The sequence below is a fragment of the Rutidosis leptorrhynchoides genome, chromosome 9 (assembly GCF_046630445.1).
Source record: "Rutidosis leptorrhynchoides isolate AG116_Rl617_1_P2 chromosome 9, CSIRO_AGI_Rlap_v1, whole genome shotgun sequence".
Classification (NCBI taxonomy): Eukaryota; Viridiplantae; Streptophyta; class Magnoliopsida; order Asterales; family Asteraceae; genus Rutidosis; species Rutidosis leptorrhynchoides.
In genome coordinates, this window is record NC_092341.1 from 325,846,717 (window position 1) to 325,918,805 (window position 72,089).

Genomic DNA, 72,089 nt, shown 5'->3' on the forward strand with positions numbered 1-72,089 from the left:
GTTTTTATATATATATATTTTTTTTTCTGTTTTGCTGTATTATTTTTTTCTGTTTTAAATATTTATATAATATATTTATATAAATTAAATAAAACTTATATTTTTATAAAATAAAGATAAAGAAACTTTTATAGAACTTAAATATTTAACAAACTCTTAAAAATATTTATATTTTTGTTTTTCTTTTTATATTTTCGAATATTTAAAACGTATTTTTACAAAAACGTATTTTTATAAAAGTAAACTAAAAATAAAAATATTTTTTTATATTATATTTAGCGTTCCGCTTCCGGCTTTTAAGCTAGATTGTGTTCCCCGGCAACGGCGCCAAAAATACTTGATGTTAAAGCTAAGGGGTATAAAATACTATTAAATTTTACAAGAAAAAAAACTATTAAATACGATACAATTTTACACAAGATATTTATTTATTTATAGAATGGATATACTTAAACCTTGCTACAACACTTATAGACAGTGTACCTAATCGTACAGTAGTGTAGTTTTTAGTAAGTCTGGTTCGTTCCACAGGGAAAATCTTTAAACAAAGCTTAACGCTATATTAGTTTTAATTTATAAAAATACAAAAATATATAAGTAATATTATTATTATAAAGGGGGGTTTTTACCGTTTAATGACCGGTTTGTCGATTTTAAAGACTTTAGTCGCAATTAAAACCTAATGTAAAATAATAAAAATAAATATAACTTAATTTAAAGCGTAAAGTAAATAACGATAAGGAAATTGTGATAAAATAAAATTGCGATAATTAAAAAGTACGATAATTAAAAGTGCAATTAAATACAATGACAATAAATAAAAGTGCAATTAAATACAATAACAATAAATAAAAGTGCGATAATTAGAAGTGCAATTAAATATAAAATAAAGGAAATTAAATATGAAATAAAAGAATTATGCTTATTTAAACTTCCGTAATCATGATGTTTGACGTGTTGATTTTAGTTTTATGCCCATGGGTTAATTGTCCTTTGTCCTGGATTATTTAATATGTCCGTCTAGTTTTTGTCCATAACAGTCCATCCGTCATAAATATAAAGTGCGAGTATCCTCGTCAAATTATCCTTATACCCGAAGTCAAATATTCCAACTAATTGGGGACTTAAACTGTAATAAGGTTTTAATACTTTGTTTAATAATTACACCAGGATATCGACTGCGTGTAACCCAATGTTTTAATACTTTGTTAACAATTACACCAAGTGTCCTTGTATATAATTTCACCCTTGTTTTAATAATTCTAGTGACTATTAATCCATTCCCGTGTCCGGTTAAATGAACGATTATTCGTACATATAAATACCCCACCCATCGTGTCCGATTGAGTGTATATGGTTATTTATTGGGACGTCCAATTGTAAATCTTTATATTAAAATTAACAAACTATCATTTAGTTAAACAAATATAAATCCCATTAATAGCCCATAGTCTAATTTCCACAAGTGTCGTTCTTTTATCCAAACCCCAATTATGGTACAAAGCCCAATTACCCAATTTTAGTAATTAGCCCAACATCATGATTACTTTGATTTAAATAAGCATAATAATAACTTAGCTACGAGACATTAAATTAAAAAGGTTGAACATAACTTACAATGATTAAAAATAGCGTAGCGTTACACGGACAGAATTTCGACTTACACCCTTACAACATTCGCTAACATACCCTTATTATTGGAAATTAAAATTAAAATTAAAATTATAATATATATATATATATATATATATATATATATATATATATATATATATATATATACGTTGATGATAGAGAGATTGATATATGGATTTTGATGAACCAAACACTCGTTTTTATAGGGCATGTGGGCTGGAAAAGGTGCTCATGCAATCGCATGAGCTTTGCCCTTCAGGCTCATGCGATCGCATAGCTAGCTGGGGAGGCTCAAAAGTCTACAAAAACGTGGGCTGCTTATTTATTTATTATATAATATAATACATATAATTAAATTAATTATATATATATAATATATTATATTCTTGTACTCCGTTGACTTGTAATTTTTAGTCCGTTGCGTCGAGCGTTGAGAGTTGACTCTGGTCCCGGTTCCGGATTTTCGAACGTCCTTGCGTATAATTTAATATCTTGTACTTTACGTTTTGAATCTTGTACTCTTTGTAATTTTGAGACGTTCTCATCAATAATTGGAACCTCTTTGATTGTATTTTGTACTTTTGAGCTTTTTGGTCGTTTGCGTCTTCAATTCGTCGAATCTGTCTTTTGTCTTCACCTTTTATTATTTAAACGAATATCACTTGTAAATAGGACAACTGCAACTAAAAGCTTGTCTTTCTTGAGGAATAATGCTATGAAATATATGTTCGTTTTTAGCATTATCAATACAACTAGATTAGGTTTTCATAAGTTAATTGTTCACATGATTTAAACACATTGTCACTAATGAAGATGTAATAATGTAGAAAATTGATAACATCAAAACATTTGTGTTGATGAAAATCAAGTTTGCAACTGAAAAGTGATGAAACTAGAACTTGCAAAACACGAATTCATGTGAACATTGTGAAAACCACTAATAATCTAAAGTGCAAACTCATTGTCGCCAATAGAGGGTGAGAATGTGAAGAATGTTGACATCAAAACACTTGGTATTGATGATAACTAAGTTTGCAAATCATTGTTTTGTATGAATAATGTGAGAACATATATTCATATAGTTGCAAACACATTCTTACCAAAAGAGGGTAAGAATGTGAAGAAAAGCTAACACAAGAATACTAGTGTACTCATGATTAGCTAAAGTTTGCAAAACATTGATAGCACAATTGTGTCATTTATACGTTCACTTTGATTTAAATTGAAGTGTTTTTGTATAGAAAATGGCAAGAACTAAAGATACTGAATCAAGAGATCAAGGGATCTATGATCCGCCTACAAATGCAATGGCAAAAATTGCCTACAACAAGAAATGGATCAGCAAAAGGAAAATCACAAAAGGAAGAGTAGTCAATTGCAAAGCTTTTCTTGATGTTTTAGATAAATTCTCGCATCTGTCACTAACAGTATTTCTCTTCCTTGATGGATTGGTCTATCCAGAGCTTGTGAAAGAATTCTATGCCAACTACAGTTTTGAAGATGGTATAGTAAAATTCCATCTAGGGAATCGCTGGTACAAACTCACCTTGAAGGAGTTCGGTACAATGTTGAATGTTACTACTGAAGGACACTGCTTGTACAGTAGAAACACAAGATGGAAAATCTACCTGAATACATTCAAGCAACTGACTTTCTAAATCACTTCTGCAACCCCAACACCGACCACTTCGAAGTTCTTACTCATGGTTTGATGGCAAGGGATCTATTACCCAGATACAACATATAGAACAAAATAATAGATCACAACATCTACTGTAGAGGAGAAAATCATGCTAATGTTCATGCCACGTAAATTTTCGTCATGTGGGTTGTCAAATTTGATCAACTCATCAATGTAGCTTTTCTTATGGCTTCAAGAATGAATAAGGTACTCACTGAAACTACCAGAGGACTTCCCTACGGTCTTCATCACAACATGTTATTTAATCATCTAAAGATCACTCATCATCTCACTCATGGCTCATCGCTTTGTAACAACCCAACCCATAATCCAACCGTAAACAGCAAATTTTTTTTTTATACAGAGGGGTGCACGGAGCGCAACCCCCCTCTGTGCGCGGTGCGCACAAGCTGTTTTAGCTTCTGTCCAGATTTTGCATTTTTCGTTTAATGATCTCTCACTTCCCGACATATTTAGACGAAACGCTTTTCACAACACATCAATATAAGTAAAACTAACACGTTTAAATAATAAAACTAGTTTTACGACACCGGGCCCACATATGGCCGCATTACGAGTTTTGTTCAAAATGTAAGTTTCGACCACATTAATTTAAATTCCAAATGACACTTTGAGCATGGTGTTTGGGGGTTAAACTACTCAAATCTTGGTCGAACTTCTAAAAGCTAAACCCTCGAGAGCTACTACTAATCCAAACGGATACCTTTGCCCTTGTCCACGCCGGAGCCTAAAAAGGTAAACAACGAGAGGGTAAGCTAACGCTTAGTGAATGCAATAATTATACATATACATATATAACCTACTTACTTGCAATTCACTTACACAACACCGCATACAAGCTAGCAATTCGACAACCATGCAAACATTATGCATAAACTAATCTCCGCAATTCACAATAAGCTAGCAATACCAATAGCATATAGTTTACAATTAAATATGCCAATACAAAATTCACACAACCATGGTTAACCAATCGTACAAGGGAACGGTACTTGCGAAAGACCGTCGGAGTTCATAACATCCATTAGTGTACTTAACAACGCGTACTAACTAATCCCCCGGGTGATGTCTTAAACACCGCGACTAACTCACCCCCATGACAATGTGGTGTCCTAAACACCGCGACTATCCCACATGTCAATCAAACCCATGAGTGGCGTCTTGAACACCGCGACAATCCCACTCCCATGATAATGTGTTGTCTTGAACACCGTGACAACCCCACATGTCAATCAACCTATGAGTGGTGTCTTAAACACTGCGACTAGCCCACTCGTTACGTAGAATGTGGTGTCTTGAACACCGCGACTATCCCACATTTCACGCTACACAAATAAATACATTATATACATACACGCATAATTATTCCACTCACCTTAACGATTCGGTGACGGTTTATACTTCCACAAGCTTCAAAGCAAAGTACCTAATACAATAAGTACTCAATCAACACACAAACAAGTTGGACTATACACCAAAAATTCACTCATGTGCATTTAATGACTTAAATGCATTAAATGCCCATTACACCAAAACCGTCCATTTAAGGTCAAGACCATGATAAATCACTAAAAGCTATTGATTAAGGTCCAACAACACTACTAATACACAAATAGAGTATTTCATACCCATCTTTCCCAATAAGGTCAATTATTACCCATTTGACCATGTTAAAGTCAACACACCCATTTCGGGTCATCCACTAACCCAATTAACACCCATTTGCTTAATAACTAGGTGTGCTAGTAATTAAATAACCTTTTATGACTCATAAGTCTATTTATCATTTTAAAACCCTAGGTTAGTCATCTTTGAGTCCTCATGACCCAATCTTACCCAAGAACATCCAAAATCACCAAATATGGGTTTTATGTTCATCACTAACCCAAACCCTAACCCTTAAACAAATTAAAATAAGGAAATCAAGATTAGAGCATACCACCATAATCACAATGTAGCTAGTGATTAGATGAACAACTTTAAAACACGCAATTTGGCCCGAAATCAACTTCTTCCTTCTCGATTCGAGCTTTCCCTATCTCAAAGTGTTTCTCACTCTAGAACTTGATTTGGAAGAGATGATGTGGTTGGTGATAAAGTTAAGTGTGTTTCAACCACCACCAATCTGGCCTTTACAGCCCCAAATTCATCCTCAGGTGAAAAGATGACAATACCCTTCATTTAGCTTTTATTTAAAAAGTAGAAAACTGTGCCCAGGGCAGTGCGCGGCGCGCTCCCTTAGGTGTGCGCGGCGCGCAAGAGTGTTCTGAACGGATTCTGACCCAATTTAATTACACACTGCTACCCACACTCTATGTACCCTAATTACAACTCCGTACAATAATTCTTCGGGTCTTACACGCTTGAACCACTCAACAAACTTACTCTTGTCAGAAGTAGTCATTCATCCGGAACATCTCGTAAGAGACGTGCAAGTTCCGACAGTGACTCAGAGGGTATCAACAAATATGACCCTGGTGAAGCGTCAGGAGTGAATGATTATCTCTTCTGAAAGCGAGGAAGAAAGCATGGAGAGAAGCTATGAAGATTTCGCGACCTCGAACCAGAGTGCAAAAGTGAACAAAATATTTAAAAAGGAGGTGAAGCTATGGAAGAAAGACTCCAAAATTCTGAAGGCCATCAAAGGCATGTCAAAGGCATTCTCCTGCAGGAGAGTTTAGAACGTTTTATTTGAGATGTGTGATTTGCAAGACTTGTGAAGTCTTTATCTTATTTAACTTTTGAATTTGTGTAATATGTGACTACTATGCTCTTAGAAAACGCTCAATTATTTGTTTAAAATAAGTGATAAGTCTATGTTTGTGGTGAACTCTAAAATGATCAAACAATCCAAACACAGACTGAACACGGTTGAGCCTACGTTCGACCGCGGGCTGAACCGTGAACAATCTGGAGCTCTTTGTCTTACTATTCAAAACATTGATTTGACAACACCTTAAAGCACAATAAAGTCTCAAATGAAAATAAAAGTACTGAGATGCAATTAATGAAAAGGAATCAAAGTAAGGTACTCATCACCATTCTTATCCATAACTCTCTATAAGAATTAATCATCAAAGCAAGAAACCCAACACCATCTAAACCCAAGAAATGTGGTCCATTGTTCTGAACGGATTCTGACCCAATTTAATTACACACTGCTACCCACACTCTATGTACCCTAATTACAACTCTGTACAATAATTATTCGGGTCTTACAAATCTCCCCACTTGAATCGGAGTGCGTCCTCGGGATCCAAGCCGCATGACAAGAGGGAAGATAAACTAACACAAACTCTTCGGGCTCCCAAGTAAACTCGGAACCTTTACTACGACGCCATTGAACTTCTTTATTTCTCAACCTTTTGACCTTCTCATCGAGTATAGCAATCGGCTCCTCAATATACTCTAACTTATTGTTTAGCTCAATCTCGTTTAATGGCACCCATGAAGAATCATCCGCAAGACACTTACGGAGATGGGAAACATGAAATGTATTATGGATCCCCGCAAGCTCTTCGGGTAATTCCAAACGATACGCAACTTCACCAACACGAGCTAAAATTTTAAATGGCCCAATAAACCTAGGAGCTAACTTTCCCCGTTTTCGAAACCGAATAATACCCTTCCATAGCGAAACCTTAAGCATCACCATGTCAACTTCTTGAAACTCAATCGGCCGCCTACGTTTGTCAGCATACGACTTTTGTCTATCTTGAGCCGCTTTCAAATGAGTCCGGATCATCTCAATCTTACTATTCGTCTCTAAAACCAAATCGGTACTCCCGATTTCCCTTTGTCCCACTTCACCCCAACAAATCAGAGTTCGACACATTCGCCCATAAAGCATCTCATAAGGTGGCATTTCAATACTAGTATGATAACTATTGTTGTACGAGAATTACACCAAAGGCAAGTGCTCATCCCAACTACCACCGAAATTGATAATACACACCCGTAACATATCCTCCAATGTTTGATTCATACATTCGGTTTGACCATCCGTTTGAGGATGGTACGCCGTGCTCATTCTCAATTGTGTACCCATATCTTCATGAAACTTATTCCAAAATCGAGAAGTGAAACGAGTATCTCGATCCGAAATAATAGATATAGGAACCCCATGTCTCGATATCACCTCCTTGATAAACAACTTTGACAAAGCCTCCGACGATATCATTTTCCGAATGGGAAGAAACAAGGCACTTTTCGTCAATCGATCAACTATCACCCAAATCGTATCAAATTGGATTCTCGCCGTCTTTGGTAATTTGGTAATGAAATCCATGGTAATGTGCTCCCATTTCCATTTTGGAATTTCTAACGGTTGTAACATACCATACGGCTTTTGATGTTCGGCCTTAACATGCAAACACGTGACGCATTGCTCAACATACTTAACAACATCACGTTTCATGCCCGGCCACCAATACTCTTTCTTCAAATCAAGAAACATTTTTGTCGCACCCGGATGAATGGAATACTTTGACTTATGTGCTTCATCAAGTAGCACTCGTCGGAAATCTCCCATTCTAGGTGAAATGTCCCGTTCATATTGATTATAAACGTTCCATATTAATTGATTTCGTCGCGAGGTTTTGACCTCTATATGAGACGTTTTTCAAAGACTGCATTCATTTTTTAAAACAAGCATAACCTTTATTTTATTGATAAAGGTTTAAAAAGCAATACGTAGATTATCAAATAATGATAATCTAAAATATACTGTTTACACACGACCATTACATAATGGTTTACAATAAGAATATATTACATCAAAAATAAGTTTCTTGAATGCAGTTTTTACCCAATATCATACAAGCATGGACTCCAAATCTTGTCCTTATTTTAGTATGCAACAGCGGAAGCTCTTAGTAATCACCTGAGAATAAACATGCTTAAAACGTCAACACAAATGTTGGTGAGTTATAGGTTTAACCTGTATATTATCAAATCATAATAATAGACCACAAGATTTTATATTTCAATACATCCCATACATAGAGATAAAAATCATTCATATGGCGAATACCTGGTAACCGAAATTAACAAGATGCATATAGAATATCCCCATCATTCCGGGACACCCATCGGAAATGATAATTTTGAAGTACTAAAGCATTTCAAATTCCAGAATGGGGCTTGTTGGGCCCGATAGATCTATCTTTAGGATTCGCGTCAATTTGGGGGGTCTGTTCCCAAATTCTTAGGCTACCAATCTAAAAGGGGCATATTCGGCTTCGATCATTCACCCATATAATGTAGTTTCATTTACTTGTGTCTATTTCATAAAACATTTATAAAGTTGCATGTATTCTCATCCCAAAATATTAGATTTTAAAAGTGGGACTATAACTCACTTTCACAGATTTTTACTTCATCGGGAAGTAAGACTTGGCCACTGGTCGATTCACGAACCTATAACAAATATGTACATATATATCAAAGTATGTTCAAAATATATTTACAACATTTTTTAATACGCTTTAATGTTTTAAGCTTATTAAGTCAGCTGTCCTCGTTAATAACCTACAACTAGTTGTCCATAGTTAGATGTACAGAAATAAATCGATATATATTATCTTGGATCAATCCACGACCCAGTGTATACACGTCTCAGGCTAGATCACAACTCAAAGCATATATATTTTTTGGAATCAACCTCAACCCTGTATAGCTAACTCCAACATTACTGCATATAGAGTGTCTATGGTTGTTCCAAATAATATATATACATGGGTCGATATGATATGTCAAAACATTTGTATATGTGTCTATGGTATCCCAAGATTACATAATATATTAGAATACATGTATAATACAATATAAGTTAGCTAGGATATGATTTGTATAGAATTGTTACAATATTTCCCGTAGCTACAACAATCAAAAAAATATCCAATCTTGTTTTACCCATAACTTCTTCGTTTAAATCCGTTTTGAGTGAATCAAATTGCTATGGTTTCATATTGAACTCTATTTTATGAATCTAAACAGAAAACATATAGGTTTATAGTCAGAAATATAAGTTACAAGTCATTTTTGTAAGAGGTAGTCATTTCAGTCGAAAGAACGACGTCTTGATGACCATTTTGAAAAACATATTTACACTTTGAGTTTAACCATGATTTTTGGATATAGTTTCATGTTCATAAGAAAAATCATTTTCCCAGAAGAACAACTTTTAAATCAAAGGTTATCATAGTTTTTAATTATCAAACCCAAAACTGCCCGCGGTGTTACTACGACGGCGTATATCCGGTTTTACGGTGTTTTTCGTGTTTTTCGGTTTTAAATCATTAAGTTAGCATATCATATAGATATAGAACATGTGTTTAGTTGATTTTAAAAGTCAAGTTAGAAGGATTAACTTTTGTTTGTGAATAAGTTTAGAATTAACTAAACTATGTTCTAGTGATTATGAGTTTAAACCTTCGAATAAGATAGTTTTATATATATGAATTAAATGATGTTATGAACATCATTACTACCTCAAGTTTAGTAGGTAAACCTACTGGAAGTGACAAGAAATGATCTAGCTTCAAAGGAGCTTGGATGGCTTGAATGTTCTTGAAGTAGGATCATGACACAAAGCAACTTCAAGTAATATTTTTACTCGAATTAAGATAGTTTATAGTTATAGAAATTGAATCAAAGTTTGAATATGAATATTACCTTGAATAAGAAAGATAACCTACTATAAATAACAAAGGTTTCTTGATCTTAGATGATTACTTGGAATGGATTAGAAAGCTTGGAAGTAATCTAGTAAACTTGAAAGGATTTTCGAAGTGTTCTTGAAGTGTTCTTCCTAAGATGATTATAGCTTGATTCTTGAAGTAATTTTTGATGAAGATGATGATTAGCTACTGGAAAAATTCTTTCATAAGAGTGTGTGTGTGTGTGTGTGTTGAGAGAGAATTAGAAAGAGAATTGGAAGTGAAATGGAGTGAATGATGAGTGGTAAGTGGTGAGTGGTGAGTGGGGTTAAAAAGGAGTTCTAGTTAGTTGACTAGTTCATGGTATAAGTTAAAATTGATTAGTCATGCATGACATAATCAAGAGTGGAATCTCATGTTAGATCCTATTGGTATATACCCATAGTAAGTACGTCTAGTAGTTGTGTATAAAACGGGTATGAATACGACTAGAATTCTTGATGAAAAAAGAATGGGAATGTAACTGTAACCATTTTCGTTAAGTATGAGTGTTTTGATATATGTATTGAAGTCTTCCAAAAGTATATTAATATATCTAAATACACTACATGTATATACATTTTAACTGAGTCGTTAAGTCATCGTTAGTCGTTACATGTAAGTGTTGTTTTGAAACCTTTAAGTTAACGATCTCAATTAATGTTGTTAACCCATTGTTTATTATATCTAATGAGATGTTAAATTATTTTATTATCATGATATTATGATATATTAATATATCTTAATATGATATATATATACATTTAAATGTCGTTACAACAATAATCGTTACATATATGCCTCGTTCGAAATCCTTAAGTTAGTAGTCTTGTTTTTACATATGTAGTTCATTGTTAATATACTTAATGATATGTTTACTTATCATAATACCATGTTAACTATATATATATATATCCATATATATGACATCATATAGTTTTTACAAGTTTTAACGTTCGTGAATCACCGGTCAACTTGGGTGGTCAATTGTCTATATAAAACCTATTTCAATTAATCAAGTCTTAACAAGTTTGATTGCTTAACATGTTGGAAACACTTAATCATATAAATATCAATTTCATTTAATATATATAAACATGGAAAAGTTCGGGTCACTACAGTACCTACCCGTTAAATAAATTTCGTCCCGAAATTTTAAGCAGTTGGAGGTGTTGATGTATCTTCTGGAAATAAGTGCGGGTATTTCTTCTTCATCTGATCTTCTCGTTCCCAGGTGAACTCGGGTCCTCTACGAGCATTCCATCGAACTTTAACAATTGGTATCTTGTTTTGCTTAAGTCTTTTAACCTCACGATCCATTATTTTGACTGGTTCTTCGATGAATTAAAGTTTTTCATTGATTTGGATTTCGTCTAACGGAATAGTGAGATCTTCTTTAGCAAAACATTTCTTCAAATTTGAGATGTGGAAAGTGTTATGTACAGCCGCGAGTTGTTGTGGTAATTCAATTCGGTAAGCAACTGGTCCGACACGATCAATAATCTTGAATGGTCCAATATACCTTGGATTTAATTTCCCCCGTTTACCAAATTGAACAACGCCTTTCCAAAGTGCAACTTTAAGCATGACCATCTCTCCAATTTCAAATTCTATATCTTTTCTTTTAATGTTCGCGTAGCTCTTTTGTCGACTTTGGGCAGTTTTCATCCGTTGTTGAATTTGGATGATCTTCTCGGTAGTTTCATGTATTATCTCCGGACCCGTAATCTATCTATGCCCCACTTCACTCCAACAAATCGGAGACCTGTACTTTCTACCATAAAGTGCTTCAAACGGTGCCATCTCAATGCTTGAATGGTAGCTGTTGTTGTAGGAAAATTCTGATAATGGTAGATGTCGATCCCAAGTGTTTCCGAAATCAATAACACATGCTCGTAGCATGTCTTCAAGCGTTTGTATCATCCTTTCACTCTGCCCATCAGTTTGTGGATGATAGGCAGTACTCATGTCTAGACGAGTTCCTAATGCTTGCTGTAATGTCTGCCAGAATCTTGAAATAAATCTGCCATCCCTATCAGAGATAATAGATATTGGTATTCCATGTCTGGAGACGACTTCCTTCAAATACAGTCGTGCTAACTTCTCCATCTTGTCATATTCTCTTATTGGCAGGAAGTGTGCTAATTTGGTGAGACGATCAACTATTACCCAAATAGTATCAAAACCACTTGCAGTCCTTGGTAATTTAGTGATGAAATCCATGATAATGTTTTCCCATTTCCATTCTGGGTTTCTGATTTTCCGCTTTGACCTTAGAACACGTCAAACACTCTCCTACATATTTAGCAACATCGGCTTTCATAACCGGCCACCAAAAATGTTTCTTGAGATCCTTGTACATCTTCCCCGTTCCAGGATGTATTAAGTATCTGGTTTTATGAGCTTCTCTAAGTACCATTTCTCTCATATCTCTAAATTTTGGTACCCAAATCCTTTCAGCCCTATACCGGGTTCCGTCTTCCCGAATATTAAGATGCTTCTCCGATCCTTCGGGTATTTCATCCTTTAAATTTCCCTCTTTTAAAACTCCTTGTTGCGCCTCCTTTATTTGAATAGTAAGGTTATTGTGAATCATTATATTCATAGCTTTTACTCGAATGGGTTCTCTGTCCTTTCTGCTAAAGCCGTCGGCTACCACATTTGCCTTCCCCGGGTGGTAACGAATCTCAAAGTCGTAATCATTTAACAATTCAATCCACCTGCGCTGCCTCATGTTCAGTTGCTTCTGATTAAATATGTGTTGAAGACTTTTGTGGTCGGTATATATAATACTTTTGACCCCATATAAGTAGTGCCTCCAAGTCTTTAATGCAAAAACAACTACGCCTAATTCCAAATCATGCGTCGTATAATTCTGTTCGTGAATCTTCAATTGTCTAGACGCATAAGCAATTACTTTCATTCGTTACATTAATACACAACCGAGACCTTGCTTTGAGGCGTCACAATATATCACAAAATCATCATTCCCTTCAGGTAATGACAAGATAGGTGCCGTAGTTAACTTTTTCTTTAACAATTGAAACGCTTTCTCTTGTTCATCTTTCCATTCAAATTTCTTCCCTTTATGCGTTAATGCAGTCAAGGGTTTTGCTATTTTGGAAAAATCTTGGATGAATCTTCTGTAGTAACCAGCTAGTCCTAAAAATTGGCGTATATGCTTCGGAGTTTTCGGGGTTTTCCACATTTCAACAGTTTCAATCTTTTCCAGATCCACTTGAATACCTTCTTTGTTCACTATGTGACCGAAGAATTGAACTTCTTCCAACCAAAATGCACACTTTGAAAATTTAGCGTACAGTTTTTCTTTCCTCAACAACTCTAGCACTTTTCTCAAATGTTCTTCGTGCTCTTGGTCATTCTTTGAGTAAATAAGTATGTCATCGATGAAAACAATGACAAACTTGTCAAGGAATGGTCCACACACTCGGTTCATGAGGTCCATGAACACAGCTGGTGCGTTAGTCAACCCAAATGGCATAACCATAAACTCGTAATGATCGTAATGCGTCCTAAAAGCAGTATTTGGAATATCATCCTCCTTCACCCGCATTTGATGATACCCAGAACGTAAATTAATCTTCAAATAAACCGACGAGCCTTGTAGTTGATCAAATAAGTCGTCGATTCTCGGTAGTGGGTAGCAGTTCTTGATGGTAAGTTTGTTCAACTCACGGTAGTCGATACACAACCTAAATGTACCATCCTTCTTCTTGACAAACAAAACAGGAGCTCCCCACGGTGATGTGCTTGGTCGAATGAAACCACGCTCTAAAAGTTCTAGTAATTGGCTCTGAAGTTCCTTCATTTCGCTGGGTGCAAGTCTGTATGGAGCACGAGCTATTGGTGCAGCTCCTGGTACAAGGTCTATTTGAAATTCAACGGATCGATGTGGGGGTAATCCCGGTAATTCTTTCGAAAATACATCGGGAAATTCTTTTGTGACGAGAACATCACTGATGTTCTTTTCTTCAGGTTTAACTCCTTGATGTGTGCTAGAATGATGTAACAACCTTTTCTTATTAGTTTTTGTGCCTTCAAACTACTAATAAGATTTAATTTCGCATTGTTCTTTTCTCCGTACACCATTAAAGGTTTTCCCTTTTCACGCATAATGTGAATCGCATTTTTATAACAAACGACCTCTGCTCTTACCTTTTTCAACCAGCCCATGCCAATTATTACATCAAAACTCCCTAACTCGACTGGTATTAAATCAATCTTAAACGTTTCATCACCCAGTTTAATTTCTCTATCCCGACATATATTATCTGCTGAAATTAATTTACCGTTTGCTAATTCGAGTAAAAATTTACTATCCAAAGGCGTCAATGGGCAACTTAACTTAGAACAAAAATCTCTACTCATATAGCTTCTATCCGCACCCGATTCAAATAAAACATAAGCAGATTTATTATCAATAAGAAACGTACCCGTAACAAGCTCCGGGTCTTCCTGCGCTTCTGCCGTATTAATATTGAAAACTCTTCCGCGGCCCTGCCCATTAGTATTCCCCTGATTCGGGCAATTACTTCTAATGTGGCCCGGTTTTCCACATCCATAACAAACAAAGGCGGCATTACTTGTTTCGCCACTATTTGTTCCTTTAGTTCTGTTAAACTTTGGTCCGTAGACCTCACACTTTTTCGCACCATGGCCAGTTCTTTTACACTTGGTGTAAAATGTCGTGCAGAACCCATTCTGGTGGTACTCTTCACACCTTTGGTATTTTTGGTTTTTGTTGCCATTGTTGTTATTGAGGTTGTTGTTGGGATTGTTATTGTTGTTGGAACGGTTGTTGTAGTTGTTGTTGTTGTTGTTATTGGGATGTTTGTTTTAGTTATTGTTAGGATTGCGGTTATTGTTGCGATTGTTGTTGCGGTTGTGGTTGTAATTGTTGTTGTAGTTGTTGTATTGGTGACCCTTGTCACTGGTTTCTTCCCACTTTCTCTTGAGTTGTTTCGTGTTGGCTTCTTCGGCCGCCTGCTCTTTAATTCTTCCTTCAATCTGATTTATGAGTTTATGAGCCATTCTACTTGCCTTTTATATGGAAGCGGGCTCGTGTGAACTCACATCTTCTTGAATCCTTATTGGTAACCCTTTTACAAATGCGTCGCTCTTCTCTTCTTCATCTTCGAACGCTCCCGGACACAATAGGCACAACTCTGTGAATCGTCATTCATACGTGGTAACGTCGAACCCTTGTGTTCGTAACTCTCTAAGTTCTGCCTTGAACTTATTGACTTCGTTTCTAGGACGGTACTACTCGTTCATCAATTGCTTGAATGCCGACCACGGTAGTGCGTAAGCAGCATTTTGTCCTACATGTTCAAGATAGCTGTTCCACCACATTAACGCAGTACCTGTGAAGGTATGCGTAGCGTACTTAACTTTATCCTCTTCAGTACACATACTTATGGCAAATACCGATTCGACTTTCTCGGTCCACCGTTTCAATCCAATTGGTCCTTCGGTTCCATCAAATTCCAAAGGTTTGCAGGTAGTGAATTCTTTGTAGGTGCATCCTACATGATTTCTTGTAGAATTAGTTCCACTGCTAGATCCAGAGTTATTGTTATTTTGCATCGTAGCCTGTACTGCGGCTATGTTTGCTGCAAGGAAAACACGGAAGTCTTCCTCGCTCATGTTCAAATTCTGACGAGTCGCCTGTGCCATTTCCTTCAAAAAATAGCCAAAAGAATTGAGTTAATCATATAGAATTTAAGAGTAGTCAATAGTATCTCGTAGCATTATATGAACTTATTTATAAAAGCTTTTTCTTCATATTAGCGTTTTATAAGTTTAAATTCGGGTACTACCTACCCGTTAAGTTCATACTTAGTAGCTAATATACAATTCAACTACTACAATTCCATATGAAAAACTGATTTTAATAATATATCACATACAAATATACTTCAAACTTACAACTTCGCTATATTACATATAACATGAAATATAGTACACTTTGATACAGAACAGTTTTGAAGATAAAACTAGTTAATACGCAAGTTGTTCAGCAAAGGAAATAAAGACATGTAATTCATAAGTCCAGAAACAAGTCATGCATTCAGGTTTTACTAAGACGACTTCCCATCCTTGGTCTTTTGGAAAGTAACCGTTATGACCATTGGCTAGGCAGCATGTTGTAATGTAGTCAAAACGACGAGGGTTTTGTAATGTCCAACAGCCCCGTAATAATCTAAAAACCTTGTTTCTCACCCCAACTACTGAATCCGTCACTTATGGGAAGGCTTTATTTAAAAGTTGTAATCCGATATTCTTTTTCTCACTTTGGTAAGAAGCGAACATCACTAACCCGTAAGTATAACATGCTTCTTTATGTTGCATGTTAGAATCTCTTTCTAACTCACGAAATCCTATGTTGGGATATGTTGAGTCAAAATAGGTTCTTAACCCGTAGCGTAAAATTGCATTTGGGTTCCCCGCATTTAACGCTTTAAAGAAAACACGGCGTAACTTATGGTCTCCCCAATGTGATATACCCCACCTATCAAAGGAAAGCCTTTTATAAACTAAGGCATTTCTGGAAAGTCTTTCAAATGTTTGACAAGTTAATTTCGCCGTAACTAAATGTGCTGATGAATTCTGACCGACTCTAGACAAGATTTCCTCAATCATATCCTCTGGTAGGTCTTCTAAAATATTCGGTTGTCTACCCTTAACGTCCATTTTGTTTTTATACTGTAAAATAGACAAGGATTAAATTCGTAAAAGATAAATAACAAACAATACAAGCAATTTTTACATAGAACATAAAAGTACAAGCACACTACAATACATATAATACACAACATGATTACAACTCCCTAATCTGAATCACTGGTTTCTTCTTCTTCGGACTTGGTTCGCTTTCCTAATTTTCTAGGGATATATGGTATTCCTCTAATACGAGCCGTCGTTTTCCACAATGGTTTAGAAAAACCTGGTGGTTTAGAGGTTCCCAGGTTATTGTTACACTTTAGGAAATACGGGTGTTGCCGATACATATAAAGCTCATCGGGGTTGGAATCAGGTTTCTCTATTTTTATACCTTTTCCCTTATTATTTTCTTTTGCTATATTAAATTGGGTCGAGGTAATTTCTATAACATCATCGGAATCCTCATCGGGATCCGATTCATCGGAAAATTGGTAATCTTCCCAATATTTTTCTTTCTCAGCGGAAACACCATTGACCATTTTTAACTTTGGTCCGTTGGTTGAGGATTTTCTTTTATTTAAATGATTTACTGTAGGTATCAATATTTCTTCCTCTGGAACCTCTTCTTCTTCCGGTTCCTCCTCTTCCGATTCCTCCTCTTCTGGTTCCTCTTCTTCTAGTTCCTCTTCTTCTGGTTCCTCCTCTTCCGGTTCCTCTTCGGGAATTTGTGAATCTTCCCAAAGTATATTCGACTCTTCATTATTATTAGGTGAGTCGATGGGATTTGTACTAGTGGTAGACATCTATCACATAATATTAAACACATTAAGAGGTTAATATATCACATAATAATTACATGTTAATAATATATAGTTCCCAACAAAAAAATTAAGCAATCGTTTTTTTTTTTTTTTGAAGAAAAACACGGTCGAAGTCCAGACTCACTAATGCATCCTAACAAACTCGGTAAGACACACTAATGCAAAAATTCTGGTTCTCTAAGACCAACGCTAGGATACCAACTGAAATGTCCCGTTCATATTGATTATAAACGTTCCATATTAATTGATTTCGTCGCGAGGTTTTGACCTCTATATGAGATGTTTTTCAAAGACTGCATTCATTTTTTAAAACAAGCATAACCTTTATTTTATCGATAAAAGTTTAAAAAGCATTACGTAGATTATCAAATAATGTTAATCTAAAATATATTGTTTACACACGACCATTACATAATGGTTTACAATAAGAATATATTACATCAAAAATAAGTTTCTTGAATGCAGTTTTTACACAATATCATGCAAGCATGGACTCCAAATATTGTCCTTATTTTAGTATGCAACAGCGGAAGCTTTTAATAATCACCTGAGAATAAACATGCTTAAAACGTCAACAAAAATGTTGGTGAGTTATAGGTTTAACCTATATATTATCAAATCATAATAATAGACCACAAGATTTTATATTTCAATACATCCCATACATAGAGATAAAAATCATTCATATGGCGAACACCTGGTAACCGACATTAACAAGATGCATATAGAATATCCCCATCATTCCGGGACACCCATCGGACATGATAATTTCGAAGTATTAAAGCATTCCAAATTCCAGAATGGGGCTTGTTGGGCCCGATAGATCTATCTTTAGAATTCGCGTTAATTTGGGGGTCTGTTCCCAAATTCTTAGGCAACCAAGCTAAAAGGGGCATATTCGGCTTCGATCATTCACCCATATAATGTAGTTTCATTTACTTGTGTCTATTTTGTAAAACATTTATAAATTTGCATGTATTCTCATCCCAAAATATTAGATTTTAAAAGTGGGACTATAACTCACTTTTACAGATTTTTACTTCGTTGGGAAGTAAGACTTGGCCACTGGTCGATTCACGAACCTATAACAAATATGTACATATATATAAAAGTATGTTCAAAATATATTTACAACATTTTTAATACGTTTTAATGTTTTAAGCTTATTAAGTCAGCTGTCCTCGTTAATAACCTACAACTAGTTATCCATAGTTAGATGTACAGAAATAAATCGATATATATTATCTTGGATCAATCCACGACCCAGTGTATATACGTCTCAGGCTAGATCACAACTTAAAGCATATATATTTTTGGAATCAACCTCAACCATGTATAGCTAACTCCGACATTACTGCATATAGAGTGTCTATGGTTGTTTCAAATAATATATATACATGGGTCGATATGATATGTCAAAACATTTTCATACGTGTCTATGGTATCCCAAGATTACATAATATATTAGAATACATGTATAATACAATATAAGTTAGCTAGGATATGATTTGTATAGAATTGTTACAATATTTCCTGTAGCTACAACAATCAAAAAAAATATCCAATCTTGTTTTACCCATAACTTCTTCATTTTAAATCCATTTTGAGTGAATAAAATTGCTATGGTTTTATATTGAACTCTATTTTATGAATCTAAACAGAAAATGTATAAGTTTATAGTCAGAAATATAAGTTACAAGTTGTTTTTGTAAGAGGTAGTCATTTCAGTCTAAAGAACGACGTCTTGATGACCATTTTGAAAAACATACTTCCACTTTGAGTTTAACCATGATTTTTGGATATAGTTTCATGTTCATAAGAAAAATCATTTTCCCAGAAGAACAACTTTTAAATCAAAGGTTATCATAGTTTTTAATTATCAAACCCAAAACAGCCCGCGGTGTTACTACGACGGCGTATATCCGGTTTTACGGTGTTTTTCGTGTTTTCCGGTTTTAAATCATTAAGTTAGCATATCATATAGATATAGAACATGTGTTTAGTTGATTTTAAAAGTCAAGTTAGAAGGATTAACTTCTGTTTGTGAACAAGTTTAGAATTAACTAAACTATGTTCTAGTGATTACGAGTTTAAACCTTCGAATAAGATAGTTTTATATATATGAATCAAATGATGTTATGAACATAATTACTACCTCAAGTTTAGTAGGTAAACCTACTAGAAGTGACAAGAAATTATCTAGCTTCAAAGGAGCTTGGATGGCTTGAATGTTCTTGAAGTAGGATCATGACACAAAACAAGTTCAAGTAAGATTTTTACTCGAATTAAGATAGTTTATAGTTATAGAAATTGAATCAAAATTTGAATATGAATATTACCTTGAATAAGAAAGATAACCTACTATAAATAACAAAGGTTTCTTGATCTTAGATGATTACTTGGAATGGATTAGAAAGCTTGGAAGTAAACTAGTAAACTTGAAAGGATTTTCGAAGTGTTCTTGAAGTGTTCTTCCTAAGATGATTATAGCTTGATTCTTGAAGTAATTTTTGATGAAGATGATGATTAGCTACTGGAAAAATTCGTTCATAAGTGTGTGTGTGTGTGTGTGTGTGTGTGTGTGTGTTGAGAGAGAATTAGAAAGAGAATTGGAAGTGAAATGGAGTGAATGATGAGTGGTAAGTGGTGTGTGGTGAGTGGGGTTAAAAGAAGTTCTAGTTAGTTGACTAGTTCATGGTAGAAATTAAAATTGATTAGTCATGCATGAAATAATCAAGAGTGGAATCCCATGTTAGTTCCTATTGGTATATACCCGTAGTAAGTACATCTAGTAGCTGTGTATAATACGGGTATGAATACGACTAGAATTCTTGATGAAAAAAGAATGGGAATGTAACTGTAACCATTTTCGTTAAGTATGAGTGTTTTGATATATGTCTTGAAGTATTCCAAAAGTATATTAATACATTTAAATACACTACATGTATATATATTTTAACTGAGTCGTTAAGACATCGTTAGTCGTTACATGTAAGTGTTGTTTTGAAACCTTTAAGTTAACGATCTCAATTAATGTTGTTAACCCATTGTTTATTATATCTAATGAGATGTTAAATTATTATATTATCATGATATTATGATATATTAATATATCTTAATATGATATATATACATTTAAATGACGTTACAACGATAATCGTTACATATATGCCTCGTTCGAAATCCTTAAGTTAGTAGTCTTGTTTTTACATATGTAGTTCATTGTTAATATACTTAATGATATGTTTACTTATCATAATACCATGTTATATATATATATATATATATATATATATATATATATATATATATATATATATATATATATATATATATATATATATATATATATATATATATATATATATATCCATATATATATGACATTATATAGTTTTTACAAGTTTTAACGTTCGTGAATCACCGGTCAACTTGGGTGGTCAATTGTCTATATAAAACCTATTTCAATTAATCAAGTCTTAACAAGTTTGATTGCTTAACATGTTAGAAACACTTAATCATATAAATATCAATTTCATTTAATATATATTAACATGGAAAAGTTCGGGTCACTACACTAGGTACCCACACTCTTCCTTGAAAAGACAACAAACCATGCGGGCCTAAGGTAATGGACTTCGTTTGCCCCACCATTCGTTCTTCTTGCTTGTTGTTAATAAAAGCTTCGATTTGAATCTCACCAAGCTTTACAAGAAAATCGTTAGTAATAATCATGCGTAACGATCCTACTCGTATCGCCGGATGTTGACTTTTTCGACTCAACGCATTCGCGACCACATTCGCCTTACCCGGATGATAAAGTATTTCACAATCGTAATCCTTTACCACATCCATCCGCCTACGTTGACGATAATTCAAATCTCGTTGGTTAAAGAGATGTTTCAAACTCTTATGATCCGAATAAATCGTACACTTGACACCATACAAGTAGTGACGCCAAATTTTCAACGCATGCACCACCGCCGCCAATTCAAGATCATGAGTTGGATATCTCTTTTCGTGTTCCTTTAGTTGTCGAGAGGCATAAGCGATGACTTTACCTCGTTGAATTAGAACACACCCGAGCCCATTTAAAGAAGCATTACAATAAACCGTCATATCTTCTACGCCCTCCGGTAACACCAAGACCGGAGCTTGACACAATTTCTCTTTTAACAATTGAAAATCAATTTCTTGCTCGTTCTCCCAATTGAATATCACATTCTTCCTCATCAACTTCGTCAATGGAGAAGCAATTATAGAAAAGTCTTGAATAAACCGACGATAATAACCGGCCAATCCGAGAAAACTTCGGATTTCCGTAGGCGTAGTCGGTCGTTCCCAACTCTTCACCGTCTCTATCTTCCCCAGATCCACTTGAATACCTTCCTTGTTCACAATATGGCCAAGGAATTGCACTTCCCTTAGCCAAAATTCACATTTGGAAAGTTTAGCATACAACTTCTCCTTCCGCAACGTCTTCAATACTTCACGCAAATGACGTTCATGTTCCTTCATACTTTTCGAATAGACAAATATGTCATCAATGAACACAATTACCGACTTGTCCAACATAGGTTGGCACAATCGATTCATAAGATCCATGAATGCCGCCAGTGCATTCGTAAGACCAAAAGGCATTACTACAAATTCAAAATGCCCGTAACGCGTTTGAAAAGCCGTTTTCTTGATATCTTCCTCACGGACCCGCATTTGGTGATAGCCGGACTGTAAGTCAATTTTAGAAAAATAATTCGCGCCTTGGAGTTGATCAAACAAATTCTCAATCCGAGGCAATGGATAGCAATTTTTGATCGTCACTTTTTTCAACTCCCGATAATCGATGCACATCCGCATACTACCATCTTTCTTCTTCACGAATAAAACAGGAGCGCCCCATGGCGAAGCACTCGGTCGGATAAAACCCTTTTCAAGCAACTCTTGGGTTTGATTTAACAACTCTTGCATTTCCGTTGGTGCTAAACAATAAGGAGTTTTAGCAATGGGAGTAGCCCCCGGAACCTACTCAATGCGAAATTCAACTTGTCTTTCCACCGGAACAACCGGTAATTCATCCGGAAAAACGTCTTCGAATTCACTAATCACTGGAATTTCACGAATGGCTGGTGGCTCTTCATGAGTATCAACTACATGAGCAAGAAAAGCCATGCCACCACCACTAAGGAAACGACGCGCCCGTGCATAAGTGCATAATGGCACAAGTCTTCTACGTTGCTCGCCATGAATAATTAACTCTCCCCCACTTGGGGTCTTCACACGAATAGACTTTTCATGACATGCAATATCGGCTCTATAACGATCGAGCCAATCCATACCGACAACAATATCAAACTCACCCAAAGTCATCGGAATGAGATCAAATTTAAACGTTTCGGCACCAAATACAATATTACAATCATTACACACATCAACCCCTAGCACCGTCTTACCATCCGCTATTTCAACTTCTACCGGATGACTTAACTTAGCTAGCGGTTTGTTAAGCTTAGGCACATATCGATGTGACACAAACGATAAATTAGCACTGCTATCAAATAGTATCCTTGCCGGATTAGAGTTAACCATGAAAGTACCTGAGACAACTTCGTTGGATTGCTTGACCTCATCATTGGTCATCAAATAATTTTGCCCCTTAGCTGCACCCGCCGCTTTCTCCAACTTTTTAACATGATCGTCCCGCAACTCGGGACACTCCGTCCTTCGGTGCCCTTCTTTACCACAATTAAAACAAGTGAGTTTGGTTGTAGAAGATAGTTTTGTGCAATCACGGGTCATATGCCCCTTTCGTCCACAATTGTGACAAGAATAAGGAAAAACTCCGGAAGCAACTTTCTTCACACTACCAACACTCTCGGTTGCACCTTTACTCTTCTTGTTTGAATGACTAGTAGCTTCGAACTTTCTTTTGCCAAAGGTAAAACCACTCTTCCTCAAAATGATCGCTTCAAAACCCTTAGCCAAGTCGAACAACTCATCAAAAGTTTTCACCGCATTTACACTAATCTTCTCTTGATAGTTGTCGTTCAAGATTCGATAGAAGTCTTCCTTCAACATTTTATCATTCCCGACATACTCCGGGCAAAATTGGGTCTTTGACAAGAAAATGGATTTGAGAGTGTTCAAATCCATCGACCCTTGTCTCAAGGCACGCAACTCGTCCTTAAGTCTAGTAAGATTGGCCGAAGTTTGGTACTCTTTGAAAAATTCCACCTTGAATTCATCCCAAGTGAATTCCATGCATTGCTCTTCACCATAAAGTTGAATTTTCGCGTCCCACCACAACTTGGCATCGCCCCTTAACATGCTACACTCGTACATTATCTTCTTATCGAGAGGGCATTCACAAGTACGGAAAGCCCCCTCCATATCGGAGATCCAACAGGCACTCTTAAGTGGGTCTCGTTCGCCTTCAAAGGTGGGAGGTTGAGAATCCTTGAAATTCTTATAAAAGAAGTCTCGCCTTCCAACATTATCTTCTTGTAGAACAACATTCACTTGTTCCTTAACTAAATTGACTACTTGCTCGTCAATCGAATCTAGAAACATCTTCCTAATGTCCTCAAGGAAGGCCGTGTGATGTCTCTTCAAAATGGCCTCGACCTTGGCCGTAAACTCGGAGTCCTCGCTCGTACCTCCTTCATTGGTATCATGTCCGTTTCTCATCTTCATTCTATAAAACGGAAATAGGTTAAACCATGAAACGAAAAGACATAACACATATATAGAATTACCCCTCACCGCCCCATCTTTTCAACAATCGTCGTACATCGCTTGTTTGACGCGATTTGAACCCGTAACAATGGTAGCTAATCATTGTTACGCGAGCACGTCGCATTAACTTGCTAGTACAACGTCTATCTCACTTGATGATTGCAAACACAACACAAAATAATTAGCGCATAGTTAGTTCACCTAAACCTAGGCACTAACCAATTCCAGGTCCGACCCATCTCCTACAAGTCCCGCATAAAGCGCATACACAACAAAGTCTAAGTCTAGGCACCTATCTCAAGTCGCCTAAATCCCTTAGACCATGCTCTGATACCACTTGTAACAACCCAACCCATAATCCAACCGTAAACAGCAAAAAAAAAAAAATTATACAGAGGGGTGCAGGGCGCAACCCCCTCAGTACGCGGCGCGCACAAGTTGTTTTAGCTTCTGTCTGGATTTTGCATTTTTCGTTTAATGATCTCTCACTTCCCGACATATTTAGACGAAATGCTTTTCACAACACATCAATATAAGTAAAACTAACACGTTTCAATAATAAAACTAGTTTTACGACTCTGGGCCCACATATGGCCGCATTACGAGTTTCGTCCAAAATATAAGTTTCGACCACATTAGTTTAAACTAGATGTGGAGCCCTCGCTTCGCGCCGGGGGCTCCGTTTTGAATGCGAGTTAAAAAAAAGTCTTGATCTATTTTGTAAAAAAGAATTTTTTTCGACATCTAACATTGAAGGGTTGTTCCTTTTGTGAAAGTTGCCTCTTTTAGCGTTCGGGTTTTATTAAAAAAAAAGTTAGTAAAGTGGGGGTTCGATTTGTATTTTAATAAAAGTTAGGGGGTTAAGTTTGTGAAATTTTAAAAAAATATACGTATAAAGTGGGAGTTCAATTTCTATTTTAATAAAAGTTAGGGGGTTAAGTTTGTGAAAATTGAGTATTAGTAAAAAAAAAAAAATTTAGTAAAGTGGGGGTTCGATTTGTATTTTAATAAAAGTTAGGGGGTTAAGTTTGTGAAATTTGGGAAAAAATATACGTATAAAGTGGGGTGCGATTTGTATTTTAATAAGAGTATAAAGTGGGGTGTGATTTGTATTTTAATAAAAGTTGGGGGGTTAAGTTTGTGAAAAGTGGAAAAGGAATAGTACTATTCATTTGGCATTTGCCTTTTAGATATAGGTATATAATTCCAAACGACACTTTGAGCATGGTGTTTGGGGGTTAAACTACCCAAATCTTGGTCGAACTTCCAAAAGCTAAACCCTCGAGAGCCACTACTAATCCAAACGGATACCTTTGCCCTTGTCCACGCCGGAGCCTAAAAAGGTAAACAACGAGAGGGTAAGCTAACGCTTAGTGAATGCAATAATTATACATATACATATATAACCTACTTACTTGCAATTCACTTACACAACACCGCATACAAGCTAGCAATTCGACAACCATGCAAACATTATGCATAAACTAATATCCGCAATTCACAATAAGCTAGCAATACCAATAACATATAGCTCACAATTAAATATGCCAATACAAAATTCACACAACAAGGGAACGGTACTTGCGAAAGACCATCAGAGTTCATAACATCCATTAGTGTACTTAACACCGCGTACTAACTAATCCCACGGGTGATGTCTTAAACACCGCGACTAACTCACCCCCATGACAATGTGGTATCTTAAACACCGCGACTATCTCACATGTCAATCAAACCCATGAGTGGTGTCTTGAACACCGCGACAACCCCACTCCCATGACAATGTGGTGTCTTGAACACCGCGACAATCCCACATGTCAATCAACCCATGAGTGGTGTCTTAAACACCGCGACTAGCCCACTCATTACGTAGAATGTGGTGTCTTGAACACCGCGACTATCCCACATTTCACGCTACACAAATAAATACATTATATACATACACGCATAATTATTCCACTTACATTAACGATTAGGTGACGGTTTATACTTTCACAAGCTTCAAAGCAAAGTACCTAATACAATAAGTACTCAATCAACACACAAACTAGTTGGACTATACACCAACAATTCACTCATGTGCATTTAATGACTTAAATGCATTAAATGCCCCATTACACCAAAACCGTCCATTTAAGGTCAAGACCATCATAAATTACTAAAACCTAGTGATTAAGGTCCAATAACACTACTAATACACAAATAGGGTATTTCATACCCATCTTTCCCAATAAGGTCAATTATTACCCATTTGACCATGTTAAAGTCAACACCCATTTCGGGTCATCCACTAACCCAATTAACACCCATTTGCTTAATAACTAGGTGTGCTAGTAATTAACTAACCTTTTATGACTCATAAGTCTATTTATCATTTCAAAACCCTAGGTTAGTCATCTTTGAGTCCTCATGACCCAATCTTACCCAAGAACACCCAAAATCACCAAATATGGGTTTTATGTTCATCACTAACCCAAACCCTAACCCTTAAACAAATTAAAATAAGGAAATCAAGATTAGAGCATACCACCACAATCACAACGTAGCTAGTGATTAGATGAACAACTTTAAAACACGCGATTTGGCCCGAAATCAACTTCTTCCTTCTCGATTCGAGCTTTCCCTATCTCAAAGTGTTTATCACTCTAGAACTTGATTTGGAAGAGATGATGTGGTTGGTGATAAAGTTAAGTGTGTTTCAACCACCACCAATCTGGCCTTTACAGCCCCAAACTCGTCCTCAGGTGAAAAGACGACAATACCCTTCATTTAGCTTTTATTTAAAAAGCAGAAAACTGTGCCCAGGGCAGTGCGCGGCGCGCTCCCTTAGGTGTGCGTGGCGCGCACGAGTGTTCTGAATGGATTCTGACCCAATTTAATTACACACTGCTACCCACACTCTATGTACCCTAATTACAACTCTGTACAATAATTCTTCGAGTCTTACACGCTTGAACCACTCAACAAACTTACTCTTGTCAGAAGAAGTCATTCATCCGAAACATCTCGCAAGAGACGTGCAAGTTCTGACAGTGACTCAGAGGGTATCAACAAATATGATCCTGGTGAAGCATCAGGAGTGAATGATTATCTCTTCTAAAAGCGAGGAATAAAGCATGTAGAGAAGCTATGAAGATTTCGCGACCTCGAACCAGAGTGCAAAAGTGAACAAAATATTTGAAAAGGAGGTGAAGCTAAGGAAGAAAGACTCCAAAATTCTGAAGGCCATCAAAGGCATGTCAAAGGCATTCTCCTGCAGGAGAGTTTAGAACGTTTTATTTGAGATGTGTGATTTGCAAGACTTGTGAAGTCTTTGTCTTATTTAACTTTTGAATTTGTGTAATATGTGACTACTATGCTCTTAGAAAACGCTAAATTATCTGTTTAAAATAAGTGATAAGTCTATGTTTGTGGTGAACTCTAAAATGATCAAACAATCCAAACACAGACTAAACACGGTTGAGCCTACGGTCGACCGCGGGCTGAACCGTGAACAATCTGGAGCTCTTTGTCTTACTATTCAAAACATTGATTTGACAACACCTTAAAGCACAATAAAGTCTCAAATGAAAATAAAAGTACTGAGATGCAATCAATGAAAAGGAATCAAAGTAAGGTACTCATCACCATTCTTATCCACAACTCTCTATAAGAATTAATCATCAAAGCAAGAAACCCAACACCATCTAAACCCAAGAAATGTGGTCCATTGTTGAGGGAAGAGAAGTGCTTACCCATCACTTGTCTACTTACTCTCTTCACAATCTATCCAAAATTAAGTGGGATTCCTTCCTCCATCTAAGAGGACCACTTTACCCTCTTCACATCAAAGAATGCAGCATGCAGCTCAATATCCTCATATGTCCCTTCTGTATGATCTTCATTTGACCAAACTCTTCACATATGTTGGAATGGCATCTCCCTTTCACCATGCCACTCAAGCCTCCTCATACCCAATATGTAGAGCTTCAATCAAACAAATCCATGGACCTTCACTAGACAACCCTCATAACTTTTCTTCTCTCTCACCTAAAGGACAAACTTGTGTAATTCATGAAAACATACTAAAAATGGGTCAACGAATAACCAAACTTGAGGACATCATCAGGGAAAATCACTCCTCAAATCACCACTCTTAGATCCCTAATAGAATCATCCGAAATAGCATTTTCACGATTCTACCGTGTGCTTGTGTTTAGGGTTTATGAGTGAACTTCTTGTATTTCTTAAATGCAATAAATAAAAATGTGTATTTTTATGTGTTGTGGTTAAGGGGGAGCATTTGTCTTAGGGCGAGCTTAGTTCCAGGGGGAGCTAAACTTTTTGCTTCGACAAAAGGGGGAGAAAGTTGGATAAGTGATGTTAACACATGCATGTATTTATAGATAAATGTTCACCATCACTTATGTATTTTTCATCATCAAAAAGGGGGAGAATGTTGGGGGAGAATGTGGGTTAACATGGGATTATGCCTAAAGACTATACTAATCTTAACCCATAACAAAAGTGTTTTGATGATGACATATGCACATAGCTAAAGGTGATGGTAAACATCTTGACATAAATCATCAAGTTCACTAATCCACACTTAATCTAGCAAATGACCAAAAACCAAAGAAAGCCTAAAATGAAAAATAGAGAACAACCACGGTCGACCGCAGGTCAGACAATGGAGACCTGCATCCAGATTTATGAAATCAGGGATGCACGGTCGACTCCAAGACTGACCGTGGGTCGACCGCAGAAACCTTCTGAAATGTCTCTTATTGATTAAAAACGTTCCATATTAATTGATTTCGTTGCGAGGTTTTGACCTCTATATGAGACGTTTTTTAAAGACTGCATTCATTTTAAAATAAACCATAACCTTTATTTCATCAATAAAGGTTTAAAAAGCTTTACGTAGATTATCAAATAATGATAATCTAAAATATCCTGTTTACACACGACCATTACATAATGGTTTACAATACAAATATGTTACAACAAAATAAGTTTCTTGAATGCAGTTTTTACACAATATCATACAAGCATGGACTCCAAATCTCGTCCTTATTTAAGTATGCGACAGCGGAAGCTCTTAATAATCACCTGAGAATAAACATACTTAAAACATCAACAAAAATGTTGGTGAGTTATAGGTTTAACCTATATATATCAAATTATAATAATAGACCACAAGATTTCATATTTCAATACACATCCCATACATAGAGATAAAAATCATTCATATGGTGAACACCTGGTAACCGACATTAACAAGATGCATATATAAGAATATCCCCATCATTCCGGGACATCCATCAGACATGATAAAACAACATCGAAGTACTAAAGCATCCGCTACAACAGATGGGGTTCGTTAGGCCCAATAGATTTATAAAACATTTTATAAAATTATTCTACATTGAGGTGTAACAAAAATATTTAATGATGCAACTCAGCTTAGAATTTAAAATCAATGCTAAACAGCATATAATAATCCATGCTAAACAGCATATAGTAATCTATAGTTCTATTCCACAGCCTGAGGTGTAACCAAAAATATTTGTTGATACAACTCAACATAGAATTTATTTTTGACATAACTATTTTGTAAATCAAAAAGTTCATTTATTTATCCCAAAAACATTTAAAGAGTTTTAAAAATGGGATCAAATGAAACTCACGCAAAATCAGTTTTAGTATTTGTATTCATTTCATAAAACAGTTATAAAACAGCGCATGTATTCTCAGCCCAAAAATGTAAATTGCAAAGCAATTAAAAAGGGAGCAAATGAAACTCACTTTCACATATTTTTACTTCGTCGGGAAGTAAGACTTGGCCACTGGTTGATTCACGAACCTATAACAATATATACATATATATCAAAGTATGTTCAAAATATATTTACAACACTTTTAATATATTTTGATGTTTTAAGTTTATTAAGTCAGCTGTCCTCGTTAGTAACCTACAACTAGTTGTCCACAGTTAGATGTACAGAAATAAATCGATAAATATTATCTTGAATCAATCCACGACCCAGTGTATACGTATCTCAGTATTGATCACAACTCAAACTATATATATTTTGGAATCAACCTCAACCCTGTATAGCTAATTCCAACATTCACATATAGAGTGTCTATGGTTGTTCCGAAATATATATAGATGTGTCGACATGATAGGTCGAAACATTGTATATGTGTCTATGGTATCTCAAGATTACATAATATACAATACAAGTTGATTAAGTTATGGTTGGAATAGATTTGTTACCAATTTTCACGTAGCTAAAATGAGAAAAATTATCCAATCTTGTTTTACCCATAACTTCTTCATTTTAAATCCGTTTTGAGTGAATAAAATTGCTATGGTTTCATATTGAACTCTATTTTATGAATCTAAACAGAAAAAGTATAGGTTTATAGTTGGAAAAATAAGTTACAAGTCGTTTTTGTAAAGGTAGTCATTTCAGTCGAAAGAACGACGTCTAGATGACCATTTTAGAAAACATACTTCCACTTTGAGTTTAACCATAATTTTTGGATATAGTTTCATGTTCATAATAAAAATCATTTTCTCAGAATAACAACTTTTAAATCAAAGTTTATCATAGTTTTTAATTAACTAACCCAAAACAGCCCGCGGTGTTACTACGACGGCGTAAATCCGGTTTTACGGTGTTTTTTGTGTTTCCAGGTTTTAAATCATTAAGTTAGCATATCATATAGATATAGACCATGTGTTTAGTTGATTTTAAAAGTCAAGTTAGAAGGATTAACTTTTGTTTGCGAACAAGTTTAAATTAACTAAACTATGTTCTAGTGATTACAAGTTTAAACCTTCGAATAAGATAGCTTTATATGTATGAATCGAATGATGTTATGAACATCATTACTACCTTAAGTTCCTTGGATAAACCTACTGGAAAAGAGAAAAATGGATCTAGCTTCAACGGATCCTTGGATGGCTCAAAGTTCTTGAAGCAGAATCATGACACGAAAACAAATTCAAGTAAGATCATCACTTGAAATAAGATTGTTATAGTTATAGAAATTGAACCAAAGTTTGAATATGATTATTACCTTGTATTAGAATGATAACCTACTGTAAGAAACAAAGATTTCTTGAGGTTGGATGATCACCTTACAAGATTGGAAGTGAGCTAGCAAACTTGAAAGTATTCTTGATTTTATGTAACTAGAACTTGTAGAATTTATGAAGAACACTTAGAACTTGAAGATAGAACTTGAGAGAGATCAATTAGATGAAGAAAATTTAAGAATGAAAGTGTTTGTTGGTGTTTTTGGTCGTTGGTGTATGGATTAGATATAAAGGATATGTAATTTTGTTTTCATGTAAATAAGTCATGAATGATTACTCATATTTTTGTAATTTTATGAGATATTTCATGCTAGTTTCCAAATGATGGTTCCCACATGTGTTAGGTGACTCACATGGGCTGCTAAGAGCTGATCATTGGAGTGTATATACCAATAGTACATACATCTAAAAGCTGTGTATTGTACGAGTACGAATACGGGTGCATACGAGTAGAATTGTTGATGAAACTGAACGAGGATGTAATTGTAAGCATTTTTGTTAAGTAGAAGTATTTTGATAAGTGTATTGAAGTCTTTCAAAAGTGTATAAATACATATTAAAACACTACATGTATATACATTTTAACTGAGTCGTTAAGTCATCGTTAGTCGTTACATGTAAGTGTTGTTTTGAAACCTTTAGGTTAACGATCTTGTTAAATGTTGTTAACCCAATGTTTATAATATCAAATGAGATTTTAAATTATTATATTATCATGATATTATCATGTATGAATATCTCTTAATATGATATATATACATTAAATGTCTTTACAACGATAATCGTTACATATATGTCTCGTTTAAAAATCATTAAGTTAGTAGTCTTGTTTTTACATATGTAGTTCATTGTTAATGTACTTAATGATATGTTTACTTATCATAGTATCATGTTAACTATATATATATCCATATATATGTCATCATATAGTTTTTACAAGTTTTAACGTTCGTGAATCACCGGTCAACTTGGGTGGTCAATTGTCTATATGAAACATATTTCAATTAATCAAGTCTTAACAAGTTTGATTGCTTAACATGTTGGAAACATTTAATCATGTAAATATCAATCTCAATTAATATATATAAACATGGAAAAGTTCGGGTCACTACACCTTCTGCCCGGATTTTGATCGAAAAATGTTTGACCACCTTCGGGCATCTATAATTCATGAAACCTGTTCAAACATGCTTAGGATACTTGCCTCCTTCATTCCCAAAGGAGTTTTGGTCACTAAAACACTAATCTTGGTTAATCACGCCTAATGACACCTTAATGATGATTAAGCCTAGATTAAGGATAACACATAAGTGTTATAGGAAAACATGTACATCTGAAATGTATCTAGACATACTTAGGATGGTAACCAAGTCTCAACCAAGAGTTGCTCTTTCCTTGTACATGTGTTGGATATTAATGTATCCTTATACATTAATCTTGCAAATGTCACTTTGCAAGTAAAACTTACTTAGTCTTAGTTTAATGCTATGTTATCACTACATGATTAATTCTAAGATTACTTAATTATTTCTTGCTAGTCATTACATGAATATTACTTGACTACTTGTTATTAGTACATGTGTATTACTTGACTATTTGACTATGTGCTAAATGATAAGTAGTAAGTTAATATGTATATGTATCAAACTTGTCTTGCTATTTGTTACAAGATGGAACTAGTATTTGGACTACTTCATTATATGCATGTGTTACTTGGATAAATTGTAAAATCTCATAATCTAGTAAACTTAAAGGACAATGAAATATTAACACACATAGGTTTGCATAAGTCTAAAATTAAGTTTATGAATAAGTTTAAACTTGATTAACTTGATATCTTGCAACATGCTTAATTGTTACTACATGCTTAATTTATCAAGACATCATTAACACACTTAATTAATTACAAGCAAGTTCAAATTTGAATACTAGCATGCTTTGTGATTAAAGTGAGTTTGTGTCATCAATGACATGTTGACCAACCAATAGAGAATTAGCAAATGTGTTAATGACAAATAAAGGATTATGACAAAACTGAGATTTCCTTAAATGATAATTATGTCTTATATCCAAGAATGTTAGACTTTCCACTTTGGACATGATAAGTCACTATCAAAGCAATCCATCCAAGGTAAATGAACATTTAATGCATATAGTACATGTATAGGATGTTAAGTATCTTTTTGCAGGTGTTAAATGAAGTAAAGTGTCCAAGAAGTGATGTCCAAAACTGATTCAAACGGCTATACAACGGATACATATTTTGGACTGGAGCACGTGCGATCGACCCACGGTCGACCGTGAGTCAAGCCGCAGATAAGGCTGACTTTTTATCTCTCCATATAAATAGCAAGACTTGGAGAACTTTGAAGACTTGGACCTCTTGCATGCTACAACTCAAAATCATTAAAGATTATAACCCGAACTTCCTATAATTGGAAAGTTACTAAAAGTGGAAACTTTCCATAAATAGTAACCTTTCCAAAAATGGAATTTCTTTTAGAAACCATTATCATTAGTATAGTTACTATACTTATGTCTATTAGGCAATATCTGATCATACATTCTATCTCTAGGTTGAGATCTCGATCACGTTCTTCTGTTCAATTCATTTCTCTCGTGAAATAACTCTTCTGTGCTACTAAGGTGAACTCATAGCCCCGCTTTTACATATTTTAATGTATTTTATAAATCTTGGGGTGAGACACATGCTTACTTTTAAATGATTTACAATTTAGACACAAGTGCCTAAACTTTTTGATATGCAACTTCGTGAGACTTTTGTTAACTTGTATTGATTGTATCTTTACATGCAAATCCCCGCCATAATATCGTTAATTGCTGGAATTAAAATGTTGCAAGCTTAATTATTGTGAGTAGGCCTATTGAGAGCGACGTCTCTACCCATTGACCGATCGTCAAGGGGGTACATAATAATGATTACCGACACCCGTACAGTGTCAGGGGTTAATGTTTAGCTCGATATTATAACTCATGGCATATTGAATATTTTGATGTTTTGAAATAAATCTTGTGGTCTAAACTTATTAATTATTAAACCTATGATGTTTACTTGTTGACATTTTAAGCATGTTTGTCTCAGGTGAAGAATAGCTTATATGTTGCCCTATGTTGCTTGCTTGCCGTTGCATTAGAGTCCACATTAATTATATTTTAGCATTTGTTAAATATTTATTACATTTGGGTTTACCATATAAAACATTTTGGTTTTTCGCTGCAATTGAATTATTGATTTTATTAAACGTCTCATTTAGAGTCGTTCTCGTTTATATAACTGTGTGATGATATTGGAAAAGTCATATTTATCCCCCAGCCCTATTTGGGGGGTATTAAGTATTAAAATGTATATACTCTATATTAATGTAAATAAAATATAGATAAAACATAATTATGAGTAAGTATATAAAATGATAAAGTAATGGGTTACAAATGTAAATTTGTAAAATAAATATAAAAATATATGTGTGTGTATATATATATATATATATATATATATATATATATATATATATATATATATATATATATATATATATATATATATATATATATATATATACTGAAAAATATATATAAATATATAATAAATTATGATAATTAAATAAAAAAAATAAAATGCAAAACAATTCTAGATTGTTCCATTTAATAAAAAAAAGGCCAAGGTCGGCCGAATTTAAAAAAGGAAAAAAAAATAATTAATTAATTAAATTGTATTTTTCTTGCTCTCCAAGTAATTAAAATCTATAAATAGGATTTAACCCCTCATAATTTTTACATCAAATTTTTGGGAACTCTCGAAACCCTAGAAAAAATTGTAAGGTTTTTATTTTCTTTTTCTTTCTTTTTCTTTTCGGTTTTCTTTTCGGTTTTCTTGTTTTTTTTCGGCTGAACCCCAAACAAAAACAAATAAAATATTTTAGCAATTTATAAAATTTTTCTAAATGCATGATAATTAGCTACATGATTAATAAGTTTTATAAAAATTTATTTTATAGAAAATTAATTCATTTTTGTATTATTTTTATTTTTGTTTGTGATTATTCTCGACCGAACATATATATATATATATATATATATATATATATATATATATATATATATATATATATATATATATATATATATATATATATATATATATATATATTATGTATTGAGTTTATTAAATTATATATTATACATGTTAATTATTAATAAGTAATACGAGATCTAGGAAAAATAATTTTTCTAATTTCTAATATGTTTTTATATTTTAAATAATTAAAACAGTTTATTTAATATATATATATATATATATATATATATATATATATATATATATATATATATATATATATATACACATATATATATATATATACACGGTATATGTATTTATTTATAAATAATAGGAAAAAGGCTATTTAAGCTATACAAATATTTTTCCAGTAAAGTATGATATATAACTTAATTATTTGGGTCAAAATATAATTTATAAAAATTAAATTCGAATTATGTTTTATTTAATGATAAAAACAAGGTGAAATTCGTAATAAAAATATGTACAGTAAATAAAAATAAATAAATAATTTTTATGGGTTCATAAACTTTGTTTAGATCTGAGAAAATTATAAAAATTAATTTATGGGTCGAATTAATAATTATTATATAATTAAACTATTTTATCATGTAAATAGAGGGTAATTAAGGAAATAAATGTAAAAATAAATAAATCTTTTATTAAATATTTTTCTACAGGTTATTAAACTGTAAGAAACTTATAAAATTTTAAAAATAATTATTTAAGTTTATTTAGTATTTTATGTAGAATTAAACTTGTTTTTTGATTAAATTAAGAATAAAAACAAATATAATTACAAAAATATAATAAAAATATTTTCTTAAATTTTTCTACCAATTTTTATATCTAACTAAGACTATAAAAATTATATATATGATTCTTAGGTATTTAATTAATTATTTAGGTATTTATGGATAATATTGGTTTAATAAAGTGCTATATTACTAAGTATCTTGTAAAATTAAATAATAAATAGTATAATCAATTGTGTTATATATATTGTATGAGATAGTGATTATTATTATAAATATTAATTAATCCAAGTCACAAGATAGTAAATATAGTTTGAATAATAATCATATATAATTACAAAACTATTAATAGTTATATAATACAAATAGTAACTATATATATATATATATATATATATATATATATATATATATATATATATATATATATATATATATATATATATATATATATATATATATATATATATATAATTAACTTAGCTATATAATAAAAGTCTATACACCTATAATATGTGAAGGTTATAATCAAGATAACGTGCGCTATATGCGAACCTCACCGCTACATATGGCCTAGGGTGGTCCTTGTTGCGTTATGGGAACCGCTTGTGGATTTCGATTGCCAAGACATAGATTCTGGTCAAGAATCCTGGGCGCCCGGTAACAAATAATCATCAGAGTGACTTGTTGATGTTATGCGAGGTGAATAAAAAATAGTTTATATTTTACTAGAAAAAACTATTAAATACGATACAATTTTACACAAGATATTTATTTATTTATAGAATGGATATACTTAAACCTTGCTACAACACTTATAGGCAGTGTACCTAATCGTACAGTAGTGTAGTTTTTAGTAAGTCCGGTTCGTTCCACAGGGAAATCTTTAAACAAAGCGTAACGCTATATTAGTTTACTTTTATAAAAATACAAACATATATATAAGTAATATTATTATTATAAAGGGGTTTTTACCGTTTAATGACCGGTTTGTCGATTTTAAGACTTTAGTCGCAGTTAAAACCTAATGTAAAATATAAAATAAATAAAAGACTTAAATTAAAGCGTAAAGTAAATAACGATAATGAAATTGCGAATTATAAAAGTGCGATAAAATAAAATTGCGATAATTAAAAAGTACGATAATTAAAAGTGCGATTAAATAACAATAAATAAAAGTGCGATAATTAGAAGTGCAATTAAATATAAAATAAAGGAAATTAAATATGAAATACAAGAATTATGCTTATTTAAACTTCCGTAATCATGATGTTTGACGTGTTGATTTTAGTTTTATGCCCATGGGTTAATTGTCCTTTGTCCTGGATTATTTAATATGTCCGTCTGGTTTTTGTCCATAACAGTCCATCAGTCATAAATATAAAGTGCGAGTGCCCTCGTCAAATTATCCTTATACCCGAAGTTAAATATTCCAACTAATTGGGGATTCGAATTGTAACAAGGTTTTAATACTTTGTTTAATGAATACACCAGGTTATCAACTGCGTGTAAACCAAGGTTTTACTACTTTGTTAGCAATTACACCAATTACCCTTGAATGTAATTTCACCCCTGTTTTAATTATTCTAGTGGCTATTAATCCATTCCAGTGTCCGGTTAAATGAACGATTATTCGTACATATAAATACCCCGCCCATCGTGTCCGATCGAGTGTATATGGTAATTTATAGGGACGCCCAATTATAAATCTTTATATTAATATTAACAAACTTTCATTTAGTTAAACAAATATAAAGCCCATTAATAGCCCATAGTCTAATTTCCACAAGTGTCGTTCTTTTGTCCAAACCCCAATTATGGTACAAAGCCCAATTACCCAATTTTAGTAATTAGCCCAACATCATGATTACTTCGTTTTAAATAAGCATAATAATAACTTAGCTACAAGACATTAATATAAAAAGGTTGAACATAACTTACAATGATTAAAAATAGCGTAGCGTTACACGGACAGAATTTCGACTTACACCCTTACAACATTCGCTAACATACCCTTATTATTAGAATTATAATTAAAATTAAAATTAAAATATAAATTATATATATATATTTTACGTATATATGAGAGAAAAGAGAAAGATGGATATGTTTTTGGTTCACCAAAGCTCGATTTTTATAGGAGGTGTGGCCTGACTTTTCATGCCATGCGATCGCATGGACTTCCTTCTTCCTGGCCATGCGATCGCATGGCCAGCTGGGAGAGCTCACATGTTGCTTGTTTCCTTGTGCCGTCGTTTTATAAAAGCTTGTCTTTCTTGAGGAATAATGCTATGAAATATATGTTCGTTTTTAGCATTATCAAATATTCCCACACTTGAGCGTTGCTTGTCCTCAAGCAATATCGTCTTGAAATACAAGAATCACTTCTTTATTCTTCACACTTTGTACATCAGTGATTTCTATACGGCGGTATAAACAATGGTAGTAACGATATGGTTTACAGTCCCACATGACTATAAAAATTTAGATCCATTAAGGAAATTGGATCTTTATGAAAACATTTGATCTTTTGAAATCTAGTTTTTACCCTAGATAAGTTTTCCAGAATAACCCTTTACCGGTGTTTGCAAAATATTTTTGTGGGTTTGGTGGGTTTTAGATTTGAAAATTTTAGCTCAAAACTTGCGGTTTTGTGTCACCCACTTGCTAACCTTGTATTTGGAAAGCAACACGTCCAGTTTACTTGTCCCGTATATTATCTTTCGGTAAACTACCGTCCGGTTGAAAGGAAAGCGTTGAACAAGCAACTGTTAAGGCAATGTCCCCTGACATGCTTTTAATTATGGTCTATAACGTGTCGGACGCAATTACTATCCTTGGTAGGAGCAATAGTAAAGCTCACCCTTATAATTTTTCGGTATGGCACAAGGTCCTGTCTTTGACCACTATGCAACCACCGTTCTTACGGTTGACACCCGATTTAGTTCAGGTGACCTAATGAATTCTAGGTGAATTCCTAGGATTTTACGTTCAATGGTAATGAACGTATTGAAAATAGGGTTTTCAGAAAACAAATCGGTTTGTAATTTTGATCAAAATATTTTCTCGTTCAAGCTCGAGTTTAGATATCATTGAATTCCATGAGTTTGTAATTCTCAATCTTTAAGGTCAATCTCTAGGATTGAGTAATATCAGTCTTAAAAGCTGATTTTTAATCTTTAAGGAGATTATCCTTTCTGGGGATCTGATTCATTAGTCTTATCAAGCTAATTTGCACGGTGCCCCCCCATTGTACGAGATAAATCCTTCTCATGGTTAGGATAAATCTGACCACATGGCGACCCTGTTTAATGCTGAGGTCCGTGGATTTCCTGCTGATTTTAGTGATGACTTTTCTAGATTTTTCGTCAACCTACAGCTGGTCTGGACGACAACTTCATGACCTAAATCAAGAAGCGCGTTTCTTTTTCGGAAGACTTTACTTCCTTTTAATGATGGAATTGATTCATCGTGTAGATCCATCTCTTCTTTTCTTTCATTGGGTAAAACAGTTTAGTTTAGTTCAAAGCAAAAGTATTTTCAGTTATTTGTTACAGATATATGTGACATATGTTTAAAATAACTTGGTAAATTTTCCCACACTTGGCTTTTATTTTCCTTTTTATCGTCCTCTATTCCATTTTAAATGAATTTTAACATTTTAGTTTGTTTCTCAATTTATGTCCTTTCCGAGGTAACAATAATTTCGGTGTTAAAACCTAGTTTTATCGTTCATAAATATGTATAAACATAATTTGAATTCATTTAATTGAAAATTTTGAAAAATTTTACTAGAATTGGGTAGTCAGTATATAAGACTAGGGCTGTTCTTTTTTATCAGAGAGCACTAGATTCTAATACAACTACTACGTTACTAGTATTTTTAATGGTTACCAAGTGTATAAAGTAAAAATTTTTAAAATCCGAAAGAATTTAACCCCTTCCCACACTTAAGATCTTGCAATGCCCTCATTTGCAAGAAATCAGTAACAATTTAATTTATTGAGGGTGATTTGTGTGAAAATGATTAAATTTTACCAAAGTTTCCAAATATATTGGCGTTTGTTTGCTGAATGATAAATGGTGCACATCATTTGTTCATTCCGTCTGTTGTGACATCACATTTATTTGTTATCTTGTCGTCAAAATTAGTAGCTTTTGCTGAACTTAATGCCAGTCTTTGAAAATGCGCTGTTTTACCCTGTTTTGAACAATCGACAATATACATACATACAAGTATAATCATGCATGGCAATTTGAAATGGGACTTAATATCCCACTTTCAAATTCTAAATATGAAATATTAGTACACAATAATAATAAAATAATAAAAATTACACAAATATATCCAATAACATAAGTTTAAACATGAAAAAGTCAAAAGATAAAAACATAAAAATCATAAAAATAACCAATTGGAACTAAATCAGTCTGGATAGGGGTTCCAGTTCATCTCATCGGGTGGGTTCCATTGTTGGTTATAGGTGTTCTGATAGGCTTGGTTATAGTCATACCGGTTAAAGGGTGGTCGGATATCGGGGCTATGTGGCGGAAAATGAGCAGGTCGAGTAGGTACATAGTTATTTGGTACCTGATATGATAGCTGGCTCATGATTTGGTGCTGATGAACTAACCAGCTATCGTGTTGGCGTCGCCTATAATCCTCGTATACTCGCTCGGAGTTCCACTGCTCATACATACTATGTCTTGCCGCGTTCGTCATTGCTTCCTCATCTATACGAACGTGGACGTCAAGAATAGCATCTCGAAAGACATCCCTAATGTCTTCCGCCTCCTCCATTTCCTCGTCTGAGCCTCTCTCTACCCGAGGATGAGATCCCTCATAGGGTACTGCCTGGTTACGTCTACTTTTCAATACCTTAGCACCCACATAAACTTTCAATCCTAAGGGCTCAACCTGTTCTCTACAAATCTGGAATGGACCCCCTTGGTTCCTATCAACACCTAAATACTCTCCAATGAGAGTAACAAAAATACCTCCTCCTATTATACTCCCGTCCTGCATTCCCTCTACCATTTTAGATAAATAAAAAGCAACACAGTAAGGGATATTGACAAAGTTTCTAGGATCCCGAATACACTTTAGGTAGAATAAATCATATAAGGTAATTTTTTCTTTATTATGACCTCTTTGTGTAATCGAGTTGGCCAAAAATCTATGAATAATACGAAGCTCGGCTCTGTCAATATGTGTATAGGAGTGTCCTCCTGCTCGTGTAAAAACATCAAAATGTGACATACGCCTCCAAATGGCGTCAGCGTCAAAGTTACTATCTACCCGTTCACCATAATGAATCAAGTTTGTACAATCGGGTAATAGCAACTCACCAGGAGTATATATCTGTAAGGCCCTGGCCATGTCCAGCATGGACATTCTGTACATCCTACCGCCAAGGATAAACCTAAGAAATCTTCTATCATCTATCCTAACTATATTTGTATCAAGTGATACAGTACTCATCAACTCAACACACCATTCCTTATATACAGGTCTACGAATGGTGAAAAGACGTTCCCAATCTGTAAAAGAAGAACTGCCATACCTTTGAACTAAAAGCTGTCTAACACGGTCAGCTAGATGGACCGTTTCCAAAGGGGCCCAATCAATTACCCTTGGCACCTCTACATTTTTTGTTACCAATTTGAATTTGTTCCTTTGATATGTCTCGTAATCTCTCCATCTTCTATCAAATCTCAGATTAGGATGTAGAGTGTGCTCAGGAATCGTTGGGAATTCTACTGGCGGCCTCATTGGGAATACTATGAATTCATCAACAAACTGTACTGGATCATAATAAGGTATGTGCTGATCAGGCTGTTGTTGTTCCTGTTGTGGTTCTTGTTCGTGTTGCATTTCTGGTTCTGGTTCTGGTGCTGGTCGTCTAGATGATGATGCTCCTGAACCTCCAGTATCGGCTCTCTGTAAAACACATTAAACACAAAAATTGTGCATCCAAATATGCATTAGTGTTAGCAAAATAACAACTTAAAACAATCACTATAACATGTTAAATCAAAATTAAACTTATACACATTTTCACAATTTTTCGCAATTCTACACTTTTCAAATAAGCACATATGAAAATGTATACAAAATTCATAAGCATTTAACTCAAATAACATGTCAGAATATTCATTATTAATAATTAAACAAGTCTCAAATGGCAAATATATCACATTAATCAAGTTCATGAATTTTGGACTTAAAAAGTCCACTTTAATCTCCAAAAATCATGTTTAGGATCATTGTTTGGATCATTTAATTATCTAAACATGTTACACTACTCAATTTAGCAATAATTCATGACAAAAATCGGCCATAACCTGTTTATATCAAAAAGCCCCAAATTGCTCAAGAACACAAACCCTAGATTTCTAAAAATTTTGAAGTTTTTGGCTTCAAATCATGTTAAATAGCATCAATCTAGGTTATACATGCATAAAATACTAACAATTTAACACTAATTACACTAGAAATTAACAAAATTGCATTAGGTAAAAAATTGGTAATTATCACAAAAACTAGGAATTTATAGAGTTTAGGAGTGTAATTTTTACCAATTTGCTGAAGAATGAGAATCTAGGCATGATTAGAGCAAGAAAAATGACGAATTACGGTGAATTTTGGTGAAATTTGGTGAATATTTGGGAGTATTTTCGGGTATGTGTGTGTGTTGTGGTGTAGAAGCAGACTCTCTGCTGTATTTGTTCCTGACCAGCATTTGGTCCCCATGCGATCGCATGGGTTCCAAGTGCAAACCCCATGCGATCGCATGGGGTGCCGGCTACAGTGTTTTCAGCCCTTTTTTTTTTTTTTTTTTTTTGTAAAACCTTATGCTTTATAAAACTTATAATTAATTAAATTTTTAAAAATTTTGTTTTCCTTTAGGAGCGAGGCCGTTTCGGATCGTTGTCCTAATCTGTCCCTCGACAAAATTTTAAAATTTGTCAAATCAAAGCGCGGTTTTTAAAAGTAAAGATTTTTTTGGTTTTTTAATGTTTTTGGCATACTTTAATTCAATAAGATTAAAAATAATGATAATAAAAGTTCTCGTCCCTCCCTCGGGTAAAGCAATTTCGGTTCAAAGACCTAGTCTTCAACTTACGACGAATTTTAAAAATCATATTTTTAACTTAATGAGATAAAGTAAATTTTTGTTTTTAAATTCACACAACATAAATATAAAATTCAAAATTAATATTAAAAAAAATCACACCAAACTTAAAATTTGAAATGCATTAAAAATTCATATTTTAAAAATTAAAAATTCACACCAGACTTAATTTAAAAATTCAAATATTTACAATTTTAAAAATATTGTTTTTACAAAGTTTACAATATTAATCTAAGATTTAAATATTTATTTTAAAAACATGGTAAAAATAAAATTAAAAATCTTTTTGGCTTTTTATCCCACTTTAATCAATCAAATATTATCAAAAATATGCGCCCCTCTTTTCGGTAAAGTAATTTCGGTTCCAAGACCTAATTTAACTCATGACGAATTTTTGAAATATTTTGGGTTGATTGATTAAAGATATTTATACCTTAAGAATAAACGTTAAATTTCGCAGTGATGTAATAAATTTTTGAATGATATCAATAATTTCAGTCGCCAAACCTAATTTTATTTAATACCAATTTAATACTTTTTAGCGAACAAATTAGCGTTTATTATCAAAAGGTTAAAAAATAAAAATAAAAAAAAATAAAAAATGTACAAACATACCTGTGAGATAAATTTCTTAGTTATATGATCTATCCCATTCATAAGATAGTCGGTTTAAGTGGTATTCCATGGCTACATAGGCGTAACCTCGAGCATTCAGTGTCTTTTCTTCTAAACATATGAACGGTCTGTCTCTGCATAAAGTAACAAATTCGGTATTTGAATAGGTTTGATTATTGGAACATTTACCTCCATGTGACCATTTTCCGCATTTGTGACATCGTTCTAGGTGTCGTGCTCTTCTTTTCGCTGCGGATTTTGATTTTCCTTTACCAAATTGTAACTTATTATCTTCGCATCTGGATTCTTTTCTAACTCCGTCCATTCTTTCTCTGATTACTGATACTAATTCACTCGGTAGTATGTCATTATTACGTTTAGTGATCAAAGCGTGTAGCATTAGACCATGGTTTAGTTCACAGGCAGTCTTCATTTTGTAAAAACCTAAAAAAAATAAAAATTCAGAATGGGGGGGAGAAGACTAGTTCTTTAGGGTCTGCTAGGGAAAGACCATTCGGGTTCCATTTTCGAGAACTACACGAAAACAGATAATCTAACTCTAACAGAAATACATATTATCCTTTAAAGACTTGATTCTCCCCACACTTAGTTAGCTGTGGTGTCGAAATTGTGATTAACTTCGTTGTCGACTTCCATCGGACCATGTATGTAATGTTTAACTCTGTGACCATTAACTTTAAATTCAATCCCATTTGAATTTATCAATTCTATCGTTCCGTATGGGAAAACTCTTTTGACTATGAATGGTCCAGACCATCTTGATTTCAATTTTCCAGGAAATAGCTTGAATCGTGAATTGAAAAGAAGAACTCTGTCTCCTTCTTTAAATTCTTTTGAACTTCTGATTCTTTTATCATGCCATTTCTTCGTTCTTTCTTTATAGATTAACGAATTTTCGTATGCTTCATGTCTTAATTCTTCTAATTCATTTAGTTGACTTAATCGTAGACGTCCGGCTTCATGTAAATCAAGATTACATGTCTTCAAAGCCCAAAATGCTTTGTGTTCAATTTCTACTGGAAGATGACATGCTTTTCCATAAACAAGTCTAAAAGGTGTGGTTCCAATTGGAGTTTTGTAGGCTGTTCTAAAAGCCCAGAGTGCATCCTCCAATTTAATGGACCATTCCTTCGGATTTGATCCTACGGTTTTCTCTAGAATACGTTTTAAAGCTCGGTTGGTATTTTCAACTTGTCCACTTGTTTGTGGATGATATGCGGTGGAGATTTTATGAGTTACTCCATATCTTTTAAGAACTTTCTCAAGTTGATTATTACAGAAATGAGTACCCCGATCACTTATTAAAGCTTTCGGTGTTCCAAACCTTGCAAAAAGACGTTTTAAAAAGTTGACTACAACTCGTGCATCGTTTTTTGGGAGAGCTTGTGCTTCCGCCCATTTAGATACATAATCAATGGCTACGAGTATATATAAATTATTATGAGATTTTGGAAATGGACCCATAAAGTCCATACCCCAAATGTCAAATACTTCACATACTTGGATGACATTTTGTGGCATTTCATCACGTTGACTTATTTTTCCGGCCCTTTGACATGCATCACAAGATTTGCAAAGAAGGTGTGCGTCTTTGTAAATTGTAGGCCAATAGAATCCAGCTTCATAAACTTTTCTTGCTGTTAGTTGAGGCCCATAATGCCCTCCTGTTGGTCCTGTGTGACAATGGTTTAATATTTTACTAGCTTCATCTCCAAATACACATCAGCGTATTATTCCATCGGGACAACTTTTAAACAAATGTGGATCTTCCCAGAAATAGTGTTTTATATCACTGAAGAATTTCTTTCGTTTTTGGTACGATAATCCTTTTTCAAGGAATCCACAAACTAAGTAGTTTGCATAGTCTGCAAACCATGGGATTTCTTTATAATCTATCTTTAATAGATATTCATCAGGGAAGTTGTCTTGTATGGCCGATTCATTTAGAACTTCTAATTCGGGATTTTCAAGACGAGAAAGATGATCAGCGGCGAGATTTTCTGCTCCTCTTTTATCTCGGATTTCAATATCAAACTCTTGTAAGAGTAAGATCCAACGGATTAATCTTGGTTTAGCATCTTGTTTTGAAAATAGGTATCTAAGAGCAGAATGGTCGGTATAGACCACCGTTTTTGCTAGAACGAGATATGATCGAAATTTGTCAAAAGCAAAGACAATAGCAAGGAGTTCTTTTTCAGTAGTTGTATAGTTCGTTTGTGCTCCTTGTAATGTCTTACTAGCATAATATATAGGTTGAAATCGTTTTTCAATCCTTTGTCCTAAAACGGCTCCCATTGCAAAATCACTTGCATCGCACATTAGTTCAAATGGTAGATTCCAATTTGGCGTTATCATGATCGGCGCATTAGTGAGTTTCTCTTTAAGAATATTAAAAGATTTGATACACTCATCTGAAAAGATGAATGGCGCATCATTTTCTAGGAGTTTATTCATAGGAGTGGCAATTTTAGAAAAATCTTTTATGAAACGTCGGTAAAAACCGGCATGCCCTAGAAAACTCCTAACTCCTCTAACATTGGTGGGATGTGGAAGTTTAGCAATTACATCTACTTTAGCTCTATCCACTTCAATTCCTTCTTTTGAAATTTTATGTCCAAGAACGATGCCTTCTTTAACCATGAAATGGCATTTCTCCCAATTAAGTACTAGATTTGATTGTTCGCATCTAATTAGCATTCGTTCCAGATTAACTAGACATGATTTAAATGTATCACCGAAGACTGAAAAGTCATCCATGAAAACTTCCATGCATTCTTCTATCATGTCGTGAAAAATCGCCATCATACACCTTTGAAAGGTTGTAGGGGCGTTACAAAGTCCAAATGGCATGCGTTTGTAAGCAAAAGTACCATAAGGGCACGTGAATGTGGTTTTCTCTTGGTCTTCGGGTGCTATTGGAATTTGAAAATATCCGGAAAATCCATCTAGAAAACAATAGTAACTATTTCTGGCTAATCTTTCCAACATTTGATCTATGAAAGGTAAGGGAAAGTGATCTTTTCTGGTGGCGTCATTTAATTTTCTATAATCAATACATACACGCCATCCTGTTACAGTCCTAGTAGGAATAAGCTCATTTTTCTCATTTGTAATGACAGTCATGCCACCCTTCTTAGGTACGCATTGAACTGGGCTTACCCATGGACTATCAGAAATTGGATATATCAAACCTGCATCTAGCAGTTTAATAATCTCTTTCTTAACTACATCTTGCATATTAGGATTTAGTCTTCGTTGGCGTTGCACATACGTTTTATGACCTTCTTCCATAAGGATTTTATGTGTGCAATACGAAGGACTTATTCCTTTAATATCATGAATCTTCCATGCAATGGCTGGTTTATGAGCTTTCAACACAGAAATGAGTTGTGATTTCTCATTTTCAGTAAGAGAAGACGATATTATTACAGGTAATTCAGATTCACCATGTAAATAAGCGTATTCCAAATGGTTTGGAAGTGGCTTTAACTCTAATTTCGGAGGTTCTTCTATCGATGATTTGTATCGATATCTTTCTTCTTCTTTTAGAATTTGAATTTCTTCTGTTGTTGGTTCATATCCATTAGCTATAAGTGTAGCTAACATTTCAGCTTCATCAATTGGTTCATTACCTTCTCCTAAAGAACATTCTCCTGTTCCTTGTAATTCTGGAAATTCTTCTAATAATTCTGCATGTGCATCTATAGTTTGAAAATAATAACATGTATCATCTGCAGATTGTGGTTGTTGCATTGCTCTATCAACTGAAAAGGTAACACTCTCATCCTCTATACTTAGGGTCAGTTTCTTACCGAACACGTCTATCATTGCTTTAGCCGTGTTTAAGAATGGTCTTCCTAATATGAGAGGAACTTGAGAATCTTCTTCCATGTCCAAAACAACAAAATCTACTGGAAATACTAAAGTACCAACTTTAACTAGCATGTTCTCCATTATCCCTCTAGGATATTTTATTGATCTATCGGCTAGTTGTATGCTTATTCTGGTTGGTTTCAATTCTCCAAGGTCTAGTTTAGCGTATAGTGAATACGGCATTAGATTTATACTAGCACCTAAGTCTGCCAATGCTTCTATTGAACTAAGACTACCCAGAAAACATGGAATTGTGAAACTTCCTGGATCAGATAGTTTTTCTGGTATCTTATTCAACAGCACTGCTGAACAATTAGCATTCATAGTAACAGCCGAGAGTTCTTCCATTTTCTTTCTATTTGAGATTAGATCTTTCAAGAATTTAGCATATCTTGGCATTCCTGAAATCACATCAATGAAAGGAAGATTTACATTTATCTGTTTAAACATATCCAAGAATTTGGATTGCTCGGCTTCAAGTTTTTCTTTCTTCATTTTACTCGGGTAAGGAAGTGGTGGTTGGTATGGTTTAACATAAGGTTTATCCTTAACTGTGTTATCTTCATTAATCTTTTCAACTACCGGTTCTTTTTCCTTATCTTGATCAGGTTGTGGTTCTTGTGGAGTAGGAATGGTTTCATCAGAAGTTACAGGTATTTCAGGTGGTTTAAGTGTTGTACCACTTGTTGTGGTAATGGCTTTAGCTGTTTCATTTCGAGGGTTAGCGTTTGTATCACTAGGTAGACTTTCCGGTTTTCTTTCACCTATTAACCTTGCTAGGTTACTTACTTCTTGTTCCAGATTTTGAATAGAAGCTTGTTGATTTCTAAATGCTTGAGCATTTTGTTCATTGGTTTGTTTCTGAGATGTGAAAAACTGTGTTTGAGTTTCAACTAGCTTCGTCATCATATCTTCTAAATTCGGCTTTTTATCATCGGTTTGTTGTGGTGGTTTGTTTTGAAAATTAGGTCTTTGCTGGTTGTAAGTATTATTGGATACTTGTTGATTGCTAGGACCTTGTTGGTTGTTGTATGGAATATTTCGGTTATAATTCTGGTTTTGATTGTAAATCGGTCTTGGCGGTTGATAATTATTCTGATCATTATTTCCAGGCCTTTGGTTTATGTATGAAATATTCTCTCTTTGTTCCATTGTTAATTCAATACTGAGACAATCTTTTGTCAAATGTGGTCCTCCACACTGCTCACAACTAATTCGTATTGAGTGAATATCTTTAGTCATCTTTTCCATTCGTCTCTCCACAGCATCTATTTTTGCGGAAATGGAATCTAAGTCATGGCTAGAATCGGCTCTAGCTGCTTTAGATGATCTAATGATATCTTTTTCTTGGTGCCACTCATGTGAGTGGGAAGCAGTGTTATCAATAATTTTGTAAGCATCAGTTTCGGTTTTCTTCATAATAGAACCACCAGCTGCTATATCTATGTCTTTCCTTGTAGTGATGTCGCATCCTTGGTAGAATATTTGTACTATTTGACAGGTGTCTAAACCATGTTGCGGACATCCTCTTAACAACTTTCCATATCTTGTCCACGCCTCATATAGAGTTTCATTTGGTTTATGTGTAAACGTAACAATTTCTGCTTGAAGTCTTACGGCTTTAGATGCATGAAAGAATTGTTTAAGAAATTTGTCAACTAAAACATCCCATGTATCGATTGCCCCTTCAGGTAATGATTCCAACCAATCTTTGGCTTCTCCCTTTAAAGTCCAGGGAAATAACATGAGATATATCTGTTCATCCTCCACTTCTCGGATTTTAAATAGTGTGCAGATCCTATTAAAGGTACGTAGATGTTCATTTGGATCTTCCTTCGGCGCACCACTAAATTGGCATTGATTAGTCACCATGTGTAGAATTTGTCCTTTGATTTCATAATCTGGCGCATTAATTGTCTGGATGAGTAATTGCGTGACCTTGGCCAGTGCGTTTAGCTCTCATTCGGTCTTCCATACTTAAAGGTTCCAGATTCTCCATAATTGAATTTGTTGAATCGGTATCACTAGATGATTCTGATTTAATGGTTCGTTCCTCAACAATCTCTGTTTGAATGATTGGTGGCTCCGGAGGAAAGTTTAATGGTTCAGGATCTATGAACCGTTCCTGAATATTTTCCGGATTCTCAATTGTGAGGTCGGGTTCAAAAAATGGATTATCGGAAATTTGAACTGAAGTACTTGGTCTACTGGATGACGATTCTAAAGAAAAATCAACGGCGGTTATATTTGCTAAATGTCTTGATCTAGTTACAGGTGGTGAACGTACAAAAGGTGATGAACGTCTTGCTCGGTGCATTCACTGAATATCCTATTAGTTTTAATAAGGAAAGAAAAATTATAATAAGTTATCCAATTAATAGACTTTTCTGATTTTGCCCACGTTTCGAATAGCCAAAAGATGCAGCAGAGGGGCAGGATTCGTTTGGTCTCAATATAATTGAGGACTGTTTGACTCCAATAACCCGGTCCACGTACAAATCCAACTATTACTACGAACCAGAAAATTTTGATGTCTATCAATTTAACCACTCAAAATAAATTTTCGTAATTTTAAGAAATTTAGATAAGAAGTAGAATAAAAATCTATGTCCTAAAACTAGAATAGCGAGAAATAAGAAAGAAAAAGAGTTCGTCGAAAAAGGTCGAAAAAGAAAAAAATGGTTGAAAAATAAAAGGTGACGGAAAAATAAAAGAAACTTATAAAAACTTAAAAATACTTGACTAACCTAACCTTATTACTACAACTAACTTAAAATTATAATCGCAAATTGAAATTACTAATTGGAATGATAATTGATACATAGTAAAAGTGTCTAAAAATATTAAAGCTTACAGGAAAAACTAAATCCCAAATAGAAATAACTTAAAAAGAAACTAAAACTTAAAAAGGCGTCGCAAAATTTTAAAGTACCTAAATCTTAGTCTAAAGAAAAAGCACTTAAGGAATTCTACGGCAAAGCCTAAAAATCTAGAAGTAAAAATAATTATGGCAAAAACTATGAATTAAAACTAAATATGAGCTAAAAATACAAAAGTTACGCTAAAACGATTAAAAAGGGACAAAATATAAAAATATATAAAAAGTTGTAAAAAGTACAATTTTTATAAAAATATTATTTTTATATTATTTATTTTATAAAACTATTAATTTTATAATTTAATGAAAACTAAAATAAAACTAAATATAACAAATTAATAATAATAAAAACTAAACTAATAAAAAAATAATAATACCCTAATTAGGGTTTTAATTATATAATAATAATAATAATTTCGTAATTATTGCAGCAGGAAGTCAAATCTGGCGTGTCAGATGGGCTCATGCGATCGCATGAGTCCTCAGTTGCCCAGCCATGCGATCGCATGGGCTAGGGTTTCGGGCCATAGAGTGGGCTGCTACAGTACAGGCCGAATTATTTATTTTTTTTTTCTGTTTTAATAAAATTATGTAATATATTTATATAAATTAAATAAAACTTATATTTTTATAAAATAAAGATAAAGAAACTTTTATATAACTTACAAACTCTTAAAAAAAATATTTATATTTTTGTTTTTATTTTTATATTTTCGAATATTTAAAACGTATTTCTACAAAACGTACTAAAAATAAAAATCTTTTTTTTTTATGTGTGTGGCGTTTTGCTTCGGCGTTTCCCCGGCAGCGGCGCCAAAAATACTTGATGTTATGCGAGGTGTATAAAAAATAGTTTATATTTTACTAGAAAAAACTATTAAATACGATACAATTTTACACAAGATATTTATTTATTTATAGAATGGATATACTTAAACCTTGCTACAACACTTATAGGCAGTGTACCTAATCGTACAGTAGTGTAGTTTTTAGTAAGTCCGGTTCGTTCCACAGGGAAATCTTTAAACAAAGCGTAACGCTATATTAGTTTACTTTTATAAAAATACAAACATATATATAAGTAATATTATTATTATAAAGGGGTTTTTACCGTTTAATGACCGGTTTGTCGATTTTAAGACTTTAGTCGCAGTTAAAACCTAATGTAAAATATAAAATAAATAAAAGACTTAAATTAAAGCGTAAAGTAAATAACGATAATGAAATTGTGAATTATAAAAGTGCGATAAAATAAAATTGCGATAATTAAAAAGTACGATAATTAAAAGTGCGATTAAATAACAATAAATAAAAGTGCGATAATTAGAAGTGCAATTAAATATAAAATAAAGGAAATTAAATATGAAATACAAGAATTATGCTTATTTAAACTTCCGTAATCATGATGTTTGACGTGTTGATTTTAGTTTTATGCCCATGGGTTAATTGTCCTTTGTCCTGGATTATTTAATATGTCCGTCTGGTTTTTGTCCATAACAGTCCATCAGTCATAAATATAAAGTGCGAGTGCCCTCGTCAAATTATCCTTATACCCGAAGTTAAATATTCCAACTAATTGGGGATTCGAATTGTAACAAGGTTTTAATACTTTGTTTAATGAATACACCAGGTTATCAACTGCGTGTAAACCAAGGTTTTACTACTTTGTTAGCAATTACACCAATTACCCTTGAATGTAATTTCACCCCTGTTTTAATTATTCTAGTGGCTATTAATCCATTCCCGTGTCCGGTTAAATGAACGATTATTCGTACATATAAATACCCCGCCCATCGTGTCCGATCGAGTGTATATGGTAATTTATAGGGACGCCCAATTATAAATCTTTATATTAATATTAACAAACTTTCATTTAGTTAAACAAATATAAAGCCCATTAATAGCCCATAGTCTAATTTCCACAAGTGTCGTTCTTTTGTCCAAACCCCAATTATGGTACAAAGCCCAATTACCCAATTTTAGTAATTAGCCCAACATCATGATTACTTCGTTTTAAATAAGCATAATAATAACTTAGCTACGAGACATTAATATAAAAAGGTTGAACATAACTTACAATGATTAAAAATAGCGTAGCGTTACACGGACAGAATTTCGACTTACACCCTTACAACATTCGCTAACATACCCTTATTATTAGAATTATAATTAAAATTAAAATTAAAATATAAATTATATATATATTTTTTACGTATATATGAGAGAAGAGAGAAAGATGGATATGTTTTTGGTTCACCAAAGCTCGATTTTTATAGGAGGTGTGGCCTGACTTTTCATGCCATGCGATCGCATGGACTTCCTTCTTCCTGGCCATGCGATCGCATGGCCAGCTGGGAGAGCTCACATGTTGCTTGTTTCCTTGTGCCGACGTTTTATAAATAATATAATATATTAAATAATTATAAGAATTATTTAAATATTATATTATATTTATGTGCATAGTTGACTTGTAATTTTTAGTCCATTTCGTCGAGCGTTGAGAGTTGACTCCGGTCCCGGTTCCGGATTTTCGAACGTCCTTGCGTACAATTTTATATTTTGTACTTTGCGTTTTGAATCTTGTACTCTTGTAATTTCGAGACGTTTCTTATCAATAATTGGAACCTTTTTGATTGTCTTTTGTACTTTTGAGCTTTTTGGTCGTTTGCGTCTTCAATTCGTCGAATCTGTCTTTTGTCTTCACCTTTTATTATTTAAACGAATATCACTTGTAAATAGAACAATTGCAACAAAAAGCTTGTCTTTCTTGAGGAATAATGCTATGAAATATATGTTCGTTTTTAGCATTATCACTTGTATGATAGCAACGGGGTTTGGGTAAAGGTGTACAATGTCTTGCTAAAGATTATAACCCGAACTTTCTATAATTGGAAAGTTACTAAAAGTGAAAACTTTCCATAAATAGTAACCTTTCCGAAAATAAAATTTCTTTTAGAAACCATTATCATTAGTATAGTTACTATACTTATGTCTATTAGGCAATATCTGATCGTACATTCTATCTCTAGGTTGAGATCTCGATCACGTTCTTCCGTTCAATTCATTTCTCTCGTGGAATAACTCTTCTGTGCTACTAAGGTGAACTCATAGCCCCGCTTTTACATATTTTAATGTACTTTATAAATCTTGGGGTGAGACACATGCTTACTTTTAAATGATTTACAATTTTGACACAAGTGCCTAAACTTTTTGATATGCAACTTCGTGAGACTTTTGTTAACTTGTATTGATTGTATCTTTACATGCAAATCCCCGCCATAATATCGTTAATTGCTGGAATTAAAATGTTGCAAGCTTAATTATTGTGAGTAGGCCTATTGAGAGCGACGTCTCTACCCATTGACAGATCGTCAAGGGGGTACATAATAATGATTACCGACACCCGTACAGTGTCAGGGGTTAATGTTTAGCTCGCTATTATAACTCATGGCATATTGAATATTTTGATGTTTTAAAATAAATCTTGTGGTCTAAACTTATTAATTATTAAACCTATGATGTTCACTCAACCATTGTGTTGACATATTAAGCATGTTTGTCTCAGGTGAAGAATAGCTTATGTGCTGCCCTATATTGCTTGCTTGCTGTTGCATTGGAGTCCACATTAATTATATTTTAGCATTTGTTAAACATTTATTACATTTGGGTTTACCATGTAAAACATTTCGTTTTCCGCTGCAATTGAATTATTGATTTTATTAAACGTCTCATTTAGAGTCATTCTGGTTTATATAACTGTGTGATGATATTGGAAAAGTCATATTTACCCCCAGCCCTATTTGGGGGGTATGACGCTAACGATCGTTAAATAAATCTGTAAAAATCTCTCACATGCTTGGCACATGAGTGTATTTTTATCATTTCATTTCCATTGTTTTTAAGGAATTCTAGGTCATCTTCATCCAACTAATAAAATCATAAAAATTAATCTTGGATTCTCAACCAATATTATAGGTAATAAGCTGATTGACGGAGCATACGTGGTCGGAATCGAAGGTGAAGTGAAGGCGTCGTATGTGATGCAATAGTGACGGCATCGCGAAAAGACTTAGTAAATAGTTTTCATTAAAGTGGTAGTGGTTAGGATTTGATTTGGATGAAGGGTGGTTGGAGTTGAGGTATTCGAGAATGAGATTGATGGTTGTGTAATGGAGGCGATGATGATGGTACAAATGGGATTGAAGATGGTACAAGTTTTTCTTTTTGATAAGGAACAAAAGGAAAATGTTATAGTGGATAAAAAGAGGGGATAAAAATGAAATAGATCGAAATACCTCATGTGCGTCGTACGATCTCGAACTTAATGGAAATTTTAACGATCGTTAGAGTCAGGGACTGACAAGGTAAAATGTGCAAATCACGAGGACTGTCAATAAAAGAAAATTATACTAGGGGCTGTGCGCGTAATCTGTGCAAATTACAGGGAATATTTGTGATGACCCGGGAATTTCTGACCAAATTTAAACTTTAATCTATATATGTTTCTGACACGATAAGGAAAGTCTGTAATGTTGAGTCTTGAAAGTTTCGAAATCTGTATTCATGTAATCAATTACCCTTTGACTATGCTCGACGATTCACGAACAATTGTGTGTAAATAAAAATGTAAATATATATGCATAAACAAATTCTATAGATATTCAATATATAATATTATATAATACATATTAAGATGTAATTAGTAAACGGTAATATTAGCATATTAAGTATAAATTATAAGTAAAATATAGTTAATACATTATGGTTAGCATCATGGTTATTAGTAAAATTATAAGTTTAATTATTATTAGGATTATTGAAGGTATTATTATTAATAGGATTACTAAATTATTATATTATTAGAATTGTTAGTTTCATTATTCTTACTAGTATTATTATGATGTAATATCATCTTTATTATAAATATTACTAATTTTGTTATGAAAATTAATATTAAAGTTATATATTAATGTTTGTGTTATTTATAATATTATGTTTCCTTAATATGAAAAATATATATATATATATATATATATATATATACAAATTTCAGATAAATAGATATATAGATATAAAATACGGGGATATGTACAGATTATACATATATACATAATACAACCAAACATATGTATATATATATATATAATAAATATAAATACCGTATATATATACTTAAATACAGGTAAACAAGTATTCTGTTTCCAATCATTTTCAAACTTTAAACAAGTTGTTTTCCGTCTCTTGTATTGTACAATTAAGAATCCAATTATCAAGAATACAAAGAAATCAGAAATATTCGCAGTAGATGAATTATCCAATTCTGTTTCCAATCCTTTTCAAGCTGTAGCTGATTGGTTTCCTTTCGTACAAAACAGAATCTAAAACAAAAGGATGAATCCAAATATCTGTTGACAATCGTGATCAGTCTTCATTTTTTTTATTCCTTTCCATTGATTTAATCCTTCCTGCCTTTGATCTTGTTAGACGTCGAAATCAAATCCAAAAATACAAACAATTTCTGTTTCATGTCTCTATCGAATTCCTATTCTTTTTTGTCCTTCTTTTCTGGCTCGAATAATTCTGTCAACGATCATATTAGGAGAGCTGTAAATAGGATATAGTAAATTGTTATACTTCTCTCTGTAATTAATATACATAAAATATATACATAGAATGATAGAGAAGAACAACTGAAACCTTATGTGTTTTCGATCACCATTACCTTAACTCTTGTCCTCTCCATCACTTTTGGTTTATAACTTTCACGACACCATCACCCAAAACACAACCCTTTTCTGTGAACCCTTTTCGTCACCTGCTATATACTTCATCTTGTTTCTGTTTCTTACTCAAACACAAACCAAACAACCATAAACTTCACCTTGATCACAAACACATCTCTCTCTTCTTTCTCTTTCTTTTCCTTTAATTCATGACTACTATGGTTTCTGTTTATTCCGTGAACAACAAATACTAAAACTGCAAACAACCATCAAAACCCATTAATGATTTCATGCCACGATTTCTGTCTCTAATTCTTTCTTCTGTTTCTGGACTCAACCGCCACCACCAACACCGTAATTCATGTGCTGCAGTATAAAAAGTTTATCAACTTCGGTCGTACTTTATTCAACCCAAGTTGCATAGATTTATGCTTCTGTTAAACACCAAAGAACCACAATAAGATCACACTTTAATCTTGATCGATACCCATATATAACCGTAAGAAACTGCAGCACTTTTCTATGATCTAGATCAACTCGATTCAACCACCATTGAATATTTATATTACTTGAATTCCCCACTTGACAACCTTTTCATTAGTGGGATATAAATAAGTGATTATAGGAGTATGGGCCATAGAATATTAATCGGGCAAGGTTGATGTATAGCATATATATTGAACGAATTCTTTATAGCAAGTGAAACAAAAGGAGTCATTGGCCGACCAATATGGGTCATAAAGTGAAGTTTTAATCTTCTTCTTTAGATAAAGTAACTATGGCTAGTGAGATCTCATAATGATGCTACGCTGTAACTTTTCCTTTATCTCCATTCCTGCTCGATGTTATCATGACTGGAATGATGATATTAGTGATCGGTGAACCAAAGGACTCAAGCGTTTAACATTTTTTTTTCTTAACAACTCGTGACCAAGCTTTGGGCTAACCTAATAGTTGGGATAATCTAATAGTGGGTTGTTTAGTGGGCCAATAACTGTTTTGCTAAAACGCTGAAATGGTTATCTTTCTGTTGAATAAATACAATGAAAAACGTTGATGAAGAGTTATGATTTTATGTGGACTATGATGATGATAATATTACAGTAAGAACGATGATGAAAAATCGAAGTAACCTGATTAGGATTCGCTGTTATGGTTGATTCACCTTTGTTCGATGAATGTTATGAAGAAGAAGAAAAAAAAGGAGCAACAGAAAATACGGGTTAAATATAATATTGATACTAATAAAAATCAGAAACACCAAACGGATCAATTGGTTTGAGGGTGTTGTTGAGGAGTTAGAGGTCGCGGGTTCGATCCCCGGCAGTGGCGAATTCCTTTTTATAAAACCTATTCTTTTGAGGTATAACTAATTTATTACTATTATTTCTTGTTATTATTACTATTATTATCATTATTGTTAGTATTATGTTAACCATTATTAATACCATTAATATAACTAAAATTATTATCTTTATTGTTATTATGATTAGTATTATCAATCTTATTATAAATGATACAATTTATTAGTACTTTCATAAATATTAGTATTAACACCATTTTATAAATAATAGAATTATTATTATTAATTTACATTATTATTAAAAACTATCATTATTATTAGTATTTTAATTATCAGTATTATTTTAATTATCATTTTTATTAATTTTTTTTATAACAAATAAATATTATACTTATATTACATATAATTATATACTAAACATATTAATATTATTTTTTTATATAAATATTATAAATAACAAATTATTGATAAAATACTAATATACATATTAAGATATCTACATGTATAAATATTAATCATTTTAAATATATACAAATTAAATACATATAACATATAAACTAAGATATAATATATATAAATTTGTTTGATTACAAATATATGTGTTAATATACATTAATGATATAGGTTCGTGAATCCGAGGCCAACCCTATACTTATTCAATGTCGTTATATGTATTTTTACTACAAAATACAGTATGGTGAGTTTCATTTGATCCCTTTTACTCTTTACATTTTTGGGCTGAGAATACATGCAAATGCTTTATTAACTGTTTTACAATATTTATATGCGTGAGTTTCATTTGCCTTTTTACCCTTTATATTTTTGTGCTGAGAATACATGCGCTGCTTTTATAACTGTTTTACAAAATAGACACGAGTAAATGAAACTGCATTCTATGGCTGGATTATTAAACCGAATATGCCCCTTTTTATTAAGTCTGGTAATCTAAGAATTAGGGAACAGACACCCTAATTGACGCGAATCCTAAAGATAGATCTATCGGGCCCAACAAGCCCCATCCAAAGTACCGGATGCTTTAGTACTTCGAAATTTATATCATGTCCGAAGGAGGATCCCGAAATGATGGGGATATTCTTATATGCATATTGTGAATGTCGGTTACCAGGTGTTCAATCCATATGAATGATATTTTTGTCTCTATGCATGGGACGTATGTTATGAGAAATGGAAATATGAAATCTTGTGGTCTATTAAAATTATGAAATGATTATTTATGTTAAACTAATGAACTCACCAACCTTTTGGTTGACACTTGAAAGCATGTTTATTCTCAGATATGCAATAAATCTTCCGCTGTGCATTTGCTCATTTTAAGGACATTACTTGGAGTCATTCATGGCATATTTCAAAATACGTTGCATTCGAGTCGTCGAGTTCATCAAGATTATTATTAAGTCAATTATAGTTGGATATATTATGAAATGGTATGCATGTCGTCAACTTTCATTGTAAAGAAAAGATTGTCTTTTAAAATCGAATGCAATGTTTGTAAGATGTATCATATAGAGGTCAAGTACCTCGCGATGTAACCAACTGTTGTGAATCATTTATAATCGATATGGACTTCATGCGGATGGATTAGGATGGGTCTTTACAGTTGGTATCAGAGCGGTGGTCTTAGCGAATCAGGTCTGCATTAGTGTGTCTAACTGGTAGTTGTTAGGATGCATTAGTGAAGTCTGGACTTCGACCTAGTGGTTGTTAGGTTATATTAATGAGTCTGGACTTGAACCTGGTCTGCATGTCAAAAGTTTTGCTTATCATTTCTTGTCGAAAATTACCTGCTTATCATTCTTAGTCTAGACACATCTTACTGCATTGACTGCATGAATAGTGTGTAGACAAAATTCACATTTTAGCGTATCTGCTAATCCATATCTAAGCGTATCTGTTACTATAAACTTTGTCTGATATATTTTGTAAATTCCTCCGTAATCTACGAAATCTTCTGTTCTACATATAGGTATTCTATGTAATTAGAATATCATCCGATATCCAAAAATCATTTCATTTCGAGAGATCCTTTATTCAATTGTACGCAATAGAACTCACCACTAGTTCAAGTCCCTCGAATTCCGATATGGAGTCCCACTCCAGCTCCGAAAGCAGCGTCACCAGAATGAATCAATCAATCAGCCATTCTCAACTCATCTGATGAGTTTGTAGTCGACATAATCAATGGAGATGAGAAGAAGACGATCCTTTCCATCAACCGAATTCACCTCTTGGCGAAGAACCTAAAGCACTCACCGGCGAACCAATCCGAAACACCATTTTTCACCCTCATTACCCGAATATCTCGCCATGATAATATTCTATCTAAAATTCTAAACCTTATTCATCCGCTCGTTCCGATCGACAATCATCCTGGAATAATAGAAGAAGTCAACGAGCTTCGCACCCGAGTTGTAGCCTGGAAAAATATGGTGCAAAATGTACCAGCTTCAGCAACATCAACAGTTCCACAAACAACAACATCCGCATCCCAAGCCTCAACATCGCAATCTGTTCTACGAACATCAACATCATACGCACCATGGATATCAAGGAGTACCAACAGCAATTAACGATGAAGTATTGATCCATAACTTCATTAATATTCTGCGAAGAATATGTGGATCCTAATAGTTTTAGAGATTACTTATTCTAGCTCAAATTGAAAATCAAATGAGTCTAATATTATATTGACTCATTAAATCCATAATTACATCTGAAGAAAATATATAGGTATATATATTTTAATAAAGATTGTGATTAAATTTTTTTTGTACAAACTGTTAATGGTAAAAATATTTTAACGGGTAGGTAATACCCGAGGAATATTTAAGATTTCACATTAATAAGTTATACTTTACATTCTTCAAATCTGATTCAACAGTCATTTCTTATGCTATTTACATCCACATATATATGAATCTGTTCGCCGCAAGATAACCATTTCCACTCAAATTTCATATTTGGATTTTGACGCATCAGAATCCAACAAGTGGCATAATGAAGAAAACGTTTGACGGAATAAAATTTGTTAGAAACAAACAAAATAACTATGAGAAATTTTGTTAAGAATCCACACTAACAAAATCGTAGCTAACTGTTCCTAGCTAACTGTGGACTAATCAACTGAGGACTTGTAGCGACCCGACCAAATCGTCATTGACGGCGCCGTCTACTTAGGTCCCGTTACGTGGTCATAAGTCTTTAAAACAACGTTTGACCAAAAGATATGTCGCATTCATTTCAAATGTAAAGGTTGTTCAAGTTTACAAGAATAGTTCCACCACAAGTTACGATACAAAGTTTTAAGTACAAATGAAACTTATGCGACACAATTTAAAAGTATCCAAAAGACGCTCCATGTATGCATATATACTCGACATCCAATGCAAGTATCAAAATAATGAGCGGAAGCATGTATCAAGTATCGTTCAAGGACCTGAGAAAAACATAGAAATCTGTCAACGAAAACGTTGGTGAAATCATAGGTTTAAGTAAGTAAGTACAAGTGAACCACAAGATTTGCATCAATGAAATAATAGTAATACATTCCAAAAGTTTGTTTCACGAGCACCCAATTATCAATGCTTAACATTTCCTTCCATTGAACCCCATCACTTAGTGCTAGAACATACACTGTTTCTCGAAAATATATTTCATTCGTAAACGGTAGCGAACCGTTTGAATGAGGGTTTGTCAAACCCATATGGATCCATACAACATAAGTTCTCGCTTACACCCGGCAAGTGTAACTAATGATAATCGAATTGAGGATTTTGTTCTAAACTCGTATGTAGAATGTTTGTTTTCCTGTACTTGTGTTCACTTAGTAAAAGAAATGTTTATGTTTTCTCATCCCAAATGTAAGTTCAAAAAGAGTAAAAGTGGGACTATGATCTCACCTTGAGTGCACGTACGAAAAGTACTTCACAAAATAACGTGTGCGAAGGATAGTGCTAGTCTTGACCTAAACAAATAGGTCGTATCAATAACGGTAAACACGATAGGTTAAAGATGTTCAATTAGTCCTATGGCTCGTTAAGACTCGATCATAATAGCATGTGAATCAAATTTTCATGTTTCATGCAAGGTACAAGTATAAAAACATGTTAGAACGATTGCACAAATATTTGGTTAAGTTTGATTAAAAGTCAAACTTTGGTCGGTCAAAGTCAACGAAAGTCAACACGTTCGGGTCGGGTTCCGAACTATTTTTCTAAGGTTTTTAATCATATATGAACATGTTAGAACAAGTTTCATGTGAATCGGAGGTCCGTAGTATGCCAAACATTTTCCATAAAATGGACACCGGAGACAGAAGCTGGGCACGGCTTATGCCGCGCCGCGGCACCCTTCTGTCGCGCCGCGACAATAGGCGGGTGCTGGTGCCTGGTCTGTTTCACTTGTCCAACTTGATCCAAACTTCAAATAAGCATAAAACGCAAACCACAAACACTTAGGACTCGCACCTTATATCGTTGGAAAGCTCTTTTGACATAGAATGCAACTAAACACAATTTAACAATCAAAAACCTCATTTGTAACAACCGAGTTTTCCAACCAAGTGATCATTCAATGCCCACATTAATGCTTCAAACTCACCAATGCACATTTAATGATTTGGGCATTCAATGCATACATGTGACATGCCATTTTGTAGGTAATGGAGCATACAATACAACTAACAACTTACTAACAACAATTCATGGCAATCAGCGCATCAAATAATCACTTCAAGTTCTTCAAACCCTAACTCAATTCCACCAAAAATCAATAATCGAGTTCATGAAGTTTTCTAAGGCAACCTACACATCAAATTGAAGCTAGTAACACTAGGAACACATTTAATACATGCATTCATAACATTTAACAACTTTTAATCAACCAAATCACCAAATTTAAACACACCCAAGTTCATATTCAAACTAGTTACTCTAAATAACGAAATCAAGCATATAAATCATATAATCATGTTAGACTTGAGCCATAGACACTAATTAACAACTTTATAACTCAAAAATCTCAAGAACACAAAATTAGTGATTTTAGAAAGTTACCCAAATGCAAAGAAATCGGTATGGAATCGAAGAGGAGATCACGAGGAGTTCAAATATGTAATTTGTTTTGATCGAATCCTTCTTGAACGAATTTGGATGATGAATTGCTTTAAGGAGAAATTAGAGAAAAGGTGGAAGTAATTTAGAAAAAGAGAAAATGAAAGGATAATTGTGGGGAGGTGGTTGACTAGTCAAATGGCTAGTCACCATTTTGGCATGTTGGCGAAACAAGTCCCTCTACTTCCAATCGGGTGCGTTAAATTACCTAAACAAGATAAATCGAAACGCGTATTAACGGGAGATGTTATAAACATATAACGGAACTCAAATAGTTAAACGGAAAAGTAGACGGAAAAAGGCGGGATGTTACATTACCTACACCTTAAAAGAAATTTCGTCCCGAAATTTAGGCAGGCGTAGTAATCGTTGTTTCTTCCTCAGAATCTGACGTTTCCAGAACCGGGAATAGATGAGGGTATTTCTTTCGCATTTGATCTTCTCTTTCCCAAGTAAACTCGGGTCCTCTTTTGGCATTCCAACGAACCTTGACAATCGGGATTCGGCTTTGTTTCAATGTCTTGACGGAGGTGTCCACAATTTCAACCGGTTCCTCCACAAAATGAAGTTTGTCATCAATAGTAAGTTCTTCGAGAGGGATGACGATATCGGGTTCGGCAAGACACTTTTTCAAGTTAGATACATGGAAGGTAGGATGAACGGAGTTCAATTGAGGCGGAAGATCTAAACGATAAGCAACGGTTCCAATACGCTCCAAGATTTCGAAAGGACCAATATACCGCGGATTTAGCTTCCCGCGTTTCCCAAAACGGATTACACCCTTCCAAGGTGCGACTTTTAACATTACTCGGTCACCGACTTGAAATTCAAGATCGTTGCGTCGTTTGTCGGTATAGCTCTTTTGACGACTTCGGGCCGTCCTAAGCCTATCTCGGATTTGAACGATTTTCTCGGTGGTTTCGTGAATGAGTTCGGGTCCGGTGATTTGCACGTCGCCTACCTCGGCCCAACAAAGAGGTGAACGACATTTGCGGCCATATAGCGCTTCAAAAGGTGCGGCTTTAATACTCGCGTGATAACTATTGTTGTAAGAGAACTCGGCGAGAGGTAAGTGCTTGTCCCAAGCTTTTCCGAAATCAACCACGCAAGCTCGTAACATGTCCTCTAAGGTTTGAATTGTACGTTCGCTTTGTCCATCGGTTTGAGGATGATATGCGGTGCTCATGTCTAAACGCGTTCCCAACGCTTCTTGCAATGTACGCCAAAATCTAGAAACGAAACGGCCATCTCGGTCGGAGATAATCGATAAAGGTACACCGTGTCGGGCTACGATCTCCTTAATGTAAAGTTGTGCAAGTTTCTCCATTTTGTCCGTTTCTTTCATGGCAAGGAAGTGTGCGGATTTGGTGAGACGGTCAACAATAACCCAAATGGTATCATAACTGCCCGTCGTTTTTGGTAGTTTGGTGATAAAATCCATCGTTATCCTTTCCCACTTCCATTGCGGGATCTCGGGTTGTCGAAGTAGTCCGGACGGTCTTTGGTGTTCGGCTTTGACTTTGGAACATGTCAAACACTTGGAAACATAAGTAGCTACGTCCCTTTTGATGTTCGGCCACCAATATAGTTGTTTAAGGTCGTGGTACATCTTATTGGCACCGGGGTGAATCGAGTATCGTGACTTATGGGCTTCATCTAAAATAAGGCTTCGTAGATCCCCATAACTAGGCACCCAAATTCTTCCGGCGAAATATCGGAGTCCGGTTTCTTTAACTTCGAATCGAGAGGTGAGGACGTTCAAGTGTTCGAGAGAGATGTTTTCATCCTTGAGAGCCTCATCTTGGGCTACCCGAATTTGGCTATTAAGGTTGGTGTGAATGGTGATGTTTAAAGCTCGGACACGGAGAGGCACCGCTCTTTCTTTTCGACTTAAGGCATCGGCTACTACATTTGCCTTCCCGGGATGGTAACGAAGCTCGCAATCGTAATCGTTTAAGGTTTCAATCCACCTTCGTTGTCTCATGTTTAGTTGCTTTTGATCGAAAATGTGTTGAAGGCTTTTGTGATCGGTGAAGATAGTACTCTTGGTTCCATAAAGATAGTGTCTCCACATTTTAAGTGCAAAGACAACGGCTCCGAGTTCGAGATCATGTGTCGTATAGTTTCGTTCATGAATTTTGAGTTGTCGAGAAGCATAAGCAATGACTTTCGTTCGTTGCATCAATACACACCCAAAACCATGTTTTGAGGCATCGCAATATACAACAAAGTCATCATTGCCTTCGGGAAGTGACAAGATAGGAGCGGTGGTTAGCTTCGTTTTCAAGATTTGGAATGCGGATTCATGTTCGGTCGCCCAAATGAATTTCTTTCCCTTGTGAGTCAATGCGGTTAGAGGACGTGCAACCAAAGAGAAATTTTCGATGAATCTACGATAGTACCCGGCGAGACCCAAAAATTGACGAATGTGAGTAGGAGTAGTAGGAGTCTCCCATTTGCTAATGGCTTCGATTTTCGTTGGATCGACTTTAATACCTTGGTCACTTACAACATGACCAAGAAATTGAACTTCCTTTAACCAAAATTCACACTTGGAGAATTTGGCATAGAGTTGTTCTTGTCTTAAAAGTTCAAGCACAAGTCGGAGATGTTGTTCGTGCTCTTCTTCATTTTTAGAATAGATCAATATGTCATCGATGAACACAATAACGAATTTATCGAGATATGGTTTGCACACGCGGTTCATAAGATCCATGAATACCGCCGGTGCGTTAGTGAGACCAAATGGCATGACAAGGAATTCATAACTACCGTAACGAGTCCGGAAAGCGGTTTTGGAGACATCTTCCCCCTTAACCCTTAATTGATGATAACCCGAGCGGAGATCGATTTTCGAATATACACAAGACCCTTGTAGTTGATCAAAGAGGTCATCGATGCGAGGAAGAGGATATCGGTTCTTAACCGTCAATTTATTTAGTTCACGATAATCAATGCACATTCGTAGGGATCCGTCTTTCTTTTTAACAAACAAAATCGGAGCGCCCCAAGGTGAATGGCTAGGTTGGATAAAACCACGATCAAGTAGTTCTTGGATTTGACTTTGCAATTCTTGCATTTCAGATGGAGCGAGTCTATATGGTGCACGTGCTACGGGTGCGGCTCCCGGAATAAGATCGATTTGGAATTCAACCGGTCGATGAGGCGGAAGACCCGACAATTCGTCGGGAAATACATCGGAATAGTCACTAACAATTGGCACATCATCGATGTGCTTCTCATCGGACTCGACTTTCTTAACGTGGGCAAGGATCGCAAAACAACCCTTACGGAGTAGTTTTCTAACTTTAAGGCACGAAACGAGGTTGAGTCTGGTGCAACTCTTATCGCCATAAACAATCAAAGGTTCACCATTCTCGATAGGAATTCGGATTGCGTTAAGATCACAAAGAATGTGAGATTTCGTTTTGACTAACCAATTCATACCGATTATTACATCAAAGCTTCCTAGTTCCATGGGTATCAAGTCAATTTCAAATTCCCTACCCAAAATGTTTAACGTACACCCCCGGTAATATGTGTCGGCACTTAATAGTTTTCCGTTAGCCACTTCAATGGTATAAGTGGTATCTAATGGAAGAGGTGGGGTGCTAAAAGAATGAGTCAAAGTCTTGGATACAAAGCATTTATCGGCACCCGAATCGAATAAGCAAGAGACATAAGAATTGTTGAGAAGAAACGTACCCGTGACTAGTTCAGTGTCATCCCGGGCTTCCTCGGTGTTTATGTTGAAAGCTCGGCCGCGCGTATTGGGGTTATCTTTCCTCTTCGGGCATGCATTTCTATAATGGCCCGTTTGGCCACATTCATAACAAGTGCCCGTCTTTGGTGCATTGGGCCATTTTCGAGCGACGGGAGTGGCACTTTTACAATCGTTGGCCTTATGACCAATTCCTTGGCACCGGTGGCAAATTAACTTACTACATTTGCCAAAGTGATGTTTGTTGCATTTGTTGCAAAGAGGTAGGTTCCCGGCATAACCTTTCTTGCCGTCGGAGGTGTAAGGCTTCTTAGCAAAGTTGTTGTTGCTTGATTGGGAGGGTTCCCACTTTCTTTTGTTGCCGCCCGATTTATCCTCGGCCTTAGGTGCCGGAACTACGATTTCGTCAACCGTTTCAATTAGTTGGCGAGCCATGTTCATAGCGGCTTGATGAGTAGTGGGTTTGGATGACATCACCCCTTGTTTGATGCTTTTTGGAAGACCGAGCATGTAGAGCTCAATCCTTTGAGATTCGGGGTTAACAAGATTAGGACACATCAAGGATAGTTCGGCGAAGCGTTGATTATAAGCTTTAAGATCGTTTCCGACCGCTTTCAAAGCTCTTAGTTCTTCCTCAAGCTTTCGGGTTTCTTCGCGCGGAAAATACTCAACAATCATCTTTTCCTTTAGATCGGCCCAAGAGAGGGCATGAGCTTCATCGGTACCCACCGATTGAACGTAGGTGTTCCACCATGTTAGAGCAATTCCGGAGAAAGTGTGAGTGGAGTATTTGACCTTGTCTTGGTCCCGACAACCGCTTATGCTAAAGACGGCTTCCGTTTGCTCAAACCATCGGGTGAGCACGACCGGTCCCCCGGTTCCATCAAAAGTGTGAGGTTTGCACCCCATGAAAGCTTTATAGGAGCATCCCTCGTTTGAGTTTCCGGCTCCATTGTTGTTGTTGTTGTTGTTGTTGTTGTGGTTGTTATTATTATTGTTGTTGGATGAGTGACCGGCCATGGCCGCATCTACGGCGGTAGCTATCATCCGTTCGAGAGCTTGTTCGGGAGTTTCATTGCGGCGTACACGACGAGGAGCCATTGTTCCTTCAAGACACAAGAATATCATTGATTAGTATTCTCAATAATACTAACCGTGATATAGAATAAAGATAAAGAGAAGTTTTTCCTCGACTCGCCTTAAATTCTTTATGTCATAATGTCGGAACGTTCATATGAGTCACCGTAATATAATCCCGGAAATTATATTACCCTGATTCATATGTGCATTCGACATCATTTCATATAGTCAAGGTGGCGTGTCAATCAAATTAAACAACGTGAGATTAAGAGGAACTAAGAGTAGATATGAGTAGAAGCATTCGAGTATAAATGCACAAGTAGTCAAGTAATTCCTACTTCAAGTCTATATGCCGGTTGTAGTCTAGACTCACCAATGTACCCTATGACTCGAGGTTGACACCAATGAACTCTAAATCCCTACAACCAACGCTCTGATACCATCTGTAGCGACCCGACCAAATCGTCATTGACGGCGCCGTCTACTTAGGTCCCGTTACGTGGTCATAAGTCTTTAAAACAACGTTTGACCAAAAGATATGTCGCATTCATTTCAAATGTAAAGGTTGTTCAAGTTTACAAGAATAGTTCCACCACAAGTTACGATACAAAGTTTTAAGTACAAATGAAACTTATGCGACACAATTTAAAAGTATCCAAAAGACGCTCCATGTATGCATATATACTCGACATCCAATGCAAGTATCAAAATAATGAGCGGAAGCATGTATCAAGTATCGTTCAAGGACCTGAGAAAAACATAGAAATCTGTCAACGAAAACGTTGGTGAAATCATAGGTTTAAGTAAGTAAGTACAAGTGAACCACAAGATTTGCATCAATGAAATAATAGTAATACATTCCAAAAGTTTGTTTCACGAGCACCCAATTATCAATGCTTAACATTTCCTTCCATTGAACCCCATCACTTAGTGCTAGAACATACACTGTTTCTCGAAAATATATTTCATTCGTAAACGGTAGCGAACCGTTTGAATGAGGGTTTGTCAAACCCATATGGATCCATACAACATAAGTTCTCGCTTACACCCGGCAAGTGTAACTAATGATAATCGAATTGAGGATTTTGTTCTAAACTCGTATGTAGAATGTTTGTTTTCCTGTACTTGTGTTCACTTAGTAAAAGAAATGTTTATGTTTTCTCATCCCAAATGTAAGTTCAAAAAGAGTAAAAGTGGGACTATGATCTCACCTTGAGTGCACGTACGAAAAGTACTTCACAAAATAACGTGTGCGAAGGATAGTGCTAGTCTTGACCTAAACAAATAGGTCGTATCAATAACGGTAAACACGATAGGTTAAAGATGTTCAATTAGTCCTATGGCTCGTTAAGACTCGATCATAATAGCATGTGAATCAAATTTTCATGTTTCATGCAAGGTACAAGTATAAAAACATGTTAGAACGATTGCACAAATATTTGGTTAAGTTTGATTAAAAGTCAAAATTTGGTCGGTCAAAGTCAACGAAAGTCAACACGTTCGGGTCGGGTTCCGAACTATTTTTCTGAGGTTTTTAATCATATATGAACATGTTAGAACAAGTTTCATGTGAATCGGAGGTCCGTAGTATGCCAAACATTTTCCATAAAATGGACACCGGAGACAGAAGCTGGGCACGGCTTATGCCGCGCCGCGGCACCCTTCTGTCGCGCCGCGACAATAGGCGGGTGCTGGTGCCTGGTCTGTTTCACTTGTCCAACTTGATCCAAACTTCAAATAAGCATAAAACGCAAACCACAAACACTTAGGACTCGCACCTTATATCGTTGGAAAGCTCTTTTGACATAGAATGCAACTAAACACAATTTAACAATCAAAAACCTCATTTGTAACAACCGAGTTTTCCAACCAAGTGATCATTCAATGCCCACATTAATGCTTCAAACTCACCAATGCACATTTAATGATTTGGGCATTCAATGCATACATGTGACATGCCATTTTGTAGGTAATGGAGCATACAATACAACTAACAACTTACTAACAACAATTCATGGCAATCAGCGCATCAAATAATCACTTCAAGTTCTTCAAACCCTAACTCAATTCCACCAAAAATCAATAATCGAGTTCATGAAGTTTTCTAAGGCAACCTACACATCAAATTGAAGCTAGTAACACTAGGAACACATTTAATACATGCATTCATAACATTTAACAACTTTTAATCAACCAAATCACCAAATTTAAACACACCCAAGTTCATATTCAAACTAGTTACTCTAAATAACGAAATCAAGCATATAAATCATATAATCATGTTAGACTTGAGCCATAGACACTAATTAACAACTTTATAACTCAAAAATCTCAAGAACACATAAAATTAGTGATTTTAGAAAGTTACCCAAATGCAAAGAAATCGGTATGGAATCGAAGAGGAGATCACGAGGAGTTCAAATATGTAATTTGTTTTGATCGAATCCTTCTTGAACGAATTTGGATGATGAATTGCTTTAAGGAGAAATTAGAGAAAAGGTGGAAGTAATTTAGAAAAAGAGAAAATGAAAGGATAATTGTGGGGAGGTGGTTGACTAGTCAAATGGCTAGTCACCATTTTGGCATGTTGGCGAAACAAGTCCCTCTACTTCCAATCGGGTGCGTTAAATTACCTAAACAAGATAAATCGAAACGCGTATTAACGGGAGATGTTATAAACATATAACGGAACTCAAATAGTTAAACGGAAAAGTAGACGGAAAAAGGCGGGATGTTACAGGACTACCAACAGTGGACAATTAAAATGAATTAAAATATTGATTATAACATATGAAACTAAACAATTCTTCAAGTTTGCCACTTGATTTCATCTTAAAAATCATTTGTATCTTGACGATTACAATTTGCGTTCAAACCTTTCATGATTCTTAAAAACACCTCAATTGAAAGGATGAACCAACCACACTTCATCTATGGAAGAAAAGATTGACGCATATAGTTATGCACCTGAAAACTCCCGGACCCTAAGTAAAAGTTTAACACGTGTCTGTGTTAGCTCCTTTGGCATTGTTATTACCGAAAATAACATTGCAATTTTTTCAAATTAGCCAATTTTATCACAGCTTCAACAAATCAACTTCAACTTCCATTCGAATTAGCCTTATTATAACCTCGATATATAAGTTTGCCTGTCGTCATCGTTACCGGAGAACCGTTTATATTTCACCACATCAGCAGTAAAATTACCAGCAACTTCAATGAATTTGGACTTTCCGAAAAATCATTATATTCATTGAAACCCCATCTTGTATTCATCTATACCCTGTAACAATAATTGCCATACCAATTACCGGGAATCAGCAATCAGTATTTCGAATCTCGTAGCATTTCTACATCAATAGTTATATATATACTTATAACAATTATCTCCCAGAATTACGATCTTTAATTCTGAAATTTTGAAAAGGCACCTAGTTTACGAATCGATACTCTGAATGTTGAAAAAGGTGAATGAAGCAGCAGAAACTGTAGGCAACCGTAAACGACCTTAGTCGTCGGAAGTTTGATGGTAAAGAATAATATGTTGGAAAAGCTCAGAAATGTTGGAACTGAAAAATGAATAGAGTTAACCATGAAGGAGACCAAAGACAAATACAAGGACCATACCCTATATTCAAAGAATCCAGATAATTCTGGATCCGTTGAAATCTTTAGAGAATATCTTGCTCTGAATTCATGTTAAAATCTTACGGAAAAATCTTTCTCCATCAACCATCGAACTTAGAAATTCCAAAATATCATCATTAATATCTTCGATATTTCTGAGGATATTTTCATAAATATTCTCGTCCGAAATTATATACCTGGTGTCAAAGCTAAGGGGTATAAAATACTATTAAATTTTAGCAGAAAATACTATTAAATACGATACATTTTTACACAAGATATTTATTTATTTAGAGAATGGATATACTTAAACCTTGCTACAACACTTATAGGCAGTGTACCTAATCGTACAGTAGTGTAGTTTTTAGTAAGTCCGGTTCGTTCCACGGGGAATCTTTTTAAACAAAGCTTAACGCTATATTAGTTTACTTTTATAAAAATACAAATATATATATAAGTAATATTATTATTATAAAGGGGGGTTTTTACCGTTTAATGACCGGTTTGTCGATTTTAAAACTTTAGTCGCAGTTAAAACCAAATAAATACAAGACTTTAAATTAAAGCATAAAGTAAATAACGATAATGAAATTGCGAATAATAAAAGTGCGATAAAATAAACTTGCGATAATTAAAAAGTACGATAATTAAAAGTGCAATACAATAACAATAAAAATGCGATAATTAGAAGTGCAATTAAATATAAAATAAAGGAAATTAAATATGAAATAAAAGAATTATGCTTATTTAAACTTCTGTAATCATGATGTTTGACGTGTTGATTTTAG